Raw genomic sequence first — 72,089 nt, forward strand, 5'->3', positions numbered from 1 at the left:
ATTTGCATGACCTTCATTCTATTAGCCAGTGTAACATTAAACCTTGCAGTCTCCATAGGTGGGTTACCCCAAGCCTGTAGGACTGCATGGCTGAGCACACTGACTCAAGCTCCTACATCTACAATTCCCTTTCTTGCAGCATCACCTAATGCATTGGTAGGCAAAACTACATGCATCTTTGTGCCTTCCCAAAAGGTATTTACTTGCAAAGACTAGGCATAGAGTTCAAGGCTAAGCTTGGTATATAAGTTACTACATCATGGTCAAGAAAGTCAATTGCTCCAAGCTCGTTATGTTGTTCTACTTACTACTTCAATGCTTGCCATAGCGTCGAGTTCTGCTTGAGTAGCTCTCCCAAAGGTAGGGTCACAAGGGCAGATATCAATGTCATCAGTAAGTTGCTAGCTACCTAATTTTCATTAGGCTCTACACTCTTTTACCAATGATCTTGGGCAATCTATCCACCTGTGGGGGCGTCTAGGCTCTATCTATGTGGTGTTACATGGGGTGTGGATGTGTCTCTTGATCTGAAGTGAGTAGGTGAGGCTGGTGTGCTCACACTAGAAAGCTCATTGATCTCATCTTCGATAATGGGTTCCGCATCCTTTAGCTGTACTTGGGCTTCTCTCACCCACACCTTGACCTTATCAACCACTTCTAATTGGTGCCTCGTATTGGGATATTCTCCAATATTGGCACTTTCCTTTTCTGTTGTCCTAAGAGTAGATATCTCTACTTATGCATCTGTGACTTGCTTCCCCTTTGATAATGTGGTGGCACTGTATTTCTTAAGCATAATCTTCCTCTCATCCCTCTTTTTCCCTCTTCTATTGATTTTCTTCCCTATTGAAGCTACCTTGAGGTTGCTAATGCGGGTAATGAAATATTGGCTTGCTTTGCCTATGCTCTCAGGTCATGACATTCAACGGAATTGGCGTGGCTTTGCTAATGGTACGGATGGCACAATAGCTAAACTAGTGAAAGGTTTCCACCTAGGGTACTTTGCATATAAGTGTGTGATTCCACACTTAGGGCATCTCAGGTTAGCCTTCTCTCGATTGGCACACTTAGGGCATTGTGATGAGATGTGTTTTGGGTGATCGCAAGTCTAGTATGCGATGGGTTCTTGGTTCTTTCCTCCTAGACCTCTACCTCTTCCCCTACCCAACAACATCACCAACAACACTAGTTTAAAATCCATCAAGATGGAATTTTCCTCTTTGTCGTAGGAGTAAGGGTTTGCGTATACTTCGTCCTCATTCGATTCCTCTACATGATGTATCAAGGCATCACTTAATGGGTGGGTCACAATAGGTCTAGGTGGTCTAGGTATTCCTATGGGGTTGATGTCCATCCTAGGGATGGTTGGCTTTGAACCATTGGGTGTTGGGAAAGCTAGTGGAGCCCCCCTCCTGAAAGGTTGTGGTCTATTCCCTAGGTATTAAGGTTAATTGTATGGTTGTGAGTATGGCAATCCAAGAGATAGCACCTTTAACATAGGTAAAGACATATCCAAAGGTGGACTTCCTATTTTTTTCATGTCCTACATAATCTAAGTCAATGTAACCCACAACTCCTATATCTTGGTTGCCATAGCAAATGCACATTTTTGTTGTGCCTTTCACATATGTCATGATACCCTTCATGCCATTCTAATGTATCCATATAGGGTGCCACAACTCCCACTACAAAGGCTATGTTAGGATAAGTGGCTATCATGGCATATATCAAACTACCCACTACGGATGTATACAAAACCTTGGCCATCTTGACCTTCTCACTGTCTAGTTATCTAAACTTCACATGATAAGATAAAGGGTAATCAATAGGCTTACCATTCTACATATGAAACCACTCAGCTACTCTATATATGTACTCCTTTTTGGATAGGTAGAGAAGTCCCTTAGAGTGATTGTGGGTAATTCACATACCAAGTCTGTGTGAAGCTTGTCCCATATCCTTCATCTCAAAGCTCTTCTTGAGCTAAGTCTTTAAAGCATCCAACTTAGTATGAGCACTCCTAGCTATAAGCATATCATCAATATAAAGCACCAAGATAATAAGGCTATCATCACATGCCTTCTTTGTATGTAAACACAAATCCATATGACTGTAGGAATACCCTTGTGAATGCCTACTTAAGACCATAAAGATCTTTCTTCATTTTGAATAGTAGATGTTCCCTGCTTTTCTTCCTAAATCCCTTAGACTACTACATATAAATCTCATCATGCAAATTCCTATGTAAGAATCCATATTAACATCCATCTAATAAATATCTAAATCCAAATGAGCAACTAAGTCCAAGACCAAGCAGAGGATAGTCATCTTGACTACACGACAAAAGACTTCATCGAAGCCAATAACATGCTCCTTCTTAATGCCCTTTGCAACCAATCTATCCTTATATATGCTGGCTTTGGGTGACTAGGGGTACTCTTCAACTTCTACACTCACTTTCATGGTAATGCATGCTTTCCATCAGGCAAGGAAACTAAATCCCATGTACAATTCTTCTGCAAGAAATCAAACTCATACTACATAGCCCTAAAATCACCTCTACGCATATCCTCCTCATAGATAAGTGGCTCAGTAGAGTTTGTCACCATGACATAATCCATAGAGGGCTTATAACAATCAAGAGAACATGAATCTCTAGTAGAGTGCCTCAAGGCTAGATGCAGGGCCTGTATGGCATATCCTCTCTATCTAACAGCATGATCCTACACAACAAGCGGATCATGGGCCACTACATCATCAACAACTATAGCAAGTTACCTCACTAGGGTTGGCTTTATGGTAACAAAAGGCTCCCCCTAAAGGACCACCTTGCATATCTCAACAACTAGCTCATGCTACTTATGTATCCTCTCCTTATAGAAAATCACATCATGGCTATAGTTACCCTTCCGAGCATATATATTTTAAATGTGATAGCCTATCTCACTTGCATCCCCATATCAAGAGAGATGCATTTGATATACTTCAAATCCAACTTGTTGCACTTATCTTTGGAAATATGGCAGAACATGTCACATCCAAAGACCTGAAAATGAGCATATGACAGAGGTTTTTTTGACCATACCCTCTACAACCTGACAAGAAAAAGTAATGTACAGATATTTATTAATGAGATCCACGAAAATAGTAATTTCCTTAGCCTAAAAATATAGTGGTAATCCTACATGACTAAGCATACTACAGACTCTTTCTTAAATAGTTTTGTTCATGCACTTTGCGATACCATTCTGGGGTGGGATGTATGGGGTAGTCAACTAACACTTAATACCATGTTCATTGCAAAACCACAAAAACAACTTAGAGACATATTCACTCCCATTGTCAAACCTTAGGTATTTTAGCCTATACCTAGACTGGTTCTCAAAACAAGAGAAACAAATCACTAAGATGTAGGATTTCTGTTTAATAGGATAATCCTAGACGTTACCTAAATAATCATCAATAAATGTCACAAAGCACATCATACCACCCAATGAGATTGATAAGGCATGGGACCACATACATCAAAATGCACAAGAGACAAAGGCTCACCCATGCATGTAGAGCCAAACTTTTTATGAGTGTTATATGTTTGTCTACCATAAAGACAATGATCACATAAAATCAAAATGCAAGTAATCAAGAGGCGGAAGATGTTGTGAACAAGTAATTATTTTCATTCCTTTCAAATATATGTACTCAAGGAGACGATGCCATAAAGATACATGTGGTAAATCAGTAACAACCAAATACATGGTTTACAGAGCCAAATACAAGCAAAGGATAGAGGCTATCAATCTTGGCACCTTCAGCAAAAACAAAGTGACCATGGACAAACTTCCATGCAGAATCACCAAAAGAGACATGATATCCTGCATCATCTAATTATCTAGTAGAAAGTAGGCTTTTGATCAAAGCTGGTACATAAAGTACATATACAAAACAAAAGAGCTACATGATGCAAATTCCAGTCTAACATCCCCCATGCCAATGATATCCAATGTAGTATCATTTCCCAATATCACAAAATCTATAATGTTGCAATAAGTGTGAAACTAATCCAAAGCAAGGTAACATGGAAAGAAGGCCTTGAATTAAGCAGTCAACACTCAAAGTATATGAAGCATCAATCAAATGAGTAGCATCAAGAGACAAAATAGCTAAGATATAGTCATCATCATACTTAGTCTACTTTACATTTATCTATTCAACCTTCACATTGGACTTACTAGGGACAATGTTACGCTCATTACACTTTCCATTATCCCACACTTTTCCCTTGCCTTTTCATTGCATCTATGATTGTGCATTTTATGGCATTATAGGCTAGTATGACTCTATTGTCCACAATAATGACATGTCAAATAGGACTTACATCTATGGGACTTATTTGTGAGATTTTCCACGAGATTATGACTTACCCGCCCCCATTGGGCTATGAGTATCTACCATGGTTATTATAACCATTACCACCATTTTGGCCTCTAATAGTCAATGCATGAGAAGTGCAGGCAACATCAAAGTTCTTTTTATTTACATCTTCTATTAGTAAAGCACTCTCTACATCATTAAATTTAAATCCACCCATCTTCAAAGGGATGAGCACTCATAGCAATACATAAAATTATCCCAGGACTCAAGTAGTGTAATAAGCAAAAACAAAGACTTGATATTGCCTTTAAACTAAATGCCCTATGATACAAACTGGTTGAAAATGGAATGAAACTCATTCAAATGAGTAGACATAGCTATATCCTCCTTTGTGCAAAGGTATACAAGCTTCTTCAACCAATACAACAACTAAGATGTAGGAATTTACTTGTCATGAATATCACAAATCTTCTTCTATAATGCATAAGCACCATCCCCAATGTCAATGATATTAAGATACATCTCCTTTGATGACAACAAAATGATAGTGGACATACATATCTTTTCAAGCCCTACCCAATCCCTTGCATCATAAATCTTAGGCTTGATACCCTCAAACTTTAATGGCTTAACCTACCTCTTATGCACCAAGACTTGCCATATCTATGTCTTCCAATATTGCAATCAAGCTTTTCAATGTCAAAAATAGCAATATCTACTAATGATGAACCTGGCATAATGACTACAAAATTCTACAAATGACGAGGATAGGCTACTGTAAATTTGGCAGAACAACCCCGAAATTGGTGCAAAAGGATGCAAAAAAGAGCATGAACAAATGAGGGTATAGCTTCCACAAATCGCAACCAATAGATTGCCAAAACAAATTAACTCCTCTCCAAAAGAATATGCAAACGTGTAATTACAACAATGCTAAAATAAAGATAGTTATATATCTCAATCCAACTATGGGCAAATAGCCAAGAAAGCAAGCTCCCATTGCCATGGATATGTGAGTAGCAAATTGAGATGTACAGAATGCAACTAGCAATGTATCAACCAAGTATCAATAGTTGTCAAAGCATACGGAGTATTAGATGCATAGATGCATACAACCAATGCATGTCAAGTATCCACCACTGACAATGATAGGTATCAAGTATCCAAATTTTCAAAATAAAATCATCCCCAAGAGCCAGTATCTGCAAGAACATTATATGCATATATCAACTGAACATATACATAAGCAAGAGACTCCCATTGTCTCTAAAGGGCCAAGCTCTACCAAGTCAATACAAGTGTCTCCCACTATAAGAAAATCAAGAATGCAAAATGATGAAGCAAAGATCAAGGCATGTACATCAAAGTATCCAAGAAGCCCAAACACATCACAAATATATCCGAGAGCATAATTGTCCAATGAAGCTTCAATACTTGTATGTGAGTAAGCATGGAAGCTCAAAAGCAATTGACAAAACCCCAATTACATCAAATGTAGCTCAAATCCAAGTGCCAAAGCATGTCATAACCATATCCAAGCTCATACCTCAATGTTAGACATCATTGTAGACATGTAAGCATACCCAAAATACCATGTAGGCACCATAAGCATTCAAAACATGAAGCTCACTATTGTATGCCTGCTGCCCAAACTATTATTATAGCAATTAACACTTCAATTACTAAGATAATCAAGACCTAATCATCCCAAAAGCCTTTCCAAAGCATGAATGCATCATTCGGGCATTCGAAAAAATCCCCGTAAGCATCAATAGAGCATAAACTAATCAAATCCTTACTATCTAAATCAAAATTATTCTATTGTGTATAAAATAGATAATTAAAAACTGCACAAAGTCAACTCTATGAGTACTCAAATATGTAGCTCTCGTCATACTCTTTGTTTCTAGCTATAGAACACCTAAATCTAATATCATTTGCAAAAGTTATGTCCAAAATACGAACATATTGGCAAGCTACCATAATTGACCATGACTTTTGCAACATGCTATGTATCCACTCAAAACAAATAGAATGGCTGCGTCTCAGCTCAACCAGCACCTAAGAAGGCTTAGCTAAGCCTTGGGAATCTCCTCAACAAACCGAAAAAAGGAAAGACTCAACGCATACCTTGGGAGGGAGAATTAATGGATGCCATGAAACCTTGAGCTGAAGCTTCTTCATAGGCTGAAGCAAATAATTGGTGAATCTCCTCAAGTCCAAGCTCTAATACCAATTGAAAGGTGGAGCCCAAGTGGAAGCAAGAGCAAAGCAAGAACTATGGCAAATGGAGCAATCTGAGAGTAAGAGAGTAAGAGAGAGAAACGCCATATGTGGGAAACCTAATAGTCACAATGTGTGACTGGTCTTCCCTTATTCAATAGTCACTGAAAAATAAAGAATAAAGTGACAATGATGGGCACCTACCACCTACAATGTACAGGTGTGCAAGTACAATGTACATTGAGTAAATGTGGGTGGTTAAGTACATGCACATTTAGCTCCAATAATAATGATTAGAAGGGATTCATGGCTACTCCAAGTTGTCTTTACCTAAGGAATTTAGCAAAATATGCACCATGTTTTGTGCTAAATTGTCTACTCATCAACTAGATCAAATCCCACCTAAAGTATGATAGGTTTGAAGCTTGGTAAGAGAAGAACTATCAAATGCAAGTATTGGTAGTGATTGGTGTATTCATGAAGTGATAGAAGATATCAAAGGGATTTTTACCATGAAAGCATGAAGAGAAGCTTAAAAGGAAGAGAGAGAAATATTGTTCTAAAAAGTAGGAGTTTAAACTATATCTAGCCCTAGTAGTCTTCGATTTGTCCAAAAGTCCATGAAAAATAGCTAGAAATTGGTGATGACATGCCAAATACATCCAATCTCTACCATTTTCTTCTAGATATCCCTCAAATACTCCAATGCTAGCCACAATCAACCATTGGAGAGCTCTACTAGTCACGTTATGTCCAATAACTAAATTGTGACTAGATTATACTTGTTCCATGTATGTAACTTGAAAATGACTTGAAAGGCCTCAATTACGATTAAACCAAAGCTTTGATACCAACTCAAATGGAGGATTTCTAACTAAAAGAAAATATATTGCTAAATCTAAGAAAATACAAGAATACTCAAAAGGCCATGGCCATTTCTCATTGTGATGCTCATGGTAGAAAGGAAGCCATAGCCATGAACAAGAAGAAACTTACAATGGACTAGATGAAACACACCTTATGCATGCTGGTCATGGAAGCACACCTTCATGAATGGTGGAGAATATCCTCGAGAGGAGATCTACAAATGATTAACCAAAGGATATGTACTATGGCACATTCTTTCCTGTTATAGTCATCCTTAATTTTGAGTAATTACAAAGTCTTTTCAAATATTTAGGACTAAAATTACTTCATCACACTCACTCAAGTCAAAGCTCAACTAGATCTCCTTGCATTTCATAGCCATCAATCAAGTCTCTCTCTCTCCCCTATTTTTGACAATTGTCACTCAAGTAGAAGCAAATCTCAATTGTCACCTCAAGTTCATTTCTCTTGACTTGAAGCTCTTCTTGTATAATAACTTCCCTTCATAGTTTGCCTCCCACAAATTTTTGAGTCTACCTTTCATTATCAATTTGCCTCTACCAACTTTTTCATTTTCCTCTTTCTTTCCCATTCACATATCCTAACCTTAAGTATTTTTTCACAATTGGTCCAATGGGGTTTTTAATCTTTCTCATCACCTCCCCCTAAGATGCAAGAGCAATATCCAAAGATATTGGTTAGGCCTAAGCTCTTCCCCTAACAATGAGGTAAACCTAAAGACTTTCTCAATAGTCTTGGCATCACCGCCCATTCCAAATCATTTGCATCAACAAGTTCACTACTTGGAAGCAAAGAATGTGATTTTGAAAGACTCACTTCCCCAAAGTTCTAATGTGCTTGGCAAAACTAAAGGAAAAGCTAGCATAGAACTGGACACAACCAATAAAAAGATTGATGATCAAGTTAAGGAAATAATGTCTAAAGTGCAAGAGGAAGTATAGAAGGAAATTGAAACAATAAAGGGGAGAGATAAACAAGTACAAAAGACAACTAAAACAAGGAAGAAGGAAAATGAATAAGGTATGGTGAACACTACATTTTCAATAGTTAATGAAGTTCTAATGCAAAAGAAGATTGCATTCCATGCGCACTTAGGAGGCCTCCTAAAGGGATGGCATGAAGAAACATAGAAGAACTAGTTGACAAAGAGCACCTAGTATATTCAAAGGTATAAATGTACAAAAGGGTTCAAGTGGATGGTATCATGGAAAGTCACAAAGCAAGGAAAGAATCAAGTAACTTTGGAATTTGGGAATATGAAAGGTAAACTCGAAGCATTAAAGAAATCAAAATGTCGCAAGAGAACCAAATTATGCATCACCAATGACTTACACCAACACAAACTAGAGCATGACCAAGTGAACTTGCAAAGATGAGGGTGGCTAAAAAAAAGGGAAAATGAGCAATTTATTGAGGTGCAAAGTCATCATGGTGCCTTAATGTGGGTTTCTTTTTTTGTCTGTGGCTCCTCAAAGTGGATTTTAACTAAAAATTTTAATGTGTGTATATTTGTCCTATATGCCTCCAGGGCATCTAAAAGGATGTCGATACAACTATCTTTCTTTTTCTCTCAGTCCTTGCTCCTACATTCCATCATGGTTATCAAGGCCAATGAACTTATGTTCTAAGGAGAGGGTTTTGGATTAGCAAGATGGTGGGAGACAAGCTATGTAGGCTAGGGTAGAGAGGGGTGAAAGGCTTGCATGTAAAGATATATGATAACTCTTGAGTATGTTTTTTTCTTTGTTGGTGTTTGAAATGGATGCGAACTATTTAATGTCTAACAATATTTCAACATAGATGCAACAAGCTCACTAGGATATACATGACAGAATCATCTTGAATCTAGCCAACAACTTGCATGTATATTTCCATGCAAGCATATTCACTGAGGAGCTTAGGGCCACTAGAAATTATCATTCCCATGTCACCTTTTCACAACAGCTATGACGCATAGGCCATTGTAGCTCCAATGGATGACCACTACAAGTATGATGTTTGATAGTACTTGCAATGGTCTCTTTGCATTGCACACTACATTCTTTACAATATCATATTGTCTTCACCTCCAAAATTGGTGATATTTCAAGTACATATAATACAGCTACTTTCTTGGTTGTGGACTTCTTGGCAAGCATATAATTAAGGCTTTACTAGGGATTCAACTTAACATCATCCCTTTCTTTTGTACCTGCATTAAATATTTCATTCTTAAATTCATGGATTCTCCATTTATAGATTTAGTAGCATATTTGGTGCTTTGAAGCCATGGAAATTTAGGTGGCATTGTAACTTATAAGTATACAAATGTGAACTTTGATATTGCATGAGAAAGAGACAGAGAGACAGAGTCAAAGAGAGAGAGCTCTATACAACTCATAAATTTGGGTTTCTAATCGTTTTGGTATACAAATATTACACACATTTGTTTGTGGATGTCATGTGCCTTTAAATTAGAGAGAAATTATGAATGTACAAGAAGGTTCCTTTGTTCTTACATTATATATCATTGTGCTTTTTCATTTGTGTTTTCTATCTATGTAACACAAGGATAGTACCAAAATGTCTCTTGATTTCTCTCCCCTAAAAGACAATTATACGGGCACAAGATTCACATTAGTTTTTGGTCATGTAAACAATGCATTGATTTCCTTTCCTTGAATTATTGTTGATGGGCATTCAAAGTAGGCATGACTATCATGTTAAATGCTAAATAGATCCTACATACTTTTTCCCATTTCAAGCAAAATTGCAATTTCTTCAAGCACCATGCCCTCCACATGCAAATCTGTAATGACATGCAATGGGCTAGCCATGCTTGAAGATGCATATCAATTCACATACAAAAAGTTTTGGTTGATCGATTTGATTATTCTTACAAATCACGCTACATGGAGAAGGCAACATCAAGCTTCTCCATCTTCCACTTTTCTATATTCCATACAAGAATATCCACCCATTCTATTTAGCCATTTTGAGTTATTCTATACACACTATGCTTTGAACATCAACACATTGCTTTCTTGCACTACCACCTCCATTTGAGTTACTCATTATACGGACTAATATTTTTTCAATAGTCATAGGCCTTGTGGATTTCCCTTGGTCCTAGTCTTGACATCTTAATATGTGACAATACTTATGTATAATCATCCCTATTTGGCAAATTTCAACTAAGAGATTAATAAATTGGCATTGCTTTCAAGGTTGCACCTTTCTTGTGAGTGATCATCCTCCATGTATCAATCAGCAAGAGGCAAATTGATAGATATGGTGGCAAGTACCTTGGACCTATCTATCTTGAGAGATGTCAATTAGACTGGAGATTATGTAACAAGGCTTCAAGCTCATACGTGTAAACAAGTGATAATGTGCAATATAATAATGTAGGAAAATAAGGCTAGATATTGTGGAGAGAACTCATATTTATACACAAAATATCATGTATTAGTTTTAATTTGTTCTTTTAAAGGTTGATATGACTATGCACCACATTGACAAGTCGTTAGCCTTGCCATGACAATCATACAAGCCTAATTGGCTTTTTCTAATAAGACATCTAATTAGTCAAGTACGATTAAAGCTGAATGTATTGCCACTTATTGAAGCCCCCACCACATAAAAGCCAAGTGGGTGTCGCCCAGGCCAGGTAGGGGAAGCCTCAACATAACCATGAAGATTCAAAAGATTTTGAAGGCACGAATGCAACAAGTTAGGTGTACGCATTTTCTTGAAAATACCACACAGATTTATGAGAAGCATATAGAAGCATATAAATTTATGTGAGAGTTATTTCCCCAGGCCTAGTTCCATACATGTATGGCTACATTTATGCCACATATACAGCACACTCACTTGAAAAGATGGCTACACAGACACACAAAAAACCCTACTTTTACAGAGACAAGCCACTTGCACATGCCTCAATGGAGCTCATTTCCACATTGTCATATTTATTTTGCTAATCCTTGTGGCATGCATATCAAAGTTACCGATTCAGCTGACAATTTGAAAGGCTGAAACATGGACCCAGTGATTTCATTGATGAATTACTTATGACCAAGAATTTCTGGCCACTCAACTACAAATTTGTGAACCACCAAACACAGGTGGGGACCCATTGCATCTTTCGTTCGAAAAGAATACAATAAACCTTGACACAGATACTTGATTGAGGCCCTCATCCAAGAAAAATGGCAGTGACTCAAGTGCAAGACGAAAGGAGCCATGGTCTCTAATGCAAGAGAAAGGGAGTCACAACCTCTGGTAAATATTTTGTACAAATAGCACGTAGTACAAAGTTTGTACATGTGGCAGGAGACAAACGCCTAACATGATAGCTCTATAAAATCTCAAGAGGAGCCCCATTTATTACACACGTGGCCCTTCTTTTTGTGGGCAATACTTCTTGATGCAGGCTAGATAACTAGACCTGTGCCAATATAAACTCCTTAGATGTGTTGGAGTAATTCTGAAGTAGCATTTTCAGACATCTGGAGGAAGAGGTTAGAGGGTCTGTAAAGATCTTCCAGCATTCCCTCATATTAATTTTCAAGTAGTTCCAGTAAGATGGACCGTATTCCTCAGATGTTTATTTTAAAAATCAATGCTATCATTTCAAACTCAAAAAGGCACTAATCATGTAAGATGCATAAGACAACAAAGCTCAATAAATCAACAACTGCCTGCTCAACTTCACCAAGAACCAACCTATGAACTGCAGTGCTATGTTCTGCATAAGTGTAGCAAGAACAGCAGACATGTAGGCTTATGCCGAGTGCGCGCACGCACGAGAGAGAGAGAGAGAGAGAGAGAGAGAGAGAGAGAGAGAGAGACTGTTAGCAGGAACCTCACTGTACATTTTGAACATTTGTGCCCCTAACGCAAATATACAAAGAGCTCAGCCCTGGTGCATGTAAGCAAATGCATTGCAAACAGTTGCACATGGAGAAAAGGAGATGACACAGCACAGCCCACCAAAATAAAAAAGTTTTAACCCTCATCTTCACAGTCATAATCCTCTTCTGGATGCAGAACATTTCCATTTTCAGGAAGTGAAGGTAAGGCTGCAGGGTTTAGTCCAGGGCCTACCCACTCAGCATGATACAAAGCCTCATCTTCCATAGAAGCAACTTCACAGTTCTCATCTGGTTCCATATTCAAATCAAAACCTTTTGGTATTGATTTGCTTTTAGTAATGACACTATCACTACCGTCAACAATCATGTCATGAACATGACCATCTGCTTTTGTACCTGCCACATCACGACAAGGTGATACCATGGTTTCGTTATCATCATGCTTGCTGAACTCACTCACTCTGGCCTTCTCACAAGCACCCCTTCTACCTCGCCCCCGACCTCGGCCACGGCCTCTCATCTGGAAGTCCTGTGCACATCAAACATGCAATTTCAATGCCTCAATAACAAGTTAGATATCATTAAGGAACATTAAAATTCATCAGCTAATTTCAGAGGAGGAAGTATAACTTCAATGCATCATTGCATTTCAAAGTAAAGAAGTATAATGGCCCTACCGCTTTTGTTCGTTTCACATCATCTTCACCACTTTCCTCATTATTGTCGCCCTCAGAACCTCTCCTGTATACAATTCGCCATCTGAACTGAGATCAACCAAAATGAATCCCAAAAGGACGTTTGTGATCATTGGAGATACCCACACCCACATACCTGCGGCGGCCAGCTTCACATCCAGCCTCTGTATCAAGATCAGGAACTTTTGAAACAATCTCTTGAAGGAAATCGAACACACTATGGCTACACACGCACTGTTTTCTGCACATTGAGGACTTAATCCATATCATAAAGAACTACTACCAGTACCAATTTTAATCAATAAAGGGCTTTTAGAACTTACAAATGGTAAGCATTCATCGTTTTGGCCCCCCTCCGTAATGTGATTTCATATGTTCTATTACACAGGTCTTGCAAGAAAAGCTCCAACGCTTTTGCTGTCCACAATTGATGAAAGGAATGATAAAAGCCTCTTTCTCTTCTTTTTTTTCATGAAGATGATAAAACTCTCTCTCTCTCTCTCTCTCTCTCTCTCTCTCTCTCGGTATTGGTCTATCTATCCACATATATCACTTATTTATTTATTTATATCTATCTATCTATTTGTGTGTGTGTGTAAACACACATACATCTCTAATCTTATTTTTTTAGATTTGAATTTATTTATATTGATATGTATGATTGTATTTAGATACATTACAAGTGGATGGGTAAATAATGTCGAAAGTGGTGCAACAATGGAAGCATAGACAAGTGCTGAAATAAACTGCTGAACACAAGATAAAAGAGAAAGAAGATAGAAGAACACTGCAAGAGAAGAGAACTCAAAGATGTGCTCGGGAAATGGAATCCGTATACCAAACGCAAGAATGACACGTATAACAGTGAGTCTCTGGCTCCAAGGCATTGGCACCAGCTCCCTCTCTCCACAAACCCTATAGGTGATGATGTAACTAAATGAGGGAGCCAAGCATATGAATAAGAAAATAATGCCAAAATAGGGGCAGGTCAGCCAGCATTTAATGCTAGTCAGCCAACATAAAATGCCCCAAATAAGCATCATAATAACCATTAAAAAATGGCTAAAAGACCTAGCCATGCCCAACATAGGTCAAACTTACACATGAGCTATCTGGACTACTAACACCCTCTCAGATTATGGGTGAACTAATATTATACAATGATACAATGAAAAAGGCTAATCATAGTCCATACAACAAAGAACCACCAAAGTGAAACCATGGATAATCAAGCAGTGGATGATCAAGCCACAACCAAGGTGCCTCGAAGAGAACCTGATGTCGATGTTGATTGTACCAATTCCTAAAAATAGAGAAGAGTCATAATAGGTCTCTGTGTCTGTCAGCAATGTCTCGCAGTAGCATACAAGACAATCTTATCAAAAATACCTCTGAACATATGTGACCATGGATTCCCCGCCTTTGGCCAAGACTGTCAAAGTGTCCCCTCATGTGACCTCGGACGAGGAGCCAACTCCGCTCACTATCAAAGAAACAACTCATCATGAACCTAGACATCAATCCCAACTCCAAGATTTGAACCTGCCAAACTTCGGTCAATCTGTCAAGAACATCAAGGGCATGTGTAAAGCTCACAAATGTAGAGGCTAGAGGACATACAAAGAGGGAATACAACCAAGCCAACAACAAAGACCTCACAAAATGAGAGTTCACGTGCAATGTAACAAAAAATCTGATTAGAAACAAAGGCCGATTGCTGAAAAATGAAGAAAAAACCAATCAAAAATTGCCAAAAATAGCTAAAACAGCTTGAACAAACAATTGCCCAGCCACAGTTAGGGGTAGAAAATGAAAAATGCAGGCTGGTTGGGCATTTAATGCAGCAAACTGACGATTGCAAGCTGGAATCCAGGTGTAGGCTGAAAACATAGGTTGTTGGTCTGACAAACGCAGACCTAATCAGCTAGGAGAAGAAAGACATGTAATCAGCAAAAAAATCATAGCAGGAACCTAGACCCTACAATCTTATACCATGTCAAAAGTGGTACAGCATTCAAAGCATAGACAAGTGCTGAAATAAACTACTAAACACAAGACAAAAGAGAAAGAAAACAAAAGAACCCTGCAAAAGAAGAGAACTTGGAGATGTGCTCGGGAAATGGAATCCATATACCAAACGCAAGAATGACGTGTACAACAATGAGTCTTGTTAGCCAGTCATTTCTTGGACACTCAGTCAGTGCAGTATGGCAAAGGAGGTGCCATGTCATCAATGCCACGTCAGCAGCGCAATTGGACTGCACAGTCGACCAGATGATGCTGTTTTTTTATTATTTCTTGGCTATTTAATAGCCGGTTCTTGTGGTACACTTGATCATTCACTCTTCAGTGATTTCAAATTCTGATCTTGAAGATCTGTTGGTTGAGACAAACTGTGCTCGGGCTGACGGAGATCGAGGTCATCAAGTCGGAGACATGCGCAGATATTTCCTCTACCCCCTTGTGTATTTCTGCACTCTTATACAACATATTACACCGCAGATTTTGTGTTTACACTATCTCCTCTCTCTCTCTCTCTCTCTCTCTCTCTCTCTCTCTCTCTCTCTCTCTCTCTTTGTGTTCACTCTCTCTCAATCTTTGTCCTACGCTTCCGCATCGCTGCACTCTGACATGGTATCAAAGCAGTGAAGATGGACTGGCTGAGGGCTTAACCTATCTGAAGAGAAGATTTCAGCGCGACACAAGGCTGTGTTTTCATGTTTCGAGGGCAAGCGGGAGGGCTGCGCATCGAATCAAGGCTGAAGCGAGTGTAGGCGTGCGGGAAAGGAGTCTAATCGGTGAATTTGCTGCAGGTTGTTGCTGTTCGAAGAGGAGGAAGGCTGCGTTTAAGGCCTTCCATTGCAGATTTTACCTTTTCATCACCTCCGACGGGTAAAGAAGGTTTGGGCAGCGGAGGAATCAGTCCTAGAAGGCTGCGTTTTCACAGTCAGAGGGGGCTGCTTTTGTGTTTGTGCAGGTATTGCAAGTTAACATGTCTTCAGAGACTGATTTGGAGTTCCAGGCGATCATGGATAGGAAGGTGCATGTCCTACCGGCTCTTCCAATGGATCAAAAGCTTGATGGTGACAATTATCGCATCTGGCGGGTGATGATGTTGGCCATTTTAGAGTCTTATGATTTGGCGGAACTGGTGATGGAGGAGATTAACAAGCCATCGGTGAGAGATGAGTCCAAACTCTCTTCCAATGCTCGTGCGGAGTTGACCAAGGCCTAGTCTCATTGGGACAAACTAAATGCCAGGATTCGATCTTTTCTGTTTCTGTCTTGCACCACAGCTGTGATAGCTCACATCGAGCACTTGACGGTGGCTCGTGAGATATGGCTGGAGCTCGATCAGATGTATAACCAGATGACCCTGATGAAGAGGGTTTGTTTGGAGGTGCAAATGCGGACTTTGTCCGTGAATAAGTCTTCTTCGCTTCGTAAACACATCGACAAGCTTCGGCAGCTTTAGATCCAGGTTCAAAATGCGCGGAAGCCTATTTCTTCCGAAGACATGGCGATCACCTTACTATCCCACTTGCCACCGCAATTCGGTACTTTTTATTCTACTCTTATTGCTTTAGGACGGGAGTCGACTCTTCAGTGGAAAGAGTTGGTTCCTATGGTCTTGGATCAGGAGGAACAATTGAAGGGACAGAATGCTTCCAAATCGGAGGCATTGGTTGGTCAAGCCTCTCAAAATAAGGGAAAGGACTAAAAAAAGAAGAAGGAGGACAACAAATCCAAGAAGGACAAGGAGAAGGAATCAACTTGCCATATTTGTGGCAAGACTGGTCACTGGAAGAAGGATTGCCCCGACAAAGACAACAAGGATACCAAGAAGGACACGAAGGACTCTGGAGCGGTGGCTGCACCCTCATCAACTGCTTTTCTACACTTAGCAGTCATTGAGGACTCCTGCCTCCATGGGAAACTGCATCGAGATGCGATTCCCAACAAAGCTTCTAGGCGGTCTACTTCACCCATGGAGCTTGTATCTACGGATCTTGTGGCCCGATGAGGATCGAGTCCCTGAAGGGGAGCTTGTACTTCATGTTGATCGTAGATGACTACAGCAGGATGACTTGGGCCTATTTCTTGACTTTGAAATCGGAGGCTTTCTCTCATTTCAAGAATTGGCTTCTTTTTTAGGAGAACTGTTCTAGCCGACAACTAAAGACCTTGCGTTCAAGGAAGATGAATTTATGTCTAATGAGTTTGCTCGTTTTTGTGCAGATAGGGGCATTCACTAGGAGTTTGCTAACACCAACGCTCCCCAAGATAATGGCATTTTGGAGCGGAAGAACCGCAGTGTGATCGAGATGGCACGCACCATGATGGAGCACTGCAAGACCCCTCAATTTTTGTGGGCCGAGGTAGTGGCTACCACAGCTCACATCCTTAATCGATCTCCCACTTTGGCCGTTGACAAGATGACACCTTTTGAGGCTTACTTCAGGACTAAGCCCGATGTCTCTTACTTCACGATCTTTGGGTGTGACGCTTATGTGCACATTCCGAAGACATAGCGTGATAAGTTCGAGGCGGCTTCCCGACGACAGGTTTTTGTTGGCTATAGCTTCCAATCCCAAGGTTATCGTTTGTTTGATCCCGTTAAGCGAGATGTCTACACGAGCCAAGATGTGCGGTTCATGGAAGTACTGGCCACAGAGGGGGGTGAGGAGCACCCTGTCCTTGGAGATCCAGGGGAGAGTTGGGCTCCCGAGACAGTTTCTCTAGAGCCAGAGCCTCTTGATGGAGATTCTTCTTTGGATTCAGAGTCTTCTCTTCCACCAGCCACCCCCGAGGAGCTTCGCCGGTGGATGTTTCTGAGTCTTCAACAAATGGAGAGCGACGCGGAGAGGTTCGTCCTCTTCGTTGGGCCCGTGACACACTCCGAGATTCAGGGATAGAGGGGGTCCCTGAGGAGTGGGAACCGCAGGATGGACCACGGAGGTCACGGAGAAATCAGACACATTCTTCGAAGCTTGTCTGCTCCAACTATTGTTTGCTGACCCGTGTTATGCAAGATCAAGAGCCCACTTCAGTGAAGGAGGCTTTGCAGTCTGATCATTGGCGAAAGGCCATGGAAGCAGAGTTGGAGGCTATTGAGAGGAATGACACTTGGTCTCTTGTGCATCGTCCCTCTCACAAGAAGGTGATTGGTGTGAAGTGGGTCTTCAAGACCAAGTACCTTAGCGATGGTTCTTTGGACAAGCACAAGGCTCACCTTGTTGCTAAAGGTTTCGCTTAGCGCCCAAGCATTGATTTCCATGATACTTTTGCCCCCACTGCTCGTATGGCAACTATTCGAGCTGTTCTTGCCTTGGCTGGCCATAGGAGATGGCATGTTTATCAGTTGGATGTGAAGTCGGCCTTTCTGAATGGTGACTTGCACGAGGAGATCTATGTTGAGCAGCCTCCTAGCTTTGGATCCTCGGATGGGAAAGTTTACAGGTTGAAGAAGGCCTTGTATGGCCTCAAGCAAGCTCCGCGTGCATGGAACGAGAATATTGACTCGTTTCTTCAATCGAAGTTGGGATATTGGCACTCCATGGCTGATCCGCAGCTTTATGTACACACTTCCAAGGTTGGTCGTATGTTATTTGTGTTGTATGTTGATGATTTGATTTTGACAGGGGATCATACACAGAAGGTCCGAGAGACCAAGACAGCTTTACATGAGGCATTCGAGATGACGGATTTGGGGCTTCTTCATTTCTTCTTGGGTTACGAGATTTATCACTCTCAGAGGGGGATTTTCATCTCTTAGCAAAGGTACATTCAAGAGCTCTTGGTGACTTTCGAGATAGAGATTTATCGGCCCATTACTACTCCTATGGATCCGAATTGGAAGGCCACTTCACACTCAAATTCTCCCACGATGGATGCTTCACGCTACCGTCAATTGATCGGATCCTTGATTTGGCTTCTCTACACTCATGTTGATCTTTGTTTTGTTGTGGGTCTTTTGGCAAGGTTCATGACGGAACCCAAACAGGTGCAGTGGCAAGCTGCCTTGAGGATTCTTCGGTATTTGAGGGGAACCTCTGACTTAGGGATTTTTTATCCTGCAGGTGCAGATGCTTCCGATCTAGTTCTTGCAGGTTGGAGTGACTCGGATTGGGCTGGCGATGTGGACCGCCGACGGTCTACTACAAGCTACTATTTTATCATAGGTCCAGGTATTATCTCTTGGAGTAGTAAGAAGCAGCCCACGGTAGCCCTTTCTTCTATTGAGACGAAATATCGGGCTGCGTCTTCCACCACATGTGAGGTTGTGTGGCTTCAGAGACTGTTGGAGGAGCTTGGTTGCCCGCAAGCCCGTCCTACTCTTCTGCAGTGCAACAATGAGAGTTGCATTGCCTTGGTACGGAATCCCGTATTCCATGCTCGGACGAAGCACATTGAGATCCAGTATCATGACGGAACCCAAACAGGTGCAGTGGCAAGCTGCCTTGAGGATTCTTCGGTATTTGAGGGGAACCTCTGACTTAGGGATTTTTTATCCTGCAGGTGCAAATGCTTCCGATCTAGTTCTTGCAGGTTGAAGTGACTCGGATTGGGCTGGCGATGTGGACCACCAACGGTCTACTACAAGCTACTATTTTATCGTAGGTCCAGGTATTATCTCTTGGAGTAGTAAGAAGCAACCCACGGTAGCCCTTTCTTCTATTGAGACGAAATATCGGGCTGCGTCTTCCACCACGTGAGGTTGTGTGGCTTCGGAGACTGTTGGAGGAGCTTGGTTGCCCGCAAACCCGTCCTACTCTTCTGCGGTGCAACAATGAGAGTTGCATTGCCTTGGTACGGAATCCCGTATTCCATGCTCGGACGAAGCACATTGAGATCCAGTATCACTTCATTCGGGAGAAGCTTCTGGATGTGACCATTGATATGGAGTATTGCAAGACGAAGGATAATCTTGCCGATTTGTTTACAAAGGCGCTTCCCCAAGCTCTTCTTCGACAGCATTCCAGATCCCTCAGTCTTTTCACCTGTCCAAGATCTGAGAGGGGGTATTAGCCAATCATTTCCTAGACACTCAATCAGAGCAGTATGGCAAAGAAGGTGCCACGTCAGCAATGCAATCAGACTGCACATTCGACCAGATTTCTGTTGTTGCAGCCGACCTGATACTTTTTATTATTTCCTGGCTATTTAATAGCTGGTTCTTGTGGCACACTTGATCATTCACTCTTCAGTGATTTCAGATTCTTGATCTTGAAGATCTGTTGGCTAAGACAGACTGTGCTCGGGCTGACAGAGATCGAGGTCATCAAGTCGGAGACATACGCAGATATTTCCTCTGCCCCCTTGTGTATTTCTACACTCTTATACAGCATATTACAATGCAGATTTTCTGTGTTTACAGTCTCCTTTTCTCTCTCTCTTCTCTCTATGTTCACTCTCTCTCAGTCTTTGTCCTATGCTTCCGCATCATTGCACTCTAACAAGTCTCTAAGGCACTGGCACCAGCTCCCTCTCTCTACAAAACCTGTAGGTGATGATGTAACTCAATGAGGAGGGAGATGGGTATATAAAGAAAAAAATAATGCCAAAATAGGGGCAAGTCAACCAGCATAAAATGCCCCGAATAAGCATCATAATAACTATAATAAAATGCCTAAATAACATAGCCATGCCCAGCACAGCTCACACATGAGCTGTCTAGACTGCTAACAAGAAGATGTTTTATTGGGGTGGGGCCCGGGGCGGGGGGGGGTAGCAAATAAGCAATTACAGGTTCAATGGCAAGAGGTCAACCAAGCATTAGTAACCCAATTCATGCAAGGAGAGGTACGCATTGAAAGCACCTTGAAATTCCTAAATAATGTCAAAGAGTACCAGCTAAGAAAGCTGTTAAGAAGCAGGCAATCAAGAAAGGTGGTCAAGTAAGTATCAGGACATTACTAAGTGATCTTTAAAAAACACCAAATATGGAATCTAGAGGGAGACAGTGGCCATGTAGTCCAACCGCACATTTTGGCCAGATCCACAGGTTTTAGTATGCTGGTTAAATTAAAAGATAGAATGGAGTCCAGAGAGAGGCTTGCCACATGTTAGTTCGAATGTCACTGTGTGCACCAGCTACATATGGGAGATTGCACACAGAGGATTATCCAGACCTAAATGTAGAATACATGAATCTGCTGTAGAAACGGTCTTGTTTAGGGACCATCTTAGACCTTCACCAAAACTGTGAGAAGGCATTTTTTGGAATCAGATAGGACATCCAAAAAAGACCACTGCAGATTACTCAATCACACCTCTACAATAGTCACCTAATGAAGTTCACCCACATAAAAGATCCTCCACAGGCAAACTACATCTTCCACAGGCACGGCCTTGTACACCAACAGATTGCATACTAAAGCTAGGATAGCAGAAACAACATCCTCAGTCTCCACTCCTTGCCCATTGGCATCAACCACACATACCTTTTTCTTCTAACATCACTTGCCCAGCCTTAGTCATACACACCAGGCAAAACTGTACTGCTACAACTAAGGCCGAAAATCATTTACACTGACTCCTCTGAAACCCAAATTATATAAAGAAGTTTGCTCACAGCTAACATTAACCCGCACACTTATGCATTCTGTATTACTACATAAGTATGTGAATACCTACCATACAAACTATGAAAGTGCTGGTGATAAATGATGCCTGTTACGTTTTTAACATGTCAAAAAATAATATCCATAATAGACTTCTGGAAAAGAAAACAGTTTATAATTGATTCTTTTGGCTCTTTTTGCTACAAATTGTCCTCCACATGGCATACACACATGGACACAAACATACACGTCACTTACAAATCAAAACAGGAGTTGCCATTGCAATTTTGCCAACTTCTTCATCAGCTTGCATAATTTTCTTGATTCTAGCCTGCAACAGATTTGAGAATACTCTATTTAGACGATGACAAAACATCTGCACAGGAGATTTTGCATCCATCAGTTGGTGTAAGGCATTTGCAGTGAGCAAACTGAATTTTTCTCCGTGTTCATAATAACAACCAAAAATGATTTTGGTGTGCAACAGTGAATAAACCATGCATTTGGTTACGGGTATTTCCAAATTGTTCATACATTACTAGATGAAAAGAGTTTATGTGTATAAATGGCGACACATCACTCAAGCGTGCTAGAGCTAAGATAGGTAGCCATACTTTTATATCAAGAAACTGACTTAATACATAAATGTAGCGGACACTGCAGCCCTACAGGTGAGAAATGCAAACCCTAGCGGCCATAACAATCTGATTGATGCAATATACTAACCATAAACTAACGGCTCTTTCAATTATTCATAACAAGTGTTCAAAAGCTCACCGCAGGAAACCGTGTATCAAGTTTCTTCCTCATGGTTGTCTCAACAAACGCTTCTGTCTACAACAGCCTTAAACCCTGAGAGATACTCGACATAACCTTGAGGGTTAAATTTTTTCTCGGACTGTGGTCGATCCTCTCGGGAAACCATTCTCCTGTGAAAATTTTCAAACGAATAGGCAACTCGCCATCCCTTGCAGCATCTCCTTCATCTCCCGACCCAATCCTGATACTCGCCGTGCCTGATGAACTCTAGAATGAGATCCACCATACCTGATACTCGTAAAACCATGCTCCTCTGCAGGAGCCGCGAGAACTCAGAAAATGCGGACAAGCGAACCTCAGAAAAGCACAAAAACAGACGGAAAAACAAGAAACCTAGACAAAAGGGAGGAGTAAACACGACATACCTGCATCGCACGATCCATTCTGATTCGCGTCCGAAACCCTAATTTTTCTAACAGCAGGAACAGCCAAGAAAGAAAAAAGAAAACCATTAGCAAATAATTAATTACTCTTAAGCCCGAATTAGTAACCACTAATTGGGCAATAGCGCGTCCTTGGTTTGTTCTTGTTTTGTTTTGTTTGTTTTTAGGGTTTGATCACACGAGTTGTGTGATGCCCATCAAGAGCCCGATATGGGCATGAAGAGCCATTGACATGCCAATCATCATAAGAAGTTTTAGATAAATTCCCACTGATTTCCACATCTTCAAGTTATATTAAGCAAAGGTTCTTCGCAAGGGACATGTGGTGGCTCTATGCTCCCCTAACAAGATGACCAAGTGTCTCCCAAGCGCACCATGACCTGCCTGGGTAAAGCCCCACCCACATGCATGAAGATTTCCTGCCCTCTCCTGTAAGAGCATCGTTTATCCCATAGGTAGAATGGCTACGAGAGAAGACTCAAAGACTAGGTATAAAAAGGAGGGTAGGGCACCTTCTTTTCATGTTTGTTTGGGCTTTAACCTAAGGCTAGGAGGCATGAGAGTCTCTAACCCAATCAGGTTGAAAGATTCAAGAAGCTTGATAACACGCATATTATAAAATAAATAGTATGATAATACGTATTAAGTATGAGAGGGCGCTAATACGGCCGATACATTAATGTTTAGCACTGGGGGCACCATTGATGATAATCATTACTAAGGTAGCAATATTTTATTGTCAGTGTGCTTTTCTAACCTTGCAAGTTTTTGGCATCACTTGAGTGATATTTGATTACTTATAGTCTTTGGGGGGTGAGAGAGAGAGAGAGAGAGAAGCTAATAATTATATAACATATAATATTTATTCATAATTGATGTATTATATCATAGTAAGTAAACAATGTGCTACACACACACACACACAAAGTTATGTCAATACATGTATATATAATGTGTATATACATATATATGCAATATTGTATATATATATATACTATTAGGCAAGGGAGTGGTCACTTGTCATGTAATTAAGCTTCATTCTAAGTGCTAAGAATGATTGCTAAGATAAGAGATATATATCCAAGTAGTTAGAGAGCTAATGCTAAGATGAGGAGAGGATGAGGCACATGAAGTTATCCATGATAGGGGATAATCCTTAAAAGTATCAATGTGGATATGCTCTGTGTGTGTGTGTGTGTGTGCTATAATCATCCAGCAAAGCTAAACGCGTGCTTTTATAGTAAATTGTTGAGCTTAACTTAGAATAGTGGCACAAAGATTAGAGTTTTAACTTTGAATAGTGATCCTAGGGGTCTATGTCAAATAGCTATTTCATACACCTAGCCATGGTGTGTAATCTAAGCTTTTGTTGTTGTTGTCTTGGAGAAGTCCTTGGGCTATGATATTAGACAATTAAGATGAAAGAGCCATGGTGTGTGTAATCTAAGTTTTAGTTGTTGTTGGCTTGGAAAAGTCCTTGGGCTATGACATTAGCGAGCTACTATAATCTTTAAATTGATATATGGAGATACTAAGAGATTGGGGATTTAGAGTAGAAGGTTATGAATGACATCAAGAATATGGCTTCTTTGCTAGGATAGGGTTGCTAGCCCTCTTCTAGCCTTGAACCACAATCCTAAGTTCTTATGTGTGTGTGCATAGATATGAGAGAGAGAGAGAGAGAGAGAGAGAGATTTATTATACATTCATTAAAAAAGCTATATGATTAGGCAAGAGTGTTGGATACTAATGGCAAACATGCCAAGATAGCAATGAATGTACTTTAGCAAGAAGTATGGGGGCACAAGGGGGGTGTAGTGAAGGTGAGGTGCCAGATGGGGGTAGTTGTAGGCCCCAAAGAAGATGGGATCGAGGGTGTTGAGGGTGGTGAGAAGGTCAAGGATGTAGTATGCCATCTTCTTCCGGAGGGTGCCACATATCCCTTAACTGCACCACAACCTACCCAAGTAAAGCTCCATCTGCATGCATAAAGATTGCTCACCCTCTCCCATAGATAGAATGGCCAAGAGAGAACACTCAGAGAGTAGGTATAAAAGTGAGGGTGGGGCACCTTCTTTCTATACTTTTCAACTTTTGCCTAAGGTTGGGAAGCGCAAGAGCTTAATCGAATCAATTTGAAAGCTTCAAGAAGCTTGATAAATGCATATTATATTATAATATGATAATACATATTATTAATACAATTTTTTACATAAATAAAATGATTATATACTTATCAATATAATTATATTACCAACTAATTATTAACATTATATATATATATATATATATATATATATATATATATATACTAACGCGAACACACACACACATGCACAAAAACGTATGTATGTATGTACGAATGTGTGTGTGTGTGTGTGTGTGGTTTTTTTTTTTTTATATGAATACTTATATTAGCATGTATAAATATGTATATATAATATTAATATAAATATATACATTATATATAAAAATAAATATGCATATATATTGTATGTGTGTGTAGAGAGAGAGAAAGAGAAAGAGACAGAGACAGAGAAACAATGGGAGAACAAATTGATTAAGTTATTGTTTCAATATTTGATATGGAAATGCAATACATTAACTATTAATCATACAAGTGCTTCACAATAGTTTTGGGGTCTCTTATGGTTTGTTTTTTAGGGACTCAACTGGCCATGAATCATATTGCCACGTACATCAAGACATGAAATGTGTTAACCAATAGCGGAGCCCCAAGAGGAACACCAAGAAAACGGGGAAACTATTGCAAGAAAATCTATCTTGTCACACCAATAAGCATGATCTTCATACTTTAATCAACCATAAGAAGAAGATGAACACCAAGAATAACCAATCTTCATGCAACATCATATAGCAAATCTCCCACGGATTTATCACAACAAATCTTCAACATATTCTTCATAGAAACCATCAAAGGACCAAAAGAATACAAGGGAATGATCAACTTTGAATGGAATTCATCACAAAGTTTTTATATTTCATCATCTTCATAGTCTTCACAATCTTTCTCTCAATCTCTCTCATGTAGATACAATGTTTTTCATAGAAAATTGGCTATCTCTCATACACTCTCTCTCACACATATGCTTTTTCACAATAGTACACTGAAATACCCAAGAATAATTCTCAATAATCCTCTCTTGGTTGTGGATACCCTTCGTAAGAGGTATGCCTAATATGAAAAGTCACTAGAGCCACTACAGTGACCCTTGAGGGCTCAATAATGTCACTATCACTTCAACCTTCACTTCAAGTCTTCATCAGCTTCTTCTTCTGCTTCTTTGAGCTATTTTGAGCTTGTATTATTTCTCTTCCAAGATTGTAAAATATTCCCAATCTAAACATCCATCCATCAGAACACATATAGAAGTGAATAGAGGTTTACATGCCACATACAGAAGCTTTATAAAACACTACAAAAGGTCAATAGAAGGCATACAAATCATACAACTCGAACTAAGACCACTTCAAACCATCAAAAACCTTTGAATGCACTTCAATCATTTCTCAAAATACTCATTCACAATCTCAACCTTTCAAGCATAAAGAAAATTAATCAAATCAAAGGCAAATAGATGCTATCAAAACCAAATAGACATATCACAAAATCTATCAAAACATCATATCTTAACCAAAAACTATCATAAGCTTCTCAAGCATTCTTAACCTAATACAAAACAATCCAAAACACTTTCAACACATTCAAAATCAATCAATCGACCCTCAAAATCAACCATTGAGCTCACAAAAACTACAAAATTAGCTTAAAAACAAGTCAATTCAGTCCTCAATATATTTTCACACTTAATAGAGGGAGCATCCTTCACGACCTCCAAAAAGAAAGAATAATAAGCCCAAAAAAACTAGCTCAATACTTCTATCTTGAACATTGATTAATTAATATCCACCCACAAATTAATCTTGATCCCATCAAGCTCTAGAATAACCTAGATCTATAAAAAAGATTGACAAAAGAAAAACACCTTGAAGCATGAACCAATGCATAGCTTATAAAATATAATGAAAAAAACTACTAAAGGATATAAGAGGTTCTTCCATTCTTACGCAAGTCTTCAAAACTTTAGCCATATCAATAAATCAACATTTTCAAATATTTTTAGCTTTCTTGAACCATATCTCCAGAAGGATACAAATCAAACACACCCACACACAAACATATGACACATAGAAATCTGAATGACACCCTAATAAGGGAGATTGAAAATAGATTCCATTAAAGCTCAATCCACCAATTACATCCAGAAAGAAACCATCAATGAAGATATTCTCTTTTAAAGGCCTGATGATTTCGAAACCTATCCATGGAAAGGGATTCATCCACAAATATCTTGGGAGGATTTTGAAAGAATTGCAAACAACACATCCTCTCCACAAGGATAAGATATATGCTTGGAAAATATAGAAATGCAAGATATCCAACTGACGAGGATCAATATCCACATTGGCATTAATGCACAACTTCGGTACTGGCTTCTGATCATTATGAGATTGATGATGCATGTACATTAAGTACCAAGTAAAATGAGTAGTTAATCTAATTGAAGGATTAATAGATTGATGATAGATCTAGGTAATTTGAAAGTAATTCTAATTAGCTTGTATAGGAGTTTGCATTTTCCTTGGAATCACATGCCAATTAATCTGAGGTCCTACCAATGAATCAGTTTGACTCATCCTCTATGTCTAGGTATTTGCAAATCAAAATTTAATAAGAAATGAGTTAAGAAATATGCTAAAAAGTAGAAAGGAGTGTGGTAGACAATGGAGGACAAGGAGGAACAAGGGAGAAAACACGATCCATAATGAATGGGCAATGAGTAAAAATAGGAATTTAGAGAGTACCTTGCAGTTGAAAAAGAAGAGGAGAGATAACATGTGGAGTTGATTGAAGTATGGATGAATAAGAATTAATATGTGGAGTCAATAGAAGTATGGATGAATAAGAACCAAATCTATGGGCCATTTGTTTTGATAATAAGCAAGGGAAGGTACTGATGGACCTAAAATAGATCAAAAATTGTAAGCTTCAAAGAAGGAGATGTCAAAAGGGGATTATTTAGAAACATGGGCTAAAAGATCCTCCCTCAGTTGGTTGGTTACATTTTGTAAACATACAGGGGCTTTCAATTATCTTTGATTCAATACAATAGTGTCTATCATGGAATGCTAAGAAACTTTAGGGCATGTAGTGACTTTAGAGGAATAAGCTTGAAAAATCTCATCCATCTACAACTCCAAATATCAAACATGAAGAATAGCTTGCAAAATAATATTCCTCATATACCTAAACATGTTCTCATCATTTAGAATCAATAGATTACCTCTAAGATACATATAAGACATCAACATGGTGTCAGGTATAACTGAATCCACAAATACCATCTGGGCAACCTCTACTAAGAGATATGAGGACTAAGTACCACTCCATCCATCCTCTGGAGGATGCAAATCCATAGTGGATAGCTTCCTATAAAATGCCATCTTTTGTTGTTGATAGTGCACAAAGAAATAATGATATGGCAGAATTTATTTCAAAAATTGCTCAAAACAAGACCCCAAAATGTCCATTCTAGATTGAAGCCTTTCCACCTTAGCTTGGAATAAGGGACACAAGGTTACATAACACTGGAGAGCAGTCAAGTTCATAATGATAAAGATTGTACATTAGGACTTGGAGGAATGAAGCGTGACTGAGCCAACTGTTCTTTTAACTCCTCAAACTTGGTATTTTGATGCTCAAATGTGCAATTTGTTGATTGCAACTCTACAATTTGGGCAACAATTAAAGCTATAAGCTCCTAGGTTTTCTTAAAAAGACAAACTTTATCCTTAGTGACATTAGCTAAATGAGCCTTTGCTTCAATCAACTAGGCCTACAAAGAGGATATTTCCACTTTCTAGGCTTCTAGGAATTTAGTATGTGACTCCATTTGTTTGAAAAGATTATGAAGAGTTTCTTTAATAGAGGCAAGCTCAGTATTAGCCTTGTGTAACTCCTCCTTAGATTGCTGCAACTCCTCATAGAAAGAAGAGTACAACTACTGAACATAGGCAACAGTAAATAATTGATATTTCTATGGAACTTTGAATCTCCTTACACAAGAAAGGAATGGCGTCTATTGTCAACGTGATGTAGAGAAGGAACTAATATGTCTAAACTACCATCTCTGTGTGCAGCCCTAAATAAATTTGTAGATGTAAGGCATGCAGGAAGGGTATCACTTGATGTAGCAGGGGCTGACATTGAGGAACTGGGGCAAGAACAGTTTCAACCACACGCTTTAAGCACTTCCTCTAAATGACTAGAGGAGAAGGAGAGTCATTATATGCAAGGATTGTTTCAGAATCTTCACTAGGAGAAGTGAGAAACACTAAAGGATTTTTAGGAGGTGATGGAAGTTCCTTTCTAGGGGTAGAGTATGTCGAGAAAACATACAAATAAGAATTATAGGTGACATTAGTCACATTACCTCTAGTGACTCTAATAAAGTATTGATCTATTTTGGCAAGAAGATAATAACTCTAATCAATATTCATGTCCTTGAGCACCATTCTAGAAGCATTGAATAATTCCTTGGACATGTAATTAGATGGAGTCTTGGTAGGCATGAACTTGTCTTGAAGGAACTAACACAATTGTTTCCAAAAGGGATTAGAGACCATGAAAATGCAAACATTGGATGTAGTGATGACATGTTTAGCATCCAATAAGTCATTGGTCTGTCTTTGCAAGAGCTTTATAATGTTCACATTGAAAAAGAGTCGACAGGCTGCTCGAAAGGTTTCTCCATGGTAGGGAAGAGACAAAGCCTTTCCCAAGCCTTGATGTATCATCAGGACAGTGGTACCATGGATAGAACTAGGTTGCCTCTACTACTATAAGAAGTTAAAAACTCATCACACAAGGTAGGATAATTGAGAACGAGTAGCAATGAGAGAGTCACAAAATGGGATACGCTGGCCTTAGTAGTAAGGTCCGATTCTAACAATTGGGAATAGTCACAACTAACCAAATGAACATATTGGATTGGGGGAGGAGTTCGAGGTGCCATTCGGATGAGAACGAAAGGCACACATCGCACAAATAAACACAAAGGAAGTCTACAAAATAGTAAAACAAAAAATAGATAAGATTTCAACAGAGTATCAACTCATACACAATATGAAAGACTACCCCAAGTAAACCACATCCTGGAAAAAATTTAGTATGACCTACCCACACATGTGACCGATAGCTTTGTGAGATGCAAACATATAAGCACATTGATCCTCGTATCAAGCAAGAAAATATATACACACCATACCCTAGACTACATCATCGTGACTATCAGAATACTAGAAATGCAACAAACTTTACTATATCTTACTACTATATTATTTTTGCTATAGGTTTAGAAAACCCCAAACCTCCAGAGGGCTTCCCGAACCTACCCCCTTTTCTAAACCTCCCTTTTTCAATCAAAACCTCCTCCCCTCTTTCTCATGTGTAATCTCTCATTTTCTCTTCCCCCTCCCTTTTTTCATTAAAGCCTCCTCCCCCCCAACTCCCTTTTTTAAATTCAAACCCCCTCCCCTCTCTTCTCACTTATAATCTCTCTCTTTCTTTTCCCCCTCCCCTTTTTTAAATTAAATTCCTCCCCCCTCCCCCTCTCTCTCTCTCATGTGTAGGGCCTAGGTTCTCTCTCTCTCTCTCTCTCTCTGTTAGATAAAAAATTTTAATTTAATTAAACCTTAAATTTTTTTAATTTAAAGTTTTTCGAACATAATTTTTCACACATTTTGAGAGAGAGAGAGAGAGAAAACAGAGAGGGGGGGAAAAGAGGAAAGAGAATAGTCTTTTTTAAATAAAATATTTTTCTTCTCCCCCTCCCTCCCTCTCTCCCATGTAGAGAGAGAGAGAGAGAGAGAGAGAGAGAGAGAGAGAGAGTATAAAATTTAAGAGGGAGATGAAAAGAAAAAGAAAAAGAGAGGAGAGAGGGGGGAGAAGAATAGGGGGAAGAGAAACATAGAGAAGAAAAGGAGAGAGAAAATAAGAAGAATAAGTCTTACTACTATATTATTTTCGCTATAGGTTCGGAAAGCCCCCAACCTCCAAAGGGCTTCCCGAACCTACCCCCTTTTCCAAATCTTTCTTTTTCAATCAAAACCCCCTCCCCTCCCCTCTTTCTCATGTGTAATCTCTCATTTTCTCTTCCCCCTTCATTTTTTCATTAAAGCCTCCCCTTACGTACCCCCCACTCTCATACCCCTCACCTCCCTTTTTTAAATTAAAACCCCCTCCCCTCTCTCTCACTTATAATCTCTCTCTTTATTTTCTCCCTCCCTTTTTTTAAATTAAATTCCTCTCCCCTCCTCCCTATGTCTCTCATGTGTAGAGCCTAGGTTCTCTCTCTCTCTCTCTCTCTCTCTCTCTCTCTCTCTCTCTCTCTCAATTAAATCAAAAGTTAGAAAAAGAAGAAGAAGAATGATAAAAAGAAGAAGGTGAAGAGAAGAGGGGGGAAAGAGGAAAGAGAATAGTCTTTTTTAAATGAAACATTTTTCGTCTCCCCCTCCCCCCTCTCTCTCATGTGTAGGGCCTAGGTTTTCTCTCTTTCTCTCTCTCAGTTGGATTGAACTTTTAAATTTAAACTTTTTTAATTAAAATAAATACATAAATAAATAAATAAATATATATATATATAAAGAGTAAAAAAGAAAGAAGAGGAGAGGGAGGAAGAGAGAGGAAGAACAGAGAGAAAGAGAATTATAGAGGAAATATAAAATTTAAGAGAGAGAGAGAGAGAGAGAGAGAGAGAGAGAGAGGAAAAGAGAGGAGAGAGGGGGGAGAGAGACAGAGAGAAGAAAAGGAGAGAGAGAAAATAAGAAGAAGTCTTACTACTATATTATTTTCGCAATAGGTTCAACCTCCAGAGGGCTTCTTGAACCTGTTCCCTTTTCCAAACCTCCCTTTTTCAATCAAAACCCTCTCCCTTCTCCTCTTTCTCACATGTAATCTCTCATTTTCTCTTCCCCCTCCCTTTTTTATTAAAGCCTCCTCCCCACTTCCCACCTCCCTTTTTAAAATTAAAACCCCCTCTTCTCTCTCTCACTTATAATCTCTCTCTTTCTTTTCCCCTTCCCCTTTTTTAAATTGAATTCCTCCCCCCTTTCTCTCATGTGTAGGGCCTAGGTTCTCTCTCTCTCTCTCTCTCTCTCTCTCTAATTAAATCAACCTTCTTTTTAATTCAAAAGTCTCTCTCTCTTTCTCTTTGTTAGATTAAATTTTTAATTAAAAATTTTCTTTTAATTAAATATTTTTAAAAGATTTTTTAATTAAAAGTTTTTCAAACATAGTTTTTCACACACTTTGAGAGAGAGAGAGAGAAGAAGAAGAAAAAGGATAAGAATATAGAGAGAGGAGGGGAAAGAGGAAAGAGAATAGTCTTTTTAAAATTAAACATTTTTTTCTCCCCCTCCCCCCTCTCTCTCATGTGTAGGGCCTAGGTTCTCTCCCTCTCTCTTAGTTAGATTAAAATTTTTAATTTAAACTTTCTTTTTAATTAAAATAAGGAGAGAGAGAGAGAGAGAAAAAAAGAAAGAAGAAGAGAGGGGAAACAAAGAGAAAGAGAATTATAGAGAGAGAAAATATAAAATTTAAGAGAGAGATAGAGAGAGGAAAATAAAAAAGGAAAAGAGAGGAGAGGGGGAGAAGAAAAGGTGGGAGAGAGAAAATAAGAAGAAGAAGAGAGAGAATTTGAACACACAGAGAGATCTATAGAGATAGGAAAGATACAATTTAAAAGAAAGGGAAAAGAAAAAAATTTTAAAAAGAAGAAGAAAATAAAGAAAAAAGAGGAGAGAGGAGAGAGAGAGGGGGAGAAGAAGAATAAGAATAAGAAAGAGGGAAAGAGGAAGAGAGATGGGGAAAAAGAGAAAAGATAAAAGTCTTTTTTTAATTTAAATATTTTTTGTGAGAGAGAGAGAGAGAGAGAGAGAGAGAGAGAGAGAGAGAGAGAGAGAGAGAGAGAGAGAGAGAGAGAGAGAGAGAGAGTTTAAAAGAGAGAGGGAGAGAATAAAAAGATAAAATTTAAAAGAGACAAAGGGAGAGAATAAAAAAAGGAAAATTAGGTGAAAGGGGAGGAGAAGAAAAGGGGGCACAGAGAGAGAGAGAGAGAGAGAGAGAGAGAGATAGACATAGGAAATTTGGGGAGAGAGAGAGAGTAAATTTAAAAATTAGAAACATAGAGGAAAAAGAGAGAGAGAAATATGAGAAATGGATGGTTGAGCGAAGTTGACGTGCGATAGCACAGCAACTTCACTTGTCGCTTCGAGGCAGTGAAGCGGCCTAGCATTCCATATGCGCTTTGTGTGTACGGAACACTAGTCGATACTATAGAACCAATACTGAATTGCACATAATAATAGGGACTAATTAAAAAATTGTGTCACCCTCATACCCATGTAGCGCATTCATTGATGTGATAATGGATATGCAATGTAGATAGATTCAAATTTAATGACGTGATATTTATAAATTATTATTAATGGGTGAATTGTTTTATTAGGTGATCAACCTTAAAAAAGAAGACTGCGGTTCCTTTTATCCATTAAAGAAAATTATTACATATTCATGGTGCATTAAATGAACCTCGAACTTTAAATCTAACTTTAAGGGTCTCTAAATGCATATTTATTTTTACAAATTATTATATGTGGAGTACTTTTTTGCCAATGTGTGCAAGAGTGGTGGGACTGGTTCATTTTATTACAAATTATGATGTGAGTGTTTAGCGCATGAAATGTGTGCAATGTGAACAATAGGTTTATTTTATTTTATTTAAATGGTGTGTGTTGAGCATGGATGCACGTGAAAAGGTGATCAACAGGTTCGTTTTAGCAATTAAATGTGGCTTATTGTGCACCATTGATACATACCGGGTGTGTGAATGCACCCTAATCTAAATGAGCACACAAAAATCAACTGATAGAGAGGAAACCATGAACCATGAAGCAATCCCAAAATGCAATCTAGACAAACTAAATATTGATAGCATAAGGAGAAAACAAATATAACACGTATTTTTCATGACTTGTCTTGGAGTTTTATGGATTTTTTCTTAATTTATTAAAATTTAGATTTTTGGGGTTTTAAAAAACAAATAAAACCAATGAAAAAGAGAGATTTTGGGATATGAGTAGTCAATGTTTTTGTGTGTTTGTTTTGTTTTTATTAAATAAAAATAGTGAGACTTGTATGGAAATGTGTTTGGGTTGGTTCGATTTGTGTTATTTTGTTTTACTTAAAAAAAACTATTATCGTTGTTGTTTTTTTTGCAACTCAAAATGTGAAAATAAGTTGTCATGAAGTGTTTTATTTTTGTTAAAATTTTTAGTAACATTTTTAAAATTTTATGGATTTTAGAGATATTTAACTTTTTAATTGATTTTATTTTAGGTTTTTACTTTGATAAACTTTAATTGAAACTAAACATTCCAAAAATTTTAGCTTTATTTGGGATGTTTTTTAACATTTTTTATATTTTAAAATATTTAGGTATTTATTTTACTTTAAAGGATTTTAATAATAATATTATTATTTTTTGAATATGAGAAGGCGTGAAATAAGACCCCTTGCACTGCGCATGAACAGGACTCTGCGAGCTCCATGGCATGGCAAGGCGATATGTGCATCCTTATGTGTGAATAGTAGCAAATCATCTTGGTATGCACAAACATGAGAATCTACGCGCAAACATCACAACTTGAAAGCAAGTGAGTTCGCGCGCGTATGCCACACCACATGAGACGGGGGGTCACCCATGGGGTGCGAAAGAGGGAGTTGGTGGGTGGTTTGGTGTTGGGTGAGTTTTCATCCCCGAGGTGCAGGTTAGTGGGGGAAATGGGGGTAGGAAAGAGAGGTGTGTATTGTGTTTATGTAGGAGTGGGGAGGTGGGGGTTTGGAAAGGGGTGGGGGGAATAGGGGCTATGGGAGTGTGGGGGGAGGAGATGGTGGAGGAGGAGGGTGATGTGGTGGGGAGGTAGTGGAGGAGGTGGTGTTGGAGGTGGGGAAGCAGGAGAGGAGAGGTGGAGGTGGAGGGCTATGTAAAGGTAGGTAGGAGGGGCAAGGGAGGAGGAGATGGGGGGTGGGGAATGAGAGGGAGGGCTAGGCAAGTAGGAGGAAGGTGGGGCAGCGGGTAGGATGTAGGGGGGGGGGGGGGGGGGGGGGGGGATGTTGGGGTAGGGGGGAGGGTTGGGGGTGGGTGTAGGGCAAGAGGTGTTGGGTAGGGTGGGGTGGGGTATTGGTGGGCGGGGAAGGAGGCAGTTAGAGGGAGTAGGACATGACAAGGGAGGCACACGGCAAGGGGGGCTAGAGGCAATGGGCATAGGGCGATGGCAGGTAGGGGGGGGGGGGGGGGGGGGTAAGAAGGCAGTGTCGGAGGTGGGGGGGGATGAGGAAGTGGTGAGAAGGAGGGAAGGGAGAGAGGTGGGGGAGAGGGAGGGAGGCGGGGAGAGGTAAGGAAAAAGGGAGAGGGAGAGAGAGAAGAAGAAGAAGAAGAAGAAGAAGAAGAAGAAGAAGAAGAAGAAGAAGAAGAAAAAGAAGAGAGGGGGGAGGGAGGGACATGACTGGGTGGGGGTGGGGGTGGGGGAAGGAAAAATTTTTAAATGTAAAAAATATAAAAATAAAAGAGGAATTTGAAACCCCTTGTTCCGCACACAAGTGCAAGGCGGGGTTTAAAAAATTGTGTTGCCAAGAACGAATGGAAGGGGAAGAGCAGGTTGTCCACAAGACATTGAAACCAACAACGGCACCACATATATCGAGGTAAAAACCAAATGATCATGTGGACACATAGGGCAACAAGGAAAAATTCATGAAAAATTTAATTCAAAAAGATTCGGGCATTGAATTGATGTGTGACAAAAAGAAGAAGTGGGTATGAAATAGGGGGATCATGATAGACAATAGAAATGATATGTTTGGCATGAAAAATAGGCATTCACATGGAAAAATGGTAAAAAAATACACCCGAAAATGTGATTGAGAATTGATAATTGAAAATTTGTTTATTGAAATAATGTGCACTAAAAAGGAAAAGTGTATGGTTTGACCAGATGAATATGGCTATCAAATCAAAACATGGGTTTTCGGTGAGAATAGGGTGTTCACATGCAAAAATAGCAAAAACACATACAAAAAGTAGAATAAAAATTAATTCGAGAAGATCCTAAGTTGAAACATAGTGCATCAAAAAGGTAAAGTATCAAAGAAGTAGTGTTTGATAGGGTTGTCATGGCAAAATGTGATTTGGTGATAAGAGGGCATGTTCACATGGAAAAATAGTAAATATATGTATGAAAATACAATAAAAAATAAATAACACAAAATTTGTGTGTTAGAATAAAGGAAAGGAAAAAGGAAAAATGTCTAGTTGGTTGTGTGATCAATGCTATCCAAGTAGCACATCGTTTTGATGAGAAAAAAACACATTCACATGGAAAAATAATAAAAGTCACATAAGAAAATACCCCTGTAAGCATGTAAATTTGAATAATGACCAACTCATGTGTCAGAATGATAGGTTGTAAAAATGAAAATGTTTGAAAAAAGAGAAGGATTAGGGCTATGAGATCAAACTGACGTCCAACGTGAGAATGCTACGTTCACATGGAAATGCGTCTAATTCGTTGGCGTAAAATTATTCAAAAATTAATAACTAAGGAACCATTGCTTAGAATAAGGGACAATAAAAAGAAAAAAGTTAAATTCAAAGGGCGAACATGGCTGTAAGGTTAGATGTCAATTTCGATAAATGTAGGATGCACTCACATGGAAGAACATCAAAACGATGAAAAGGGCTAAATGGGTAGAAAGAGACCCCAAGTACAAGTTGGAACATGATGGTTGGGTAGGGAAGGGACCCCAACAGGGTATAGAGAATATATAACATCATTTAAAGATCATATAACAGTGTGTGCACACATGAGTGTATGCAAACGAGATGCGCAGGGCTGCGTCCCCACACTTAAAACCTTACCGAACTGATTTGCCTAATCAATAGGGGCCCACCACTCGACCATAAACCAAACCCTTGCATCTCTACACTTAAGACATGACATGTATGTATAAATGCAAGAGGTAGGGTTAGAAACACTTGGCTCATTCAGATTGTCGAGGTGGACTGTTGTCAACGCGCTGGGTATTAGAATCGTCCATAGGAGGTACCACAACTCGCCAGAGCACGTGTCTAGTATGGCAGGGACCATGCAGTAGCACCCATGGAGGTAGCGTTATTGATGAAGTCCCAATAAGTCATCGATGACGAAGAATATAACACTTAGCTTGATAGTCACTCATGTAAAAATGATAGATCAATTTCTCGCCCCACGACTCATGTCACTCAGAGAGGAGGAAAGAGAATTCAGATCTCACATCCAATTGAGAAATCAACAAGTGGAATGGTGCATCAATGCATCCCAATCCATGTGGCATAGGTGCGATAAGGTAGGCTAGGGAGCCTTGTAGTACAATGCATAGAGCACAGTGATGTGTCCAATAGTGATGGGAGAGGCACACCCCATGTGTGCATGGGAAAATGAAAATGTACTTGGTACCAATGTCGTAATGTTCCTCAATCCTCACCTCTCAGAGTTGATTAAAGGAAAAACCAATCACACTTAGTCCCTCCTCTATCTCACACTTTGTTGATAGATATGAGAGGACAACCTATACTTCCATCCCCATCCAGTTAGGATGAAAACTCACATCACTCAAGGAGTTTTCGATGAAGATCGGTTTCGTCATATCGACGATGTCAAATAGTATTGGTCGATGAAGAGATGTACCTAATGAAGTAGCCAACATGTCAGGAACTTGAATTGCATGTAGAAGAGGCTATCTGTTGTGGGGACTAGATGCAATTGTTGAAGCACATGACACATCACACCAAGGGATGCAACTTTGGAACTGCATCTCCGGGATTTCAATTAAGGAGTTAGCTGTTTTGGATTGTAGGGTGTTGCCACATTTTCCATAGCTAGCTTTCTATCCAAGGGGGTGTTTACTACCTTTTATTGGAGAGGGAGGCCTATTATGATAGATTTTTAAAAAAATTTTCTCCCATTACAATTTTTATTTTATTATTCTTTTGTTTGGTTTTTTTTCTATTTTTTTCTTTTTCCAAGGGAGGTAGCTTTGGAACTACATCTTGGGGATTTCAATTGAGGAGTCAATTGTTCTAGACTGTAGGGTGTTGCCACCTTTTCCATAGCTAGCTTCTCATCCAAGGGTTTTTGCCACCTTTTCTTGGAGTGCGGCCTGTGATGATAGAAAATTTCTTCATTTTCTTCCATAAAAAATTTAATTTATTATTTTTATTTGGTTTTTTCTCTTTTTATTATTTTGTTCTTTTTCCCTTGCTCTTGCAGCACGTGTTTTCATATTTTCTTGAAGAGCAGGTTGGCATGATAAGGATTGAAGTCCTTTTCTCTCATGACCTATTTTTTTCTTTTCTTTCTTCAAGTAAATAGCATAAACACTATATATCATAACTATCCTCAGCAAATCTATTGGATTGAATAGGAAGGTAATAGAATAGGTGTGAGAGGTAGCGACAAGGGGCTAAAAGAATAATGCCACCTCATCAGGGATGAGATTGATGGATGCCAGGAACAATATGAGAAGTAGTAAGGAGTGATGCCCAAGAGGGAGAGGGAATGTCGACTGTGATTGTTAGGATCCCTAAGGAGGAAAATACTTATTCAGACAGTAACATTAATCAAGAAGGGATCATCAGAGGCATCAATGACTTGCACTTGGATAGAGTCATTAGGGTTGACAGTGAGTACCTTATAGGGGCCCATCTAGAAACTTGCTAAAGCTTGAATTATAGGTAAAGACTAGGTCATCTTCCTTGATTTCTGTATGCTTGATGAAGCTATCATGGCAAGCCTTTCGTCAAGCTTGTGTGGCTTCCATACATACATAAGGATATCGTGTGAGTCTTGTCCAAACATTCCAAGTGGAGAAGGCAGTGCTGTAGGGACTTGTCATCTCCCAAGTGCTTTGTGATAGCTACTCGCAAGAGGGTAGTCTTGGCTCGATAGGAAAGATGGCTTCGGTGATGTATACTAGCTGAAAAGGTGTCTATCCCATAGCAGCCTTATGGGAGGTTCAATATTTCTAGAGGGCCTCTATAAGGTAATTGTCTTAGTCACGCCAATGTGTAGCAATCGTCCTTGTCAAGATTGAACAGATGATGTGATTGATAACTTTGACTTGGCCCTTAGCTCTAGGGTAGTAGAGTGTGGACTTGTGGTGGTGAATCTTTTAGATTTCTTTCAGCTCTTCCATAATCTTATTTAGAAAGTGAGTACCTCTATCACTGACAAGATCTAAGGGATTGCCAAAGCAGGTGATGATATCCTCGTACATGAATAGAACCACACTATTGCTATCATCTCATTTGAGAACTTTGGCTTCAAACAATGATCATCACATAATCAATACATACCAAGATATACTAGTTTTGCTTCCTTCTAGTTGGATACTATTGTGTGGCCAAGAGGTTGGCAATGTTTACATACCATGGGGTTATTATTTCGACCAGAAACAAGGAAACATCAAGGAGGTCTAGATCATCATGCTCCTCTTGTCATTAATTTGAGAGATCCGCGATAGATGATCAGCCAAAACATGAGAGCAAATGAGCTTTGTAACCACTTGAAAATCAAACTCATGGAATAGGAGTAACCATCATATTATTCTACTTTTCACATTGGCTTTATTCATCATTAGGAAGGACAATACCTCATGATCCACGTAGAACTTGAAGTGCGTCAACAAGCTGGTAGTGTCAAAACTTCTCCAAGGTAAAATACCATTGCAAGGCACTCAATCTTTGTCACTGTATAGTTTCTTTATTGATTAGTGACCTTATGGCTTGCATAATAGATGAGCTAATCCAACTTGTAGGAGCCTTTTTGGCATAGACTATGCCTAAACCTTCTATAGATGCATCAATATTATACACATGAAACTCCTTTGTCCAACTAGGAGGTTGTAAGATGGGTGCTTCAATCATACATTACTTCAGAGTGTTGAAGACTTCTTCACAATCATCTGTCTAAATAAACTTTGTATATTTCCTCAGGAGCTTATATGGGGGGGCAACCTATATGGTAAAGTGTGCAATAAACCTCCTATAATAGCCCAATGGCTGAGAAATCCCCTCAATTGTTTGAGGTTGGTTAGTACTATTAGAGTTGCAATCTTCTCAATCTTGGTAGGGTCTATTGCTATTCCTTATGTAGAGACAATGTGACCCATAAGAACTCCTGAAGAGACTTCAAAGATGCATTTGTCAAGGTTAAGAGAGATCCCATACTCAACATCAATCAAAGCATTGCTCCAAGTATCCCCAATGCATATAGAGGGGACTAAAGACATAAAAATCATCTAGATATACATTAATGAAGTCATGTAGGTGATTGAAATGTGGCCACCATGACTAGCTAAAAGGTAGCACGGGTGTTACAAAGCCCAAAAAGATATCACTCTATAGGCATAGATACCCCATTATGTTATAAAGGTTATCTTGGTCTTCTTTTGCAATCGACACCTGATTATATCCACTGAATCCATCCAAGAGGGAGTAGAGTTCATGTCGGAGCCACTTTATCTGATAGTTGGTTTGTGAAAGGAATATGAAAATGATCCTTCTTTGCCTTGGAATTCAACTTGCAAAAGTCCACACATATTTGCAATTTTCCATTATTCTTGGGTACTACCACAATGTGTGAAACCCATTCACTATTGGCCATTGGATAAATGAACTTAGCTCCTCATAGCTTCAACAAGTCTGCCTTCACTAGGGCCGAGTAATTCGGATTCATGCACCTCAATCATTACTATAGAGGTTTGGCAGCATTAGGCTTTAGGTCGACGTGATGTTGACACAAAATGGGATCAATCCCCTTCAGATCTTTATAAGACCATGCAAACATCAAAGTTCTTCTTTAGTAGGTCGTGTAGGACCAACAACTCCTCTTCTGAAAGGTTGGTACCCACCTTCATGTGACGTTCAGTACCATTTGCATCCACAAAAGTTAACTTCTTTTCATCTTCCACTTTGTGGATGAAGGTCCCACAGATTACTTTTGGGAGCGACTTTTTCCTTCAATAGTGGCTCATCTAGCTCTTTGGGATGCTGAATTGGTATCATGGCTATTTCTAATTTTGTTTGAGAGTTAGTTACCTCTTGACTCGAGGACTCATCTTTTGGTGACATATCCAAAAACGTCACATAACATGAACCATTTGAGTTGTGTTTAGGTTGCAGAACTGGTGTTTGTGGCAAGGTGCATCATCATCGTCCTTTCTTGAGAAGGGTAAATTAGGGTGATAAGAACCACTACTAAAGGAAGGCTTATTTTTCTTTATCCATTTCTTATAAATCTTTTATATATGATGAGATTCATTTACCATCCCAAAGGATACCGAAGTCATTCCATCCAATAGCATGGGATCTTCAACTCGGAAGCCTATGAAACTTCCTCCTCATTAGTATCCTCTTTTGGTTGGATAGCTTGTTCCATGTTGCTATCATAATCTCCTTCTTTGCTTTCATAATCATTCTCTCCAAGCTCTGTACATGCCTCTGTAGAGCTCTATGAGAGAAGAAAATGTTATCTGTTTTGTCTTCTGCTTTTGTCTCTAACTCTGTCATAGCCATGTAATAGGGGAAGGAATACATCCATGCTTTATCTCATTGTTAGAGGTAATTTCAGAAGTCATTTTTGGTTTCAAAAGAAGATATTCACCCATTCACAAGGACTTTGTTTCTTTTGGAAGTTGGCATATAGTGTCCATTGTCAAGGACTGTGCCTCTATTTTCTTGGGAAAGATCTATTTTGACATCTTCTTTATATATCGATATACCATCTGTAACTTCGTTGGAGAAGTTTGATAAGACCTCGATAGAGGTAGATCCATTACCTTTTTGTGAGCCCATACAACTTAACTACCACCTTGTTGGATCCTTTGCGTAAAGTTAGGGTTCTCTTGAACCAATCTTTCCATGTTCTTGCTTCAAAAACCCATTGTTTCCCCGGCAGCATAGGATATGAGGTACGGTAGGAATTTGGTTTCACCACCAGGTAGGTCAACCAATCATCTCTTGCACCAAAGTCATCTTTACATATCGAAGAATGCCGAAAGGCTTAATTCTACTCTGGTCAGCTAGTCTAATAAGCTACTAGGTAGGCTATAGGCCTTGCAGATCTAGATTCTTCATTGTCACATCCATCATTATATTCACTGATGAGTCTCCATTAATCAATGCATCCGCAATAAAATATCCTTCAATCCAAACACCATTCGTTGGGGTGCCAAGATCTAAGAAGGCATTAGCCACATCCACTTCTTTTATAGGCTTTGGGGCCTCATTGGATTTGGTGGTAGTTGTGGAAGCAATCCTTATGCCACATCTTCTTGTTAGTATGCCTTTGAATTTCTTTTGACAGTTGGGGGATAGCACCTGTTAGGAATGTTGGGTTTGGTTTGAAGGTGTTTAGGTCTTTGACGAAGTTGTACTCTTTGATAGTATCCATGGGATTCTCTAGTTGGTTAGGGAATGGGGTAACACCCACTTTCATCTTTCCTCTTTTTTCAAGCAAGGGCTGCATCACCACTTCTTCTATCACATGAGCTATATCCACCTCTTCTATCTCCTAGATCTCTGGTCCTATGTCTGTAATTGTCTTTGTATCCTTCTGTGGGACTGGATTGCTCTGTATTGTACTGCTCTATTCAATTTCTCTATTGGAAGATTAAGCTTCACAATTTTGATAGTAGGATTATTTTCTTTTTGGATGAGTGGTTCCTTTTTCTTGGCATGCATTATGGTAGCAACTTCCAATTCTACCAAGTTGGAGGTAGATTCTTGGGCCTTGGTCTAAACTTTTAGTAGCATTGGCCTTCATAGGAGCTAGACTAGGACAATTTTTTGCAATGTGGCCTTCTCCTTTGCATCAACTGCATAAGGGCTTGTGGTTCGTAGACCTAGGATTTGGACAATTTGGTGACATATGTCATTTTTCTCCACATCTATAACACTCCAATTCTGATCTCTGGCCACTGCCAAATTACCTTCCTCTGTAACTTTGGGAGGAAAACCTCCTTGGAACAAAGCTAGAACCGAAATCTCTAGGCTTTAGTCCAATATCCTAGGTTGTCATCTTGGATTCAAACAAATTAAATCTTGCTTCTTGGCCTTTCTTCCTTTTGTCATGCATCTTCTTTAAAGAATAAATGTCTTCTATATGATTCTTTTGTAGACAATATGAATAGAACGCTCTTGGCATGGTTGGATTTTGGATACATTTAGTGGCTAAATGTCCCACTTGATGATACTTTTCATACCATGTGTTCAATTGCATGACATCTCTTCCACCTTCTATAGTACTAGATATACTGGCAATACTCACCTTCAATGTCTACAACTATTTTATAATCCCATCCTTCAGCTCTTTCTTGATGCTTGCAACTGAATTGGACACATAGTCCTTCAAATTTTCTTCTCTCGGAGTACTCACAATAGGGTTTTGGGAAGTCTCTATAATCATTGCATAGACTATTTTAGTGTCCAAAGGGACCTATGTTTTGATTCTAATTTAGAGCTCTTGTTGAGACTGTTGTTGGTTCTAGTTGGTAGGGTTCCACTATTGTTGTTGAGTTGCCATTGAGGGAATAGTTTGAGGCCACTTTTGTTATGGTTGAACAATCATTTGAGGCATTGCTATCTATGGCCATTGTGGATTCGGTGCATTGTAACAAGGCACTATTTGCATCCTGAGGGTAGGGATAAGGAGCAATCCTTAGGACTGCATTTGGTGGGTATGCCATTCATAGCATGGGAAGAGGTAAGACTCCTCTTTTTGAAGTCATCGACAACCTTGCGTCAACTTTGTCATATATTCTTGTGCCTTCCAACCATTGCAGCTTGCATGTTGACTGGTCTTCTTGGCTCCACAGACTTACAAACTTCTAGTTGTAGGCCTCTAAGAAAATCTCCCTTTTGAATACCTTCATTCAAGTTACGGTTGGTCCATCTTTTCAGCACAGATTCCATTCTAGATACATATGCTTTCACATGTTCTCTAGAGAATTGACTTAAGTTTATGAATTCCTCTTACATCCACTCTTTAAAACCTTCATGATCACTTGAATTTAGTGAGAAAGGCCACCTTCAAGTCATCCCATGTGCTGAAAGTTTCTGTTGCTTGTCTCTCATACTATTGAAATGCGACACATTTGAAAGTGGTGGGAAATATTGCCGACCAATGCTCGGGGCTTTTGGCATTATTGGCTACACTACCATGAACTCAGTTACATGAAGATCATGGTTGTCATTGTATTCTCCCTTAAAGATTAGAAATGGGGCTACATTCACTAGCCTGTCATCAACATTTCTAGGATGGGTCTGACTTAGAAGAAGACCTTGGGTTGCCATTGTGGGACTTCTGTAAAGAGTTCTACAAGGGCATCAAAGGAAGCTTTTGATGCTAGCTTGTTCTTGGATTTGAATTTTTCCTACTCTCTTCTTGCATACCTTTAGATTCATTCTAGTGCTTGCCTCTTAATCGTGACATTCATCAGGGAGTTGGCTCCACCCAGTTTGTTTGTACTCAATAGAAAGGAATTAGAAGGGCTTTAGTATTTGGAAGACACTCTTGCCAACATTTCTTCTACATTCTTCTTCTCATATTCTCTGAATTCGGCATTTATTCCACTACAAAGGGGGATATATTCAATTTTTAAGGTATCAAAATTCATTCTTCTGAGGATTACCATAGTGCCATTGTCTTGATAATATCAACTTTGGAGGGTTTCAATAGCATGGGTTGTGAAGAATACTTTTTCTACTAGCTTCTAGTGGGTTTCCAATTAGACAAACAGAAGTTTATCAATGCACCAAGCATCCCACTTATCTTGTTGTTGAGCATCTATGAATAGATCCTAGCTCTTTTCCTTCTTATTCTTGTGAACCTCCATTGACCATGACTCTTGAAGCTTCTTCACAATCTCCCACTTGATGATGTCTGAAAATTCTTCAATGAAGGCCAAATCTCCCATGGATGGTCATTCTCTCTTTTTCTACTTTGCTCTTTGATTTTGTGGAATACAATTGGCTATAAGAAGAATTTTCAGGCCAAATCTCCCATGGATGGTCATTCTCTCTTTTTCTACTTTGCTCTTTGATTTTGTGGAATACAATTGGCTATAATGATACAACTTTATGTAGGAGATTTCCAACGAATTTTCTCCCATTTAAAAAAAGGATTTTCCATGACTATTTCTAGATGATTTTTTAGAAGATAGTAGTATCAGTCTATCATATACAACCTACATCAAGATAGTGACATGTCTCTATTGCCATTGAGGAATGCAATTCTTGTAGAAAGTGGCTTTGGTAAAATGAAGATCTCCAATTCTTCAATAGTAGTAGGAAATCTACAATATTCCATTGCTTTTCTTCCTCTTAAATAATGCCATAGCTCCATTTTCTAGCCTCTATTGGTGCTTGTTGATGGTGAAATTCCCGACTCTACACACCAAAAACATGGAGCCCTAAGAGGAAACCAAGGAAACAGGGAAACTACAACAAGATAATCTATCTTGTCACACCAAGAAGCATGTTCTTTATACATCAATTAACCACAAGAAGACAATGAACACCAAGAATAACCAATCTTTATGCAACATCATGTAGCTAATCTCTCACAATTTTATCACAACAAATATTTGATATATTCTTCATAGAAATAATTAAAGGACCAAAAGGACACGAATGAATGATCAACTTTGAATGGAATTCATTACATAGTATTCATATTTCATTATCTTCATAGTCTTTCTCTCAATCTCTCTCATGTAGATACAATGTTTTTCATAGAAAATTGGCTATCTCTCCTACACTATCTCTCTTACATATGCTCTCTCACAATAGTATATCAGAATACCCAAGAAAAATTCTCAATAATCCTCTCTTGGTTGTGGATACCCCTTCTAAGAGGTATGCTGATATGAAGAGTCACCAGAGCCACTACAATGACCCTTGAGAGCTCAGCAGGGTCATTGCCACTTTAGCCTTCAGTTCAAGTCTTCATTAGCTTCTTCTTTTAAATCTTTGATCTATTTTGAGCTTTTGTTCTTCCTCTTCCAAGATTATTAAACATTCCCAAGCTAAACATCCATCCATCCATCCATCAGAACACATGTAGAAGCAAATAGAGGCTTACAAGCCACATATAGAAGCTCTACAAAATACTATAGAAGGTATAACAATCATATATCTCAAACTAAAACCATTTCAAACCATAAAAAATATTTCAATACACTTAAATAATTTCTCAAAACACTCATTCACAATCTCCACCTCTCAAATAGAAAAAAACCATATCAAATTAGAGGCAAACAAACCCTATCAGAACCAAACATACATATCACAAAACTTGTTTACAACATCGTATCTCAACTAAAACCATTATAAGCTTCTCAAACATTCTTAACCTAATCTAACATACTCCAAAACATCCAAAATAAATAAATCAACCCTCAAATCAATCATTCAACTCATAAAAATAACAAAAACTAGCTTAACAAACATGTCAATTCAATCCTCAACAAATTGTAATAGTGATGCTTCAAAGTTTGGTGTGTAGCACTAGTTTCGGCACAAAGCATCGAGTGGAAACTAGGTGTGAATTATAATAATATCATGAGCCTGTCCAAAAGGGGTACCACACATCAAGCTAGGTGCAACTGGGGCTAAGGAGTTGGTGACTCCCACCTTAATGGCCATAAGATGTCCACATCTTGAATCATAAGGTTCTACCATGAAGGGACCACATATTTAGCTAGGTGCTATTGCATGCAAAATATTGTTGATTGAGGTGGAGTTGGCTACCCCCTACTCTTGACCACACCTAGCTACATATGTGGGGCCTCACATGTAGAAGCTCATGAATTGAATGCTATAAAGAAAAATAAGGAAAAAGAGCCAAATCCGATGCCCCCAACTACATCTACTTACATATGTAGTGTCTCTTGAGAAAAATCTCAATGATATTGAATATTATATGAAAAAACAAAACTAAAAGTGCCCTAGCCCATGCCCCTAAGCACACCTAGCTTGGTATGCAGTGCCTCCCTTAAAGGGGCTCTAGAAGTTGAACACCAATGGAAAACCAAGGAAAAAGAGCCTCTTTCCTCACTCTTTTCTCACATGGAAAAATGTCCAAAAACTCTTGTGGGCATAAATGATGAGTTTCTAAGATAGCAATGTGTGTGCATGTAAAGAGATGGGTTTGAATATTGTGGAAAAGAGCTTGGTCCCTTGCCCCCCCAACTAGACCTACCTTAGAGTCCAATGCCTGCCTCACAAGAGCTCCTGATGTTGAATTCCAAGGGGGAAAACAACCCCTTTTCCCACATAGCAAAATGCCAAAACCTTCTTGTGGGGATAAAGGATAAGTTGATAAGGGAGTAGTGTGTGTGCATGTAGAGAACAAGGCTACAAATACCAAGGACTGCCTGCTCTTTCTACTTAAGCCATATGGGGGCTTGGCATCTTTTTGGCAAAACCCATCAAAATAAAAAGAGTCATTGAGACATCCCCAATGGGGGGTGGAAGGCGAGTTACTAAGGTAGTAATGTGCATGTATGATGGGTAAAAGAGAATATGGCTAAAGGAAGTAGGGCCTAACAAAAATGTTTCTGCACATCATCTGCTTGGTTTTAATAAAATTAAACTTGTGTTTTGAATGCTATTTCTATTGTTGGAGTTCAAAATTTTGATGTTATGATTCCTATATATGCATTAAATTCTAATTTTTATATTATTTAGTAAAGGTTTTAGAATAGTAGCATCAATGTTGCTTATCGTTATATATATGTCAATGAATTCTTGTATCATCAAAGAAAGTTTTGTGCTATTGTATCTTTACAACATTATGGAAATTGCTATGAAAACAAGATGGTTTTAATTTATTTAACTTTGTGGATTTTCTTTATCTATTTGCTGCAAGATTGTGACTTGTTATGCATGGACCCATGTGCGACATTGGTGGCATTGTGCTTGGTAGATAGATGTTTAAAAACAAATGTATTTTGTGTTGTGGTGAGCAAGTTATTAGGTGGAGTTAGGAAAATTAATATTTTTTTAGTAGAGCACATCATAGCATACGAATTTTATTTATTCTTAGGTGCTTCATTGGCATAGGATTATTATATTTTTGTAAGAACTTCTTAGCACAGGGTTATTATATGTGCATATATGCAAGCTATTTACATGACTGTGATTTCTTGCAAAAGAGCCTAGAAATGCCAAAATATAATTTTTGTTATAAAATCATAGAATATGTCTATAGTTTGATTTTTCTAGGCATCCATAACTATATGCATGGGGTAGATGCTCACCCATGCATATAGGGAGATTGTACCCATTGATTGTGTTGTGCACTCTTTTTCTATTATGTTCTCTTTGGCAATTTGTGTCCTTTTAAGATTTTAATTAAATTTTGATACTGTATGATGAAGGACTACAATAGAAGGTAAGTAGGTGATGAAGGTAACAATTTAATTAAATTTTGCTACTATATGATGAAGGCCTACAATAGAAGGTAAGTAGGTGAGTTGACCACACCATTGAATCTCTTCATTTCTTGCTTGCATGAGGAGTGTGGGGGGAAGCTTAGATATTTCAGAGCTAGAGTACTAGCCAACTAGGTGAGAGATAATTGAGCCATAAGCATATTATGCTCTTGAAAGATAAGTCTCCATCTAGTGTCCCATTGTTGTGCTCCCATTGAGCCTAACATTTTGTTTCATTGTTGGGACAAGGATAGAACCAATTTTTGCAAGGCACTCATATTCTTGCCATGTGTGATATAATAGGAAAGCTTATGTGCTTAAGTGGGGTAGAACAATGAGGAAAGAAATTCCCACTTGCATGCCTTATTTACTTTCAAACACATAAGACTAGTTAGAAGACCAAGTTGGTGAGGTACTAATTTGAGGATTGGAAACATATGAGAATAAACTAGATTAGATTAGGAATGTTGAATAAGAAATAAACATAGAAAAATCACAAAAAATACTAATCCGTCAATCTTGTATGAGCATTCTAGTACTTGAAGGTTCATTGATTTCTTGCATTAGATAGATTATACTTCACGATTCATTAGTTTGAAGAGCTCGAGTGTGGTTGAGAGATGGATAAGGTAGTGGACTACGTGGATGAGAGAAGACTAATGGCACATTGTTTGCCAACAAACAATTGTTGAGCACAAGTGATGACCATTAATACATGATTGTCGAGCACACTATTATTAGCGCATGATTGTTGAGCATATGATTGCTAGTATACAAAGCACAAAACTTCCAACTAGTGTACAATTGCTGAGCACATGATTGCAATACATGATTGATGAGCACACAATTACTATAGCAGAGAATCGATATTACACACAAGTGCTATGCATATAATTGTTATGGCACAAGATTGTTGTTACACACAATTTTTGTTGCACATACAATTACTCTTGCTCTTAGCTACACATCACCTAATTGTGACTAGTGATTGCATCTAGAGATTAAAAATAAGGCATCCTCTTGACTAAGTCTAGACCACAACCCTTGAACAAGACTCTATGAGTAGCAAACATATCTATTAATGTCACTGCTCTCGCGAGCTAGATCACAAGGGTTACAAAATTGCTTATTGTTTCAAGCATTTCAAGCAATGTAGCTATTGCTACCTCTCACATAGCTATTGCAAGCTCTCCAAATGAATGTAGCAAACTCACTGATTTACCTTCTTGTTGTAGCCTATTTGCCATTGATAGCTCCACAATCCTTGCAATGTGTCTTGAGTGAGCTTCAACTCCTCTATTTCGATTGCCATGCAAGATTCACAAAGGAGAAGAAGGAGAAGAAGAGGAAGGTGAAGAGGAAGCATGATCTTCTCCAACTGTTCCCTCACACACACACACACACACACACACACACACACACACACACACACACACACACACACACACACACACACACACACACACACACACACACACACACACACACACACACACACACACACACACACACACACACACACACACACACACACACACACACACACACACACACACACACACACACACAAAAGATGCAAGCAAGAAATAAGAAGAGAGCTATTATCCATTCAATTTTTTATTTTTATAGATTGACATTCTCTCACTTGCACACACCATTTACATTCTTTCAATTATTTTTCAACTAGCTTGGTCAAGATCAATTATTACAATTTGCATAGGAGTGATGTTGATACTCTTTTATACAAATAATTCAAATTAACTTTCTAGTTTCAAAAATTGTATGTGCTAAGCTATTGCTTCATTTTTTATTTTCTTGAGTTTTTGTAAATTCTTCTTTTGCATGCCCTTGGCTACACCTTCGTAGAAAGGGTTAACATTGTCCCCTTCTAGGTTTTAGTTAGTACCATGGCACTCTATGGTCTAATTGGATCTATGAGCAGTTGTTGGTGTCAATTGGAAGTGTAGAGGGTAACCATTAGTATTCTTGTGCTTTGGGCCAATGTTAGTGGGAATGGATTAACTCAAATTAGCCTTCAAGGGTAGGCTCACTATTGAGGTCAAAGAGAGAGGGATTAAGATAATATGAGCCACTGATATCACTAGTTTCATTGAGCTGCTCTTCAAGCTAGATTCTCACCATGAAATAATGTGTGTACTTCATAAGGGGGGTGTCTACCTCACTATGTTGTGACTTTTGTGCATGTGTTAGTGTAATTGGGAGATGAGTCGGACCCCAAGTGTGCTTAGAGTATTGTCCCACACTTGAGGACCCAGTTGGTGTTAGGGGAGGTGCAATGCAAAGCTTAGGGTGATAGGTCTATAGATGTTCTTGACATGTCTTGCCTTTAAGGTGACTTGAGTTTGTGCAGTGGAGAAGGAGCTAGGGGTTAAGGCCCCTTAGATACTTTGATTGTGTGTGGACTCTGGTAAATTTTCTTTTCCATTTTTTCAATTTTCATATTTTTCTCCTTTTTTTGGGTGAAGCAAAATAGTTTAAACATAAATGATGAGGACTTCATTGTAGCTCTCTTTGATTCCTTGATAGTGGTAGAGGTAGTTTCCATAATGATATTTCTAAGCATGCCTTGCTCATCATATAGGTTCTAAGTATAGACATTGTTGCTAAGGGTATTGATGGAAGAAAAGGGTGGCTACAACTAGTGAACTAGTTGACATTCATGTTTTCTAGTAGTTCAAAATAGTACATCGATAGCATTATAGTTTGAAAGAGAAATCTTACCATGACATACCTATCTATTCCCACATTGCCATCGTTAGGAGAGAGAGCTCAATGAGGTTCACAAGATCCTAGTCATCTCAGGTAGGAACAGAATGGGAGGTAATGCTGATAGGGAGAGAGCCCTGGAAATCAACCTTACAATAAGCAAGCTACTCACAAAAAGATTGCTAAACAATACCAATGCTGAGCAAAGTGGGTTAGTCTTGGCAGCATCATTGCTAGCTAGGATGGGAGTCACCCCAAATGCCAGGAGTCAAACAAAAATACCCATATTTGCAAAGCAACTTGATAAATACTAGGTAGGCAATGACCCCTATAGCTTTGTCAAGTAGTTTGAGTAGGTGTGTGAGGCTAATAACCTCACAGACCCTGCTCAACAAGCACAAGCATTTGGTCTTTTCTTGGGAGACAATAGATAGGCTTGGTCCACCGGTTTAGACAATGTTGAATGTAATAACTTCACCTAGTTGAAGGATCTCTTCATCAAGAGATTCTTAGAGGAAGGATACTTTGATAACCACATTGTTAAGCTGATGAATGTCAACTAGAAAGTCAAAGAGGACATACAAGACTACATCACACATGTGAGAAGTCTCTATAAGAGGATACGTATAGTAGCTGAGCAACCCAATGAGAGAGCGGTCTCTACCATATTCATTAATGGGATTTGCAATGAAGAACTCTATAACACCCTTGCAAGAAACTCAAATGTGCAAAGGGATGTGTTTACAAGAGTCTTTGAGGAAGCCATATAGGTAGATGACTTGCTTAGGGAGAGAAGCTCTTGGGCTACGTAACAAGGTAGAAATGCATTTAAGAGCATCTAGAGAGCTACAACAATAAGTGAACAAGAAGTCCCCAATGAACAAGAAAAAGGGAAGAGTTTTGACTAGAACCAAGCTGGCCTAAAATTGGAGTCGGCTAGATTGTAAGAGTCAACACGAAGATAGGTATGACCTCACATGCAGTGTGTGCATTGTGGAGGGAACCACCTACCTTCTGAATGTCCTGATCCCAGTTCAAGGCCTTGTGCCAATTGTGGAAGATTTGGGCATGACACCATGCACTATCGACTGCCAACATGGTTTCCTTACTAGTAGCCTTACACTCAACCATACCATCCGGGAGTTAGACAACCATATTTCGGAAGGGGAACCCATGTGGCTCTCCCTGTACCTAACAATTCAAAGCCAATCACCTCAAGGATAGACATCAAAACGATGGGAATCCCTAGACCTCCAACACCTATCCTGACCCATCCACCAAATGAGGCTTTAGTGCACTTTATGGAGGATCCACTGGAGGAAGATTCTTACTTGAACCTGTCAAGATTGTGGGAGAGAAGGAAGGAGTCTCACTTGTAGCTTTCTTGCTTGCACAATGGGGGGAATACACACAAGGGTGGAGGCTGAAAACAGTTTTCCTCTTCTTAGTTGTGTAAGCCAAAAGAACTCAAGTACAAAGAAATAGAAGAACCCTATATATGGGTCTCAAACCAAACTCAACTAACTAAGGTGGCATACTAACTGAGCCACGAACTAGAGTAGATAAGGATAGCTATCATGTAGCTATTATTCATGGGCAGTGTACCAACCGCGTCTGCAACTGACAAGTCAGTGACATAAATACACAACGGTCACCCTGGCGTATCACGAGTGGAGCTCAATATCTCAACACTCCCCCTCGAGCTCAATCCCAATTCCTGCACACCAAGCAGGTCTCTAAACTTGCGCAGCTTCTCTGCGCCCAATGCCTTCGTGAATATGTCAGCTACCTGATCCTCTGTGCTGATATAAACTAGATCAATAAGACCTAGTAAAACCCTCTCTCGCACATAGTGATAATGCACCTCAATGTGCTTTGTTCTAGCATGATAGACTGGGTTATTTGCCAAGTGTATACTACTTATGTTGTCACAATAAATGACAACTGGCCCATCTGTAGACTAATGCATATCATAAAGTAGCTTATGCAACCAAGCTACCTCACATGCAGCCATTGCTGCACCCCTGTACTCAGCCTCTGTGCTCGACAAGGCAACTGTAGGCTGTTTCTTGCTGCTCCAAGTGACTACAGCACTACCAAAAGAGAACACATATCTACTGGTAGATCGTCCATCATAGATACTAACAGCCCAATCAGCATTAGTGTATCCATGCAACTGTATCTGAACCCCAGTCTCATAAAATAGCCCATACTGCAATGTGGACTTCACATACCTGAGTATGCGTCTAGCCGCATCCAAATGTGGTTTCCTTGGAGCCTGCATAAACTGACTTACCAATTCAACAGCATAGCTCAAATCTGGCCTGGTAATAGTCATATAAATCAAACTTCCTACTATGCGTCTGTACATAGTAGGGTCTTCTAGAAGCTCACCTGCATCTGTGCTTAGCTTCACATTCTGCTCCAAAGGAACTGAAATAGGCTTATAGCCTGTCATCCCATATTTGGACAGCATGTCCAATCCATACTGCCTCTGCAAGAGCTGTATCCCACTTGGTGATCTAATCACCTCAATGCCCAAGAAATAACGCAGCTCTCCCAAATCCTTCATCTCAAACTTCTGCTTCAATAGCATTTTCACATGAAGGATATCTTCATCACTGTCACCTGTCATAATCAAATCATCAACATAAATGACAAGTAGCATAATACCTTTCTCTGTTTTTCTCACATAAAGTGAGAAATCTGCCTTGGAAATTTGAAAGCCAATAGTGACAAGATACTGTCCTATCTTGTCAGACCATGCTCTAGGTGCTTGCTTCAAGCCATACAAGGCTTTCTTCAACCTGCAAACAAACTCAGGATGAACAGCATGCACATAACCTAGTGGCTGCTCCATATAGACCTCTTCTTGCAAATCACCATGCAAGAAGGCATTCTTTACATCCATCTGATGTAAAGACCATCCCTTTGATGCAGCCATAGCAATGATTGCTCTTACGGTTGCCATCCTTGCAACCGGACTGAATGTTTCTTCATAGTCAATGCCATATGTTTGTGCATACCCCTTGACTACTAATCTTGCCTTGTATCTGTTCACAGAACGATCTGCATTGTGCTTCACCTTATAAACCCACTTACAGCCAATTGCATTTTTACCTTTAGGCAAAGGTACCAATTCCCATGTAGCATTTGCTTCCAAGGCATCCATTTCTTCATCCATGGCTTTCTCCCATTTTTCTTTTCCCATGGCTTGCTCAAAAGAAGTGGGTTCTGGTTCCTGTATCACTTTGACCATATATGCATAGTGAATGGCTGTAAATCCATCATATTTCAGCCTATCCACAGGATACCTAGCTCTCGTAGACCTGCACAAAGTAGGTTCACTCCCAGGTGCTCTCAAAACATCCCTGGTCTTCCTTACTCTAGGTGTAACAATAGAAGGAATACCCAACTCATCATCAATGCTCTGTTCTGAGCCACTGGATTCACCATCCACATAAGAGTGACCTGCATTCACATCAAACATGGGCTGATCAACCTTCTCTTTTCCTTTTCGTGATACCTGCATACCACTATCTGCATTACTTTGAGAAGATTCTCCTGATCTCAATCTGCCTGTCCATGGCGAAGAATGTGAACCACTGCTAGAGGACGCTCCAGGTCCACTAATATTTTGTGACTGCTGCTGTGAATTCTGTGCAACATTACCATTTTGTGCATCTATATCATCAATCACATTTACTGGTTTATACCAGCTACTCATCTCATAAAAAACAACATCTCTGCTCACTGCAAACTTACGAGTAGAAGGGTTATAGCATCTATACCCTTTTTGCTGCAGAGAGTAACCGATAAAGATGCACTTATCAGCTTTTGGATCCAACTTGGATCTCAACTCATTTGGCACATGTACATAGGCAATGCAACCAAAAAATTTCAAATGAGAAATATCTGGTTTCCTACCAGTATACCTCTCCTCTGGAGTCATTCCATGTATTGCTGCAGTGGGAGTCCTGTTCATTATGTAGACTGCTGTAGCAACTGCTTCAGCCCAATAAAAATCTGGCAAGTCTTTTTCATTGAGCATGGCACGAGATACCTCTCCAATATGCCTGTTTTTCCTTTCTGCAATTCCATTTTGTTATGGTGTATGATTGCATGAATATTGCTGCTTTATGCCATGCTCCTGTAGGAACCTTGCAAACTCATTTGAGAGGTACTCTCCCCCTCCATCTGACCTTAGGCATTTCATCTGTAGGCCTGTTTCTTTTTCAACCATCGCTTTAAGAGTTTTGAAATGCCCAAAAACTTCACTTTTCTTTTTCATAAAATACACCCAAACTTTTCTGCTATAGTCATCAATAAAACTGACAAAATAATGACAGCCTCCAAAAGATGCAGCTTTAGTTGTCCACACATCAGAGTGGATTAATTCCAATGGCTTCTTACTCTCTTGAACATGTCTAGGAAATGGTTTCCTTGCCTGTTTTCCAAACTGACAGGCTTCACATACCTTATGCATTTCTGCAACCTTGAATTTTGGCAAACCTGCAACAATATTTTGGGCCTGCATTGATTTAAGTCACTGTACATTAACATGACCAATGCGTTTATGCCAGATATCAATATCTGCAACTATACCGGTCCCATGTGCAAACATTGCTGCACTCAATTCAGACATGTCTGCATCCAATGTAGACATTCTGCCCTTCTTCTTTCCTTTTGCTATCAAGCGACCTTTATTTTTCATATCCTCAACAAAGCATCCATGAGGATTAAATCTGACCTGCAAGCCCTGCTCAACCATTTGACCAACAGAAACCAGATTCTTGGTGATATTCGGGACATGAAATACATCGGATAGGTATTTCTTTTTCCCATCCTACATAGACAAGGGAATTTTTCCAATCTGCACAATAGGATGTGCAGTATCATCACCAGTCTCCACAAATCCTGGTTTTTCCATTTTTCTTGCATCCTCCATCCATTCTGCATGACCTGTCATGTGGTTTGATGCACCTGAGTCAACATACCATACATCATTGCTTTCTTCTGCACTTGTCACATAATTGTTCATGTGCTGCACCATAAACAAGTGCTCATTTCTGTCATCACCCTGTCTACTAGAAGATGCATAATTCCCTTGTTGCAGTTTTCCATTCATGATGTCATTCTGCTTTTTATAGCAGTCTTTAGCCATATGACCCATTTTACCACAGTAGTAGCATTCAACATTACTGTTTGCATTTTGGCCTCTTTGCCATCCACCACGACCTCTTTGGCTCCCCCTACCTCTAGAGTTACCACGTCCTCCTCCATAGGACTGGTTTTCTTGAGTTTGCTGCATATTCTGATTTCTGCCACGGCCTCCAAATCGGCCTCCTCTACCTCTTCCAGCATTTGAGTAGAAGACAGCTTCTTTTGAAGTTCCTCCTGAAGAAGATGCACCACCATTTCTCTGCTCCTCAGAAATTAGAAGAGCAATCAACTCCTCAAAATCAGGAAATCTTTCACGGACAGAAATGGATGTTCGGAACTGTGCATAATCCTTTCCTAGACCATTCAAGGTCACGGAAACTAAATCATCATCTTCCACTGGCGACCCAATGGAAGCAAGTGCATTTGCAATCTTCTTCACCTTCATGTGGTAGTCGTTGATGCTCATACTTTCTCTTTGCACATTATGCAACTCTTGCTTGAGCTGCATTTTCCTGGCTTGCGTATTTGTGCTATACATTTTTGACAAAGTATCCCATGCCTCCTTTGGCGTACTTGCATCCTGAATATGCACAATCATAGAGTCTGAAATACTGATAGACAGCCAATACATAACTTTCCTGGCTCTCTCATGCCATGTTTTGAATGCCTGCATTTGCTGTTGATTGGGAACATTAGGAAGAACTGGTTCTTCTTCATTTCCTGCAACAAATTCCCAATATCCTTTTCCCATAAGAAAATTTGTCATTCTAAACTTCCATGCTTGGAAGTTGTTCTTGTCAAGCTTTTCAGTGACAATTTGTGAAAGAGAATCAGATGCCACTACAGAAGACTGGAAAAAATTCTGTCATTTCAAAAACCACAGCTTCACCCTCACACGGGAAAATCTGCAAAATTGGCGAAAGTGGTATTTGACCACACAGTCACTTCTTAGTGACGATTTTGCATCAACAGGCAACAGGGATGATTATGTAACTCCCAATGTCTCTACGCACAAGCATACAATGCAATTTTTACAGTAACTTTTCACCGACCTGTAGAATAGTGGCTGCCCTGCATAAAATTGGGCCTTTTCTTGAGTGCGTGCAGAAAACTTCCGCCTCCAAAACAGGCCCCGAAATGGCCTCAAATAAAAAAAACAGGGTCGCCAAGGGCTAAAGCCCTTGTCCGCAGCATATACTGCCCTCTTGCTTCACCGCGAAGGGCGTCTCAACCTGAGACAATGCACTCCTGCACTTTCCGGCTGTGCTACCTGTAGAGATCTGCTCCCAAAACAGAAAATGAAAGCAACACTGCTCCTCTTACCAGAACACCACGAGCTTGGCTTGCTTTCTTGAGCTCCTTACCACGAACAAGGCTCTGATACCATGTCAAGATTGTGGGAGAGAAGGAAGGAGTCTCACTTGTAGCTTTCTTGCTTGCACAATGGGGGAATACACACAAGGGTGGAGGCTGAAAACAGTTTTCCTCTTCTTAGTTGTGTAAGCCAAAAGAACTCAAGTACAAAGAAATAGAAGAACCCTATATATGGGTCTCAAACCAAACTCAACTAACTAAGGTGGCATACTAACTGAGCCACGAACTAGAGTAGATAAGGATAGCTATCATGTAGCTATTATTCATGGGCGGTGTACCAACCGCGTTTGCAACTGACAAGTCAGTGACATAAATACACAATGGTCATCCTGGCGTATCACGAGTGGAGCTTGATATCTCAACAGAACCCTTATGTCTCTTATGACAAGAGGGAAATCCCATATTGATGGACTATAGGCCTGTAATGATCATGGCCTTAGGTAGAGGAAGAGGTAGAGAACTAAGAGGAACCCATAGCATGTGGGACATGTGGCCATCTATGGCATATCTCATCTTGTTGCCCTGAAAAGGAGTAAGAAAATAGAGAGAAGTCCAACTTGAGGAGCCCTAAATATGGAGTCACACATCTATTTGCTGATTTCCCTAGGCGAAAACCCTCCACTAGCTCGGCAATTGTACCATCTGTGCCACTTGGACTATTTTGTGTCAAGTCACATGGCAAGGATGCCATGCCTATTCCCCTAAATGTCATGACATGAGCTCAAACAAAGTAGGCCAGTATCTTATTACTTGGACCCAGCATTAACCAAGGGAAAATAGGTCATAGCAATTGAAGCAGTAACATATGCTCCTAGGACGAGAGAGAAGGGAGGTGCTAAAGTTGGAGAGTACCCTCACACCAACCAACAACTCAAGGTTGAGGAGGATAAGGTTAAGGAGTGGATTAAATAAGTGCAAGCTCACCTTCAAGATGCCGAACCTATCATTGAGGATGAGATTATTGAACTCTCAACCGTGAGCCCACTAGTCTCTCCCACATATTTGAGGGTAGGAGAGACAACACCACCATGTGAACAATTGCATGGGCAGAATGAGGGGACCATGGATAAACAAACAACTTGATAACATTGGTAGAGAGCCCATGAAGTTGAGGAGGGAAGTGGGTTATGATATCCCACTTGATGAGAAATGCTAGAGTAATAGAGGACTAAGGTAATGACTTGATATTCTTGCGTAATAGATTTGAAGTAGTTTGAGTAGAGATGGACACATGAAAAACCTCACCAATGGACTTAAATGCCATCTCTACCTTGCTAAAGGGTGAGTCGAGGCCTAGAAGCAATTATGGACCTCTAACAAGGTACATTCCTTGCCCTGAGGATGAGCAAGACTAGATGCATGTATTGGCAATCATTAATCTCTCGTTCTCAGAGGACAAGAGTGGATCCATGCAAGCTGTAGACTCAGCTAGCAAACCTAAGATTGACATCACTTCTAACCTGCATGTGGTACCCTTGTGCATGATGGCCAAGAGTTTCATGGGTCAACCAACACCAATCACCTATCATGTCCCAGCCAATAAATTAGAACTTCACAAAATCCTTGAGTACTTGTGAACTTAGCTTGTACGTAACCCGATTGCAAATTTAAAGCCTCTCACGGACCTTATGGAAAGTAGAGAGTGGCAATGAACTAGGATGCATGACCTAAATTTGTCATATAAATAGACTCTTATGACAAGTGTGGTAGAGCTCAGAAGTGGCTATTCTATCAGTGAGGAGAGAATAGAGGAAGTAGAGACCATAGAATATGATATCAAGGAAAAAGTAATTGAGCAAATTAGAGCAAACACTAAACCTAGAGAGGTCAACACATTTTGAGTGAGCAAAGGAGTTGCCAAGGTAGATTGTGATCGAGCTTGGAAAGAATGACTTGAGGTGGTAGATTATGAGCAAGCGGCACTAGCTCGTCCTTGCACCACACCACTATTTGGAGTAGAGTTAGCTTCAAAGTCGTGAGCACCAGGGGAGACAACATCTTCTAGTGAGCATGACGAGTACAATTCCGAGTCAGAGGCAACCTCTGATAGTGACCCCGAGATACCTCGATCACTTGGAACCCAATGCACCAAGGGGGACCTTCCAGCACACCTAAGGCACACGAGGTTAAGGGAGGAGGAGAAAAGGAAATGGTCAAAGTTTTCAAAAGCTAAATGCTAGGAAGAAGCCCCAGAACCTACCCAAGCATTTCATGAAGTACAAAAAGGGTGATTGAATAGTAGTGTTAGTAGGGGCCAAATGAAAAGGGCAAGCAAGTGAACCCATTGAAGGACTAGCCGAGGTTACGGAGGTTAACTTGGTAGAAGGGGAGGACAAGTCTTGACTCATGTACATAGCGGACGACCTAATCGAGAAGGAGGAGTATGATCTCATAAATCTCATAAGGGAATTCGACAATGTGTTTGTATGGTCCTTAGATGATTTGAAGGGAATAAATCCAAGTATCATGACTCATAACACTCCCATGACCCCCCGATGCAGCACCAGTCAAGCAACGACCATATGCAATGAATCTTAAACATGCACATGCCATAAAGGAGGAGATTATAAGCTATTTAGGGCACGATTCATTTACAAGATAGAGCATACGGACTGGGTGTAACCCATAGTTATAGTCATGAAAAAGAATGGGAAGATTTGAGTGTGCGTAAATTATAAGAAGGTCAATGCAGCCACCAAGAGAGACAATTATTCACTACCATACACAAAGCATATGCTAGAGAGAGTGGTAAAAGAGGAATCCTACAGATTTTTGGATGGCTTCTCAGGCTATAACTAAGTGCAAGTCCATCCAGACAACAGGCACAAGATGGCATTTGCCATTGAATGGTGTTGGCCTACACAATCATGCCATTTGGATAGACTAATACTTCTGCTACCTTCCAGCACCTCACGTGTGCCATTTTCAAGGACATGATTAGGAAATGGATGGAAGTCTTTGTTGATAATCTATGCATCCACACCAATTGGGAAGAGCACTTGGAAAGCTACAAATAGTCATTGAACGGTGTTGGCAATATGGTCTCTCTCATTGAACCCCTTAAACTACCAGTTTTGGGTGAAGCATGGTTTCATCTTAGGGCATGTTGTGTCGAGGAATGGGATAGCCACAGACTTCTCTAAAGTCAAGGTGATTATAGACCTTCCCCCTTTGACCAACTTTAAGGGAGTTCAATGTTTCTTAGGCCACACAGGATACTACTGATGATTTGTACTAAACTATGTGTTGATTGCTAGACCCTTGTACAAGTTATTGGTAGTATTCAAGTGGACCAACGAATGTCAACATACTTATGAAAGGATTAAATAAGCTCTAACTTTAGCTCCTATCTTAAGAGCCCCAGATTGGTCCATTACCTTTTTTCATGTGCACATTGATGCATCAAAATTTGTTGTGGGGGTAGTGTTGTGCCAATCTGGTGAACGTAACCTCGACTATCCAGCGAGTTTTGCTAGCAGACAACTCATTGAGATAGAAATGAAATACTCCACAATGGAGAGGGAAGGGTTAGCCATGGTGTTCACCGTAAAGAAGTTCAGACATTATCTCCTAGTGACAACACTTCACCTTCTTCGTGGATCATCAAGCATTGCTTTATCTTGTGAATAAACCCTATGCAACGGGGTGCATTGCTTGATGGTTACCTTTTCTTTTGGAATTTGACTTCTTTGTGGTTGTACACAAGGGCAAACAACATTATATGGTAAATCATATGTCTTGTATACCCATAGGAGAAGCCAATGTGGATAGGGAATTGGTGATGACCTGCCAAATACACACTTTTTTTTAAATGTCCAATGAATGAGAATTGTTTAAAGCATACCTCACACCATATTGGGCAAATGATAGTCCACATACTCAAGAACGGACTACTAGAAGAATGGCCCATCGAGAAAGCTAGATTAAAAAGACTAATCTTGAAGATCCAACCCTATTAGTTGATCGCAGGTCAAGTGTATAGGGTAGGACATGATTGACTTTTAAGGAGATACACGAAATGTATGATGTGCTCAAGGAAGCACATGTCGGAATAGTTGGAGGGCACTTTAGTGGAGACACTATAGAGCACACAAGGTGCTCCGGTCCCAATTGTGGTGGCCAATGCTACTCTGTGATGTAATTAAGTTTGTGAAGCATTGTGATAAGTGCCAACAGACCAAAGTCCCTACTTGTAAGGATAAAATGGAGTTGACCCTAGTGATTGCACACCAACCATTTGAGAAGTGGGAAATCAACTTCATTGATCCAATTATCCTTGTAGCTCAATACTCCTAAGCCAAGTACATCATTGTTGCCACAGAATATCTTACCAAGTGGGCAGAAGCTCGAGCAACTTGTCACAAGAATGATGTGAGGACCATTGCCAAGTTCCTTTGGGAGCAAGTGATCTCATGGTTCAGTTGCCTCATAGAGTTGGTTAGTGACCAAGGCACACATTTCATTAATGAATTGATTTCTCACTTGTTATCCACCTTCTTTTAATAATCAACAAAAAGTCCTCTCCATATTATCCTCAAGCCAATGGTCAAGCTGAATCCACAAAGAAGATCTTGGTGGGTATTTTAACAAAAGTGGTCTCTACCTCATATCCATTCAAATTGACCTATAGAATTGAAGCTGCTTTGGTTGCGGAATTCTTTGTTCCAAGCTTGAGAATAGTAGCCCAAGAGAGATGGGAGGGCCAATAAGAATGGACAAATCAGTTAGTAGAGCTGGAACGTCTATTTGAGACTTGTCTCATTGCAAACCATGCCCTAATCTATGAAAAGGCATGATGTAAGAGTTGGCTTGATAAATACATCAAACAATGAGACTTTGGGCAAGGAGACTTAGTCTTATTATACTCTATCAAGGGACACAAGAAAAAAATGAAGTTCAGGGGATTGGGACCCTTCAAGGTTTGCAATATCAGTAGAATTGGGGAATGTGGAACTTGAAATGCTAGAAGGAGAGGGCATAAGTTTCTTTAACAAAAGTCACATAAAAAAATATTACCCTCTATCACATCCACTTCATGAATCTTCGATGCTAGAAACACCAACAAACATGAGGGTTGCAACCATCATAGAACTCAAGGAGGCAGATGAGGAAATCATAGCACCAACCTATCTACAAATCACCGTAACCTCCCAAAAGGCCTACACTCTTGATGCACTAATTGATGAGGGAGCCAACACCAATATCTTATTGCACAAAAATTGGACCACCATGGTCAACCCCAATTGCAACCAACCAATGCGAAACTTAACCTATTTGGGTGCAATCCTATCCACTCTTGGGGAAATGCAAACTAATGGTTTCTATCGAGACCGAGAGCCCACCCATCAACTTCTACATGCTACTTAACAAGCAAAGTGTTGGTAAGGAGTCATTGTTGGGATGCTTATTCAAAAATAAGTTCATTGTAATGTTGACTATGACTCGCAATGCATCCACCTTGCCATTGATCATGTTAAAATAGTAATAGCTTTTAGAAAGGGCACCATAATTGTCCCAAAGCATGTAGTGCCACTGGTAGCTAAACCTAGTGTCAACCCTAAGGAGGGGGGTAGTACATCATGATGTACTCCCATAGTACCTTCGCTACCACATTGGGGAACCACGATCCAAACACTTATGTGGGTCCCTAAGTATAGACCACAGTTTCACAAACATCAATCATTGGGAATGCATAGTTTCCATGCCTCAAGCTCTAGACCTAAAAACGGCGTTGGCGCTCCTATAGTTCACACGTGATTGAGAAACACTAGGTTCCAAAAGCCTTGCTATGAGTCGGGGAAGGGAAAAAAGCGAGCTTTTTGAGTGAGCATTTAAGCGAACTTTTTTGGGCAACCTCCATTTCTTGTTCCACATATTCCACTTATTCCTCCTATTTTCTTGTGCACATATCAAGCACCACTATTGCCCCTACTACCACCACCGCCTCCACCTCCACCTCCACCTCCACCACCATCGTCGCCACCACCACCACCACCAACACCACCACCACCACCACCACCACCACCACCACCACCACCACCACCACCACCACCACCGTTGCCACCACCATCACCACTACTGCCGCTACTACCACCACCACCACCAAGACCTCTATTGCCACCTCCATTGTCAGTGTCATTACCACCTCCACCGGTTTCACCACTACCGTCCCCTCCCATATTTCTCCCCCCATGTTATTTAAGGTCTCTCTCTCTCTCTCTCTCTATCTCCCATCTTCCACCAATTATTCTCTCTCTATTTTCTCTCCTCCCCATCTCCCCCCCTCTCTTTATTGGCAACTTTTCGCTTCTCCCTCTCTTACACTCATCTTCTCTCTCGCTTGCTCTCTATCTCCTTGTGTCACTCACAAATTCATATACAACCACTTTCTCTCTATCCCTGTTTTCTTTCCCTCTCTCTCTCTCTCTATGTGTGTGTCTCCTTTCTCCCCTCTCTCTCAAATATAGCAACTAAATAAAGCAACTAATGAATATTAGATTAGAGAGCACTAGACCAAATAAGTAACTCCTCTCTTTCTCCCCCTCTTACACACACACACACACACACACTCTCTCTCTCTCTCTCTCTCTTGTGCGCTCATGAAGACACACACACACACACACACACACACACACACACACAAATAGCAACCTCTCTCTCTCTCCCCTCTCTCTCTCATACACACTCTAAATTAGCAACTTCTCTCTATCTCCCCCCTCTTAATTTTGCAAGGGTCATCCATCCGTTTTTCACAACCATCTTATTATTACAAGGGTCAAGGCTTTACATGAGGTAAATTATCTTAAACACTTTTAGTTGTTAATATCAAGACAAAAAGAATATCACATTGTTATCTTGCATACATATATACATTTACGTACCTCTCACTTTTATGTGCATGATTTGATATTATATCATGATGTATCACTTCCATTGTGCACACATAAGCAAAACTACATTGCACATGTTTTCACTACTTTCAATTGAGCATTATTGTGTGGACTTACTACAAGAGGATAGGGTGTCAAATAGTTTGTTACACTCACTATAGTAACGTGATATATCTAATATTTTTCACTTTGTTCGAATAGTTAATATCGAGACAACAATATTACCTCATTATTACTCAATCCACTGTGCACACATACATTCACATGCATACATGTTCCTACACTCCACCCTTCCCTAGATATTTTGCACATGTTCTGTTTACATATCTTGTAGTATTGCAATTGAGCAAATCCCTATACAGAATCTCCTTCACTTGCACATTCCTCTCTCTTTCTCCTCTTTCCTCTCATCCTAATTTTATTGCACTTGTAAATAAAAAGAATCTAATAATTTTGAAAGTACATATTTATTATGTACATCAAATATCAATCGAGTTCCATTGTTGGGGGGTGGAATTGGTGATCCCTAACAAAGTCTAGGACTAAACCACGGAAGCACACTAGCTTGGTCAAGTAGAGAAGCATGTGCTCTAGAAGGATTGTGTCCATGGGGTTTCCCTCAAATGGGGGTGGGCATATAAAGGTGTTGGGTGGGTTTATCTGCATCTTCTCCATGCTATCATCCACAAATAGTGTTGTTGTTGGGCTGAAGTGCGGCCAATCAATGTTGTCAAAACATTTCACGAAAAGGGGCTTTGTGTAACTCCTTTTGGCAGAAGTTGTTGTGGGAGTTGCTCTACAATTTCCTTGTCCATATTGGAATACAAAGGTTGATGCTTGCTTTGACGACTTCACACATTCACTTCTAACCAATTGGAGCAGCTTACTTAAGTTGTCTTCCTTCATGGAGCTCCAGATGGCAATGCCAAAAAATGTAGATATTTCCATCAGAAACTTGGCGAGCCTTGGTTGCAAAATCACCCAATACTTGCCCACTTCTAGGGGCTTCACTGGTAACAATCCCTTTTTCTTTGGCCACCTATGTAGAAGCACCCCATTCATATCGAACACGATCAATTTTTGGGTTGTGGGAGGTATCTGTACATGCACACGTGGAAGGGTGAGCACCCATGTATTGGTATGACAAAAAAGAACACTACATTACAATCAGACATTGTACAAGTTTACATAAAAATGTTCCCTTTTCTCTTAGATACCTTCCATCTTTGGCAAAGCGATACAGACATGCAATTAGTCTATTGGAATTTAGTGCTACCAATGCAAAGTCACTACATCCTGCATTGCAATCTAAAACAGTCTCCCCTTCTTTTGTGAATGTTTGCAAGAACGAGCTTCAAAATCCCTACGACGTTGCATGCCACCTACAGTATTTGGTAGTCATATAATGTATTAGGAATCTACTAAATGTTTACAAAACATATCAACAATAGTTTAACAACATTGGATCTCATATTGACCTATCATTGGGGATCCTAATGTATCTTGCACCCACTCATTCGTAGTAATGTTATCTTTTGTGAGCTCTGGAGGGATGATTCCATTGTAAGTGATATTTGAACACATGTACGCTAGAATATATAGCACATGTATTTGCATTTAAAGATTCAAATACTAATTTTAGTAATTATACTCACTAAATGGAGCCAACAAGTGTGATACATAAACAATATCTAGCATGAGCATATCATGACTTTAAAACTCTCACCTCTCTACCTCTAATAACACATACAAGTGTCTCACAATGAATAACTTGTGCCATGTGTAAGGCCAACACTTTTGCCCTAACTCCATCCATTGGTGTCCATCCTCCACAACTTGCTCGATAAGATCTACCATGGAGTGTGTTGTGGCGAGGAACAGTAACATCCCTGCGTCCTTGAGAACACGATTAGCTAGATACATGGCATTGACTGACTCTGCCTCAGTATGGGAGTTCCATGATGGAATTCCATCCCCCAATCCATGCACGGCACAATCTTCAGGGAGACAAACCACCATGATATCGCATGTTGTATTTGTGGTCTCTTCGTCAACCTCGACCATCTTGTTTTGGTTGACCTCCTCCAATGCCTCTACCAATTGAGAGAATGCCTCACTTGGCTGATCATTTCACAATGCATGTCCGATCTCGAATGGGTCATAGAGAACAGTATGCCACTCCACCTCTTCGCCATCATAGCGGCATGGGAGACATCGACTTGCAAGGGGTCTTTGATAGGGCTTTCAATGTTGTGGACCTTTGCACATTGACTCCTTGATTAGTAACATATTCTTCTTACTGAATGTTAATGATATATAATATTATTCTTACATGTTTGTTTACTTGCATGTGTGGTTGGAACATCTTGCACCATTGTAGCTTCGTGGAAGATGATGTCTTGCAAGTGAAATTCCACGTGAATTTCAGTATGGCTGTATGTATGATAAATTTAAAACTAGCAACATATTTTTCATTCAAAATATTATTGTAGGTAGTATTATTGAGACACGTTAGTTCACCAGTATTTGTGGTTGGTACATCCTCTAGCATTATAGGGTGAAAATAAAAAATTGTATCCCCCTCTGCAAAAATACAGACCATTCTTATTGGCTTTGTATTGTGGGAAAAAAAAACCACGAGTCACGCTTGTTTACCGATAGCTGTCACGTCCCCTCGCACGGCTAGTCCATGTTCTTGCATTCTTTCCTTCCCTACATAAGGTCACACATCACTATTAACATCATATAATGATAGAATATTTAAAGCTCTAATATCATCCAATCATGACATGTGTGGAATTCATGAGCATTGTTTCTTCACCTCTCTGCGCATGTGCCACGTCTGATGTGACCTCAAATCCACGACACTCAATTCTTCTACCCTCTACATGTTAAAAAATATTGTTGATGTTACTTTGGCGATAAACAAGAATTATGTGCCTTCATATCATGAGTTTTGTACAAAAGCAAGCTTACCATCTTGGTGCTCTATAATACATGTGTCAATTCTATGTGATGCCTCACTACTTCTTGTCATTGTCATGCATCTCTTGATAGCGGTGTGTAAGGTAACACTCTCCACCACAAGATTTGGAAGAACTTGTTGTATCCTTCTATCCATACCAATGTCACGGACCTCCTCGATGATGCCTTCCATTGTGATTTGCTCTTCAGTGGTATCATTGAAGGGGCCTACATGGTTTGGTGGTTATGATTCATATTCAAGAAAATATTTTTACTGGAGGAACACAAGAGATGTATTGGCTATAGTACTTCAAAACATAAAACCTTTTAGGTGTGGAGAAACCAAATTAATTGGTGATGATGGCCTTTGCTTGGCCTCTCTTCAATGATATTGGATGTGCACTTGCTCTTGTGTTTTCTTTTTAAGTAACCGCACTACTAGTATTAGTTTCCTGTGAACCCATCATAGTCTCTTCATTAGGAGACAACAAAGTGCAATATACTTGTAAGAATGCAACTCATTTCACTTACCATGCCTCTGGATCCTTGTGTCTCTTTTGTTTGCTTTTTCCTTGAGTATTTTTGGTACAAACTTTTCTCATTGGAGGGATATTCACCTTCTGGATAGTTGAGGAAAATAGGGCATCTTTGATATACCTCCTCATCCCATTATTGCTCTATTTTGTAATCCTCATACATGCACTGATCCTCCTGCATGTTTTCCTAGCTTTCACACTCTCCTGGCAGAGTTTGTATAGCCCTCCTCTCCATCCATCCGCACATGAACCTAACTTGCAAAGTCACCATTACAAATGTTGAATGGATTGGCAAGATAGCATCGTAGATATGTGGAGGGGAGCTACAGAGCTCTACCCCGAGACCTACAGACCGCTTATTGATCAAGTGTTTGAAGCCGAGCGGCCATGGCTACCTCTCACATAGCTGATGCGCAATGCCTACCTTACGGGTGTAGTGAGCTTACCTCCATGCCGATCAAGTTATCTCCTCTCCCGCACACTCTGGTAGCTCCACAATCCAAGTGCAAGCTTCAAGCAAGATCCATCCTCAAGCTCCACACTCCAAGCTCCATCGCCGCGAGCAAGACAAGAGAAGAGAAGAAGAGATGAGAAGATGGAGAGCTTCTCCTCCCCGATCCCTCACCCTTACACACTCACTCCTCCCTCACACTCTCACACTCCCTCTCTCAAGCACAAGCTCAAGCAAGCAAGCAAGAAGAAGAAGAAGAAGAAGAAGAGGAGAGCCACTTTTGGCCACACACAAGAATGAACTTCTCATTCACTTTTCAACTTTATATACAAAACCCTAAATCCCTTTTTGGGCGGTCATCCCCTTATCCCCTTTTTTACATGGCCGACAGTGGCCTAGGCCATTTTTCCCATTGTCATTCTATCATCCTAGCTTCCTTTCCACCACCCGTCTACATTTACAAATTTCACGGGTGAGAGCCTGATGCTCCTTAAATTAAATCACGATACGCTTGCACTCTTTTACAAAAGTATTGACTTGTGCTTTTCCTTGTGCATCTTTCTCCCTTATTTGGGACTTTTCTACGCTTCTTGTGTTTCTAGATTTTCCTTGTGTGCCTTTGTTTTCCATTTCACTTTTCCTTGGCCTTTTTCTTATACTTTAGCTTTTCCAGATTTTCCACCTTGTTCGTCTGACGGTTAACATTACCCCCTCCTAGACAAGTGCCAGTCCCATGGCACTCATCGTTGTAGGTAGCAAGCTTAGGCTTGCACTGAAGACGTGGGTGGAAGGGACATCGATGGTTGCCATGGAGGAGTGTTGGTGGTGGTGTGGAGGAAGGTTGTTGGGGGTATGTTGGTGGCCTAGGTGGCTGGTGGTAGGGTTGTTCTTTGTTGGGGATTGCACTGATGACCAGCACAAGTGTTGGTTTGTTGGGGATTCTGCATATGACGATTCTTGGTAGACTTGTAGGATGATAAAGGATAAGAGTTCAAAATTGGGTGTCGATGAAGAGAGAATGACACTTTCGTTGGAGTCTTCAATACCTGCAATTGAAAACCTCTCATGGGTGGTCTCTTCCTAGGGGCAGTGCTAGTCTTCTTTATCGTGCACAAGACATGGTTCAATTAGTTTGGGAGACAGGGAACTCTAAGAAAGCTGAGAGTATTGTCCTGCACTTGAGGACCCAAATTGTGTATATATTTCGGTGCAGATATTATGTGAGTGCTCGTGTATACTTAGATATTACGTAGTTAGAAGACTGCGGGTTGGTTTTCTTGTAACAATGTGTGGATGAAACAAAGTTGCCCATGTTGAGAAGAAGTACACGTGAAGGTGTATGAGACATCCTTTGCATTGTGACTGCATGGCATAGCATAATTGAACATAGGGACACTGCCCTTTTGGTAGCTGGGAGCTATTGGACTTGCTTGATGAGGATGGTGTACTTTTCATGGCCATTTGTGCGGTGCTTACCACAATTGAATGCAATGGTATTAAGGCAGAGTGCAAGAGGAAATTGTGCGAATGGGTCAGGGTGACAGGTCTAACCATAGGCGAGACAAGCTCCCTATGTATGTCCTACCCTTAATGTGCCCTGAACAATTGTGGGTGATGCTAAAGGGCTAGGGGACTAGGGAAAGAGCCAATCGACCAAGGCCATTGGTCATACCTAATTTGAGGACCCCTAGGTGCTCTGTTGTGATTGTGGGTGCTTAGTATATTTTTCTTCTTTTCTTTTCGCTTTTTTTTCCTTTTTCATTTTCTTTTTCTTGTGATTTTATTTATTTATTTATTTTTGGACTTGCCTGAGTACAACTATTGCAATATGTTGAGGCTATCACCCTTTCAATGGGTTGGGAAATGTCAAGCTTCGAAGGCTCAGGAAATGGATATTACAATGATGATTGTGCCCTAGCCTCGTTGTTAGAGAAGTAGTCATTGAGATGGGGAGATACACTTGAGATATTGCAACCCTCTTTGGAATGTGCGACATTGATACAATTGGGGTAACAGCTGCCATGAGTGTCCGACATAGAGTGTAACCTAAAAAGAGGAAGTGGTTAAGATCATGCTTTGGCCCATGCGATGTGGGCACTCACACAGGTGATTTTTTTCTTTCGGCAGTGTGGCTTTGTTGAGGCTCTTTGTGGGGTCGGTGGTCTTGCGATGACTTGGACATTGAACACTTTTGCACAAAACCTGTGTCATCCTGCATCCACTTGTCACTTCATGAGAGTACATGCATGACATATGCCGCAATTAGAATAAACTAGTGCAACACAAGGAGACATCACTTCTCTGACTTCCATGGTGTTGGCTTAGATACTTATCACCTGCGCTTGATTAGCTTTTTTCTTTTGCTAAAGACGTGAAATATATTAAACGCAAATATGAAAAGTTTGTACAATCGAAAAAATATAAGCACTTAACCATTTAAAGACAAAAAGTCATGGCTAGGTAGCCTTTGATAAGTCCTTTATACAACATGGGGCTACTCTATTTGTACGAGTCGGGGTGAGTCTGGGTGGTCGAGCGACTGAGGCTATGCTGGTGAGGGGCTCTTGTGAGGCTGGGCGGGGAAAATGTCGGCCGGGACCTAAATGGTGTAGTCCCTAGCCGCAAATGTTTCCAGAATGCTTTTAAACAATGCGTCAAATTCCTGCTTGTCTCGAGCTGCCCTCTCCTCTTTTGAGCACTTAGTGCTTGAACAACTTGTGGGAGCCTACACGATCGGTGTTGCCATGCCCCATGTGCTCCCTTGAGCTTCTATTCCCTTGGCCTAGGGATTTTTTGGCCTATGTCTGGGGCGGTGTTGCTGGGGCCTCGTTTCTTTGCATACCTTTTAAGGGTAGGTACGTAGCATTCTAGTGAAGGAGCTTGTGCTGCATTCTCCCTTCGACAGCAAATAGCATCCTTGCAAGCCAGTTGCACTGGGTGCTCCATGTTGGCTCTACTGTAGGGGGACCTGCAATATGCAAACCAAGGATTAAGCCTTGAGGCATGATAAAACTGTTCGCATCAAAGGGATTACACAATGGGTTATCAAGTGCACATGACGAGAAGGGGAGAGGTGAGGCATGCAGTGTTTGTTGTAGAGGGATGGCCCCCATGATGATGTTCATTTGGCCTCCAGCCATTAGCAGATCTTGGCTCATGCTAAGTTGCGTGGACTACTCCCTTTGATGGCAGATAGCGTCCTTGCAAGCCAGTTGCACTGGGTGCTCCATGTTGGCTCTACTGTAGGGGGACCTGCAATATGCAAACCAAGGATTAAGCCTTGAGGCAGGATAAAACTGTTCGCATCGAAGGGATTACACAATGGGTTATCAAGTGCACATGACGAGAAGGGGAGAGGTGAGGCATGCAGTGTTTGTTGTAGAGGGATGCCCCCCATGATGATGTTCATTTGGCCTCCAACCATTAGCAGATCTTGGCTTATGCTAAGTTGCGTGGACTGGTTGTCATGGAGTGGGGTAGGGCTCATCCTCGGAAGGATAGACCGAA

General features: G+C 40.0%; 1 protein-coding gene and 1 long non-coding RNA gene across 5 annotated transcripts; both read right to left on the reverse strand.

Annotated features, from left to right (window-relative positions):
• Window positions 1-12,154: 12,154 nt before the first annotated feature.
• LOC148010932 (uncharacterized) lies at window positions 12,155-22,935 on the reverse strand. Of its 4 annotated transcripts, none has more exons than XM_087671287.1 (7): window positions 22,785-22,935; window positions 22,378-22,672; window positions 21,859-21,931; window positions 13,360-13,453; window positions 13,173-13,277; window positions 13,019-13,100; window positions 12,155-12,870 (listed from the first exon to the last, which is right to left on the reverse strand). In XM_087671287.1, exons 2-7 carry the CDS (start codon window positions 22,408-22,410, stop codon window positions 12,475-12,477), a joined length of 783 nt encoding a protein of 260 aa, XP_087527413.1. In that variant the 5' UTR covers window positions 22,411-22,672; window positions 22,785-22,935; the 3' UTR covers window positions 12,155-12,474. The 4 variants fall into 4 exon arrangements, with proteins under 4 accessions (XP_087527413.1, XP_087527412.1, XP_087527411.1 ...); XM_087671286.1 differs by having other exon boundaries at window positions 13,019-13,082; window positions 21,859-21,976; XM_087671285.1 differs by having other exon boundaries at window positions 21,859-21,976.
• LOC148010933 (uncharacterized) lies at window positions 13,518-21,841 on the reverse strand. Its single transcript, XR_015689455.1, has 2 exons — window positions 14,426-21,841; window positions 13,518-14,339 (listed from the first exon to the last, which is right to left on the reverse strand). It is a non-coding gene; the product is annotated as an uncharacterized LOC148010933 (long non-coding RNA).
• Window positions 22,936-72,089: the final 49,154 nt, after the last annotated feature.

The sequence above is a fragment of the Lygodium microphyllum genome, chromosome 29, assembly GCF_053477565.2.
Source record: "Lygodium microphyllum isolate KBCC chromosome 29, Lygodium_microphyllum_v1.1.10, whole genome shotgun sequence".
Classification (NCBI taxonomy): Eukaryota; Viridiplantae; Streptophyta; class Polypodiopsida; order Schizaeales; family Lygodiaceae; genus Lygodium; species Lygodium microphyllum.

Bases quoted from the DNA above. Each gene is read 5' to 3' on its own strand.
- LOC148010932 (XM_087671285.1), bottom strand. From the start codon at position 22,410: ATGAGGAAGAAACTTGATACACGGTTTCCTGCG. The intron at 13,278-13,359 runs GTAAGTTCTAAA...CTCAATGTGCAG, and splicing joins ACGATGAATGCTTACCATTT to AAAACAGTGCGTGTGTAGCC. The intron at 12,871-13,018 runs GTAGGGCCATTA...TGATGTGCACAG, and splicing joins ATGTGAAACGAACAAAAGCG to GACTTCCAGATGAGAGGCCG.